Source organism: Gymnoscopelus microlampas, assembly GCF_963454915.1.
Source record: "Gymnoscopelus microlampas genome assembly, chromosome: 16".
NCBI lineage: Eukaryota > Metazoa > Chordata > Actinopteri > Myctophiformes > Myctophidae > Gymnoscopelus > Gymnoscopelus microlampas.
In genome coordinates, this window is record NC_139953.1 from 10,232,139 (window position 1) to 10,304,227 (window position 72,089).

At 40.8% G+C, this 72,089-nt stretch overlaps 1 protein-coding gene across 1 annotated transcript; it reads left to right on the forward strand.

Moving 5' to 3' along the window:
* Positions 1-46,726: 46,726 nt before the first annotated feature.
* LOC311062829 (uncharacterized protein) lies at positions 46,727-59,806 on the forward strand (the record flags this gene model as incomplete). The annotated part of the gene is made up of 3 exons (XM_084082048.1): positions 46,727-46,937; positions 56,729-57,310; positions 58,360-59,806. The coding sequence occupies 3 exons, from the start codon at positions 46,727-46,729 to the stop codon at positions 59,400-59,402; spliced, it is 1,836 nt and encodes a 611-aa protein (XP_083938174.1). The 3' UTR covers positions 59,403-59,806.
* Between the last annotated feature and the right edge of the window lie 12,283 nt (positions 59,807-72,089).

Genomic DNA, 72,089 nt, shown 5'->3' on the forward strand with positions numbered 1-72,089 from the left:
TTTGATAAATAATATGAACGTTTTTGCACTCAACCTTCGCCTCAGAACCGTGGTGACATACATGAGTGCTGGCTTTGTCAATGGAGCGGACATGTGACAAGAGCATGGTACCAGAGGTCATGGGATATTATAGAGCAGAGCATCACAGTGGGAACCGTTGTACGCATACTAATCATCCCATCTTAACCTGAAGTATTTATTCCAGCTGTCATGTAAGCACTTCAGTTAATTGGTCCTTCGGGAAAAATAAAAGGAGTATGTGTGTTTCAATAGGACAGAACTAGCACGATCCTATTAGTTATTATTACAAGGCTTGGTTGAATGCCTGATTCTGATTGGTCAATCGCTGAATTCAGCGGTGTGCTATTTCTGGATAATGACCGATGAGCTCTATAACAGACCGCTGTCTAATCAAAGGTTCATATCAACCTGCGCCGCTTGGTTTTATGCTGTATCCAACATGACAGCCATGTACACACCATTTAATTTACAACTAAACGTTGCTCTCAAGAATGTTTTTGAAAACATTTGAAGCGAGAAATAGACGATGCAGTAACCAAACATGTATTCTATTTGATGAACACTTCCTTGTTTTCCGAGGCGACCGTGTCCGCCCAGCCCAACACTTATGGAATACTCTCATTGCCGTGAACAAGGAAATACTTTGTTTTGTTGCCACTTTTGGGTCAAGTTGATTCATTTAATTATTAAGTAGCCGTGTAATAAGCGGGATAATTGTGTGACATTCTGGCATTATGGTTCTCCCAACCTTACAAGCAGTTGACAACCAATGTTATTATGAATTATAAAGAAGTGGCGTCTCACAAACATAGAAAGATTTCTTTGCAAACACAGCTTTCCATTATAGAATGAACGTCCTCCCACGCATACGGGTTCTATGATCCTTCAGCCCAGGGAATTCTGTCTAAAGCTGCAATTTTTAACAGTACAATTTATAATGGAATTGCAAAAAAGCCGTGAATTAGGACTCAAAGACGAAAAACAATTTTGATTGGTTCTCGTGGTGCTTTATCCTAAGACCTCTATTAGTATGCTTTGATCCGGAGAGATCCCGTTGAAGAAAATGCATCACTGCCGTATAGATTACTGGATGTAAACGTTGCAACCCTTCCCATGAACTGTATAAAATCTAAATGCGTTTCAATAATTACCCATCGTTTTCTAACATGGCTATCGGCTGAAACATTTCGTAAAGCCGATTATAGTAGGCAAAACATCCCACATTTAATCATCGTAATCTGTGGGAAGCCTAGTAGTGTATTATATAATACATTTTCCACAATGACGAAACGAGGGGATTAGCACGCTCTCGGGGATATAACATGTCAGTGAATTCAAGCTGCTAGCAGATGTAGGAGCTTGTAGATCTACAATTTTTGAAAAATCGTGGAACATTTGTGCAAATCTTTGAAGATATATCTTTGAAAGCGAACATTTGTAACTCAAATCTTTACCTCTGGGGAGGTCCCTGGAACTAAATATTTTACAAATGTTCGCTTTGAAAATATATATTCAAAACTTTCCACACACGATTCACGATTAGAAAAAAAAAGAAAGCTCATAGTGCGGCACTTTATGAGCTTGTATATCTGCTATTTTTGAATAGCCAAAGAAATCTTAAAATGACAGAGATGCGTTCCCGGATCGATTGGGTTAACATACAGTATCTGACACTATCTGACAATTCTTTTTACTTTGATCTTCAACTGAGGGGGGGGGGGGTGTACACTTGAGACTCACTCACTGCAGAAATGTGCAGTGGGTCACAAGTATATTACATATTGGTGAAGACATCATATAGACCAGTGGTTCTCAAACTTTTTAATTTGCCCACCCAGGGACGCAGAAGGGGGGGGGGGGGGGGGGTTGAACATACTCAGTTATCAGCGACTCAGGGATATCCCCCCCCCCCCCCACTTTTGGGATGAAGAAAAAAGAAAAAACCCAGGAAAAAAATAATAATAATCATGCGCACACGCACAGACCCCCCCCCCCCCCCTTCAGTTCTAACATGCCCTCTGCGTCCCTGCGCCCAACAGACCTGTAAGGGTCCATTTTGGAACACTGAGGGTCAGGGGCGTGCTGGGACCAAAATTCAGCTCTGGGATTTTCCGAAATTTTTCAATAAAAAAAAAAAACATGCTGCAGTTGTCTTGGGTGGCCCACCGGCCGTCTGGCAGCCCGTAAATGGCGCGGCCGTTCTGGAATTTTCCCGAATTGCCCAGTGGCCAGCACGTCCCTGCTGAGGGTCCCTGGAACCCACTCTGAGAACCACTGATATTAGAGTAGACCTTTTACAAAATGAAAATCTCTGGAAGATATTTAACAGGCAAACAATCTGGAAACAATGTTTCCCTCTCTTGTAGAAACCCTAATCACCAAAATACTGTGTGTTGTACGTCAAACAGCAAAAGAAATAGTCGATCTACAAGCTCACAACGCGTCGCAACGCACGGTGACCTATTTTCACGTTCATGCATTTTTGGCCAAATGTTTACCTAGTATGACATGCCCAGAATAGGCAGAGCCTTTATATTAGAGCAGTGGTTTTCAACCTTTTTCATGCCAAGGACCCCTAAATTCATATGTATTTGGCCGCGGACCCCCATCTGAAAATGTTTTGTGCCAGGGACCCCCAGCAGCAGATTTGAGTTAAAAATGTTCGCTTTAAAAAAAATATATATATACAAACATAAGCACACATTTTCCAAAAATAGCAGCTATGAGCTTGTATATCTGCTATTTTTGAATAGCCAAAGCTAAATGGTTAAAAATGATTGTCACGCCATTAACTAATTTCACTGGGACACTCGAACGAACGATTTTGTTTCACGGCAATGATTCGTTCAAATGATTCGTTCACATTCTCAGTTCAGTAGCGCTTCCGGTTCCGGCCGGCAGCGAGTGCGTACGGCGCGGTAAACAGCGCACATGGTCCAGTGACAGGTGTAACTTAGCCCACGCCCTCCCGTCCTCCTGTGTGCGTGACGTGCGTGGAGCGGAGCGGGTGAGGGGGGAAGCGTTCACGGCAAAGAACTACTTCTTAAGAATTACTCCACTACAATTATTTTGAAACTTTAGTTACTATAGTTACTTTTTTTTTTCATTACAAAACCACTTCAGCCCTACTGTATATACAGTACATTTCGGCCTTTTCAAAATAGCAGATCTACAAGCTCACAATGCATCGCGACGTATTGTGAGCTTGTAGATCTGCTATTTTCAAAAGATCTTTATGCATTTTATACATTTGAAAACTTTGTGAAATCCGACATTCTGCATAATGAGTACTTTCTACTTTTGCTACTTTAAGTACTTTTTGATTCCAATACTTTTGTACTTTTACCCAAGTACATTTTGAATTCCGGATCTTTTACAGAGTATTTCTACAGTACATTGCAGTATTGATACTTTTACTTAAAGGTAGGGTAAGTGATATTTTTTGGTAATTATATTTGTTTTGTTAAAAAGGTTAAAGTACTATATTCTGATAGTAATCATTGCTACAGAGCGTTTGTTCAGTCACAGGCGTCTCTCCAGCTCTTTAGTAAACAGAATATAGTACATTTTCAGGTGGTTGACAACATTTAAGCCAATCAGGAGAGAGCACTGAAAATGCATTTTCTGTTTAATAAAGAGCTGGAGAGACATGGGAGACTCCTTTTACTGAACAAACACTCAAAAGCAATGAGTACTATCAGAATATAGAGCTATTTAACACTAAAATATGTGAGTACTTTTTCCACCACTGCCACCGCCACCACCTCCACACCATCCTGGTTATCGCCAAAGCCAGCGCCAGCATTTTTCAATAGCTTGTTAAGCCTGTTACCGTCCCTCCGCATAATCAGTCCAGTTCAGCTTGTTGTTCAGGTGTACGCCCAGGAACCTGTAGGTTTCCACAAACTCCTCTATCTCCACATGAATAATGCAGGGGGCTGGCAGTCTCTTATTGCTCTGGCAATTGTCCACCATAGTCTCATCTATGCTTGAATTGAGGCGGAGGAAGTCGTCATCACTCCACTTCATGAAGCTCTCCAGCACGGTGTTGTAATCGACCTGGTTGTCTAATCCATTGGTTCTTGGGGACCGGGGACCCCCAGGGGTGCTTGAGGGAGTTCCAGGGGTCCCCAGCTGAATGGTGGATAGTTAGGAACCAAATGGACACTTATGGGTCTGTAACGAGTGTACAAATGGAACCAAATGGAACCATTGGGGTAGGTTCTATTTGTACACTCTCTGAGTTAAATTAGCATTGATTTTACCACATAAAGTGGGGTCCCAGAGATAGATTAAATGGGGGTCCGTAGCCTAATGCATGTCAAACTGGGGGCCCTTGAAATTAAAATGGTTGAGAATCACGGCTGGCCAAGAACAACTTATCCACACACCAAGAACAACTTATCCACACGCCAAGAACAACTTATCCACACGCCAAGAACAACTTATCCACACACCAAGAACAACGTATCCACACACCAAGAACAACTTATCCACACGCCAAGAACAACTTATCCACACACCAAGAACAACTTATCCACACACCAAGAACAACTTATCCACACGCCAAGAACAACTTATCCACACACCAAGAACAACGTATCCACACACCAAGAACAACTTATCCACACACACCAAGAACAACGTATCCACACACCAAGAACAACGTATCCACACACCAAGAACAACTTATCCACACACTAAGAACAACTTATCCACACACCAAGAACAACTTATCCACACACCAAGAACAACTTATCCACACACCAAGAACAACTTATCCACACACCAAGAAGAACTTATCCACATACCAAGAACAACTTATCCACACACACCAAGAACAACTTATCCACACACCAAGAACAACTTATCCACATACCAAGAACAACTTATCCACACACACCAAGAACAACTTATCCACATACCAAGAACAAACTTATCCACACACCAAGAACAACTTATCCACACACCAAGAACAACTTATCCACACGCCAAGAACAACTTATCCACACACCAAGAACAACTTATCCACATACCAAGAACAACTTATCCACACACCAAGAACAACTTATCCACACAGCAAGAACAACTTATCCACACAGCAAGAACAACTTATCCACACAGCAAGAACAACTTATCCACACAGCAAGAACAACTTATCCACACAGCAAGAACAACTTATCCACACAGCAAGAACAACTTATCCACACAGCAAGAACAACTTATCCACACAGCAAGAACAACTTATCCACACACCAAGAACAACTTATCCACACACCAAGAACAACTTATCCACACGGGGACATTTCGCTAATCCGACAGACCTTTTCTCGGACTATGTGGCATCCGCGTGCGGTTAGGGTTAGGGTGCGGGTTTGGTTCGGGTTTAGTATTGAAACGTCGGAGCGCTGCGCTGTCGGAGGAATGCGCTGTCGGACTAACGTACTGCACCCATCCACACACCAAGAACAACTTATCCACACACCAAGAACAACTTATCCTCATAGCAAGAACGAGGAGACGTGAAGAAATAATGTGATGATAATAATGTGCCTGTAGAGAAAATAATGCTGTCAGCTCACAGCCATGCAAAGCCCTGTAAAATCAAGACAAACGAGCAGAATGTCTGCCTCAATTTTCAGCTCACCAAAATGACATTACATTATGTGTGTGTGTGTGTGTGTGTGTGTGTGTGTGTGTGTGTGTGTGTGTGTGTGTGTGTGTGTGTGTGTGTGTGTGTGTGTGTGTGTGTGTGTGTGTGTGTGTGTGTGTTGTGTCTGGGAAAATGAGCAGATGAGGGGATTTTTCATTGGTGATTTGAGAAGAATTATGGTTGTTTTGAAGAGCCAGTAATATGGTTGGCTGACAGGTCCATTACTGCAGTGTGAAGAACACTATGCTGCTCTGTCACACACTGTGTCTGGTGGCGTGTGGTTGGTTGCCAGCGGTTGTCAATGTGTCACCATGGTGGAGTGACAACTAAAGATTAGTCATTTTAGTGTCTCTTTTCTGTGCGGTAGAGCCTTCACATGATCCCTTAACTCATTCAATTCGGGAACGCATCTGTGTCGTTTTAGATTTCTTTGGCTGTTCAAAAATAGCAGATCTACAAGCTCATAGCACCAAGTGCCGCGTTATGAGCTTGTAGATCTGCTACTTTTGAACATTGTGAGAATTTGTGCAAATCTTTGAATTTATATCATTTGTAACTCAAATCTTTGCCTTTATTTTACAAATGTCCTCTTAAAAATATATATATTCAAAGATTTGCACAAAAAAATAGCAGATCTACAAGCTCGTAGCGCGGCACTCAGTGCCGCGCTACAAGCTTGTAGATCTGCTATTTTTGAATAGCCAAATAAATCTAAAATGACAGATGCTTTCCCGGATTGAATGGGTTAAAGTATTTTGTTTAATTGCCCCAGGCAACGTACTAGGAAAGGCTTTCATCCCATTCTGTCTTAAATCTGTTTGCGTTCAAAATAACTTGACAAATAAGCAAAAATAGACCATCTATACTGTAGCTCACAATGCATTGAATAGCAACGCATAGTGAGCTTGACGAGCTTGATGGCATAGGAATGCTAGGGTTAGCATTTGGGTCAAAAAGATCAAAATTCAAGGTCATAATAGATGAGTGGATTTTCATGAAACTTGGTGAGAATGATAGACTGCCTGTAAGAGATGAACCCTAACTTTTGCGGCAAAACCATCAAAGTACAATAACGGTCAACATTGCACAAGCAGTCATATTTCATGTCATGACAATTTCACAGGACCAACCACCAAAGCCAAAGGTTTTCAGAATATAGTAAAAAATAAATAAATAAAAATCGCAGATCTACAAGCTGACAAGTGTGAGCTTGTAGATCAGCTATTTTCAAATAGACCAAGTATAAAATAGGGCCTTAACTGTATGAAATAGGGCTTAACCCATTTAGACCCTAGGCCGATTCTAAAGTTTTCTGAAAAACTTCAAATATTTATTCAAAAATTACAACAAATGTATGTTGCTATATACTGTACATAGCAACAGGAACCCAAAAAGGGGTTCCCGTCCTGAAAGGTATAGTTACAAATAGGGGTTCCTGCCCAAAATGGGTGAACAGGTTAATATGTTTTGTATTAATCTAACTACTGAAGTACCAGTAAATATACTCAAGGTTTTTTTCCGCCACTGATGACGGCCTCATGATGACTCATTTCTCTAGGCTAGATGATGAGCTCAATCCATTCTTAATGAAGCTATACTCTTCGGCTCAATGTGTACGGTATTATAATCATTAACGATACTCTTAAAATATTAATCAGGAAACTTGTTGTGTTAATAAGACCCATGATGAATGTTCATTATTGCTGGAGTTCAGGCAGGGCGTTGCACAGCGGGGATAAAAACATTATCTACCGTTAGAAGTGATTACCCAGCCAGATGTCAGGCAGAAACCCTAATGTAGCATTTCAGACTGAATAGGAATCACAGCTCAATTAAATGTCACATCAGTAGAAGTCAAAGTCAGGTCTCGTTCTCATGTCCTTTGTTACTGATGACTGACTCGACACCAGTGTTGTGGAAGCTACTTTGAAAGGGTAGTTTAGGACAGTGGTCCTCAAACTTTTTCATGTCAAGGACCCCGTAAAATGATAAGTATTTGGCCGCGTACCCCCATCTCAAAATATTTTGTTCCAGCGACCCCCAGAAGCAAAAATTTGAGTTACAAATGTTTGCTTTGAAAATATATATTCGAAGATTTGCACACATTTTCTAGCCCGACACTCAGCCTGAATTTTCATTTTGTTTCACTCCATTATTCAGTCTGAAAGCCCTCTCAGTCAGTGCAGACGTTTTCTGAGGTGGGGGCGTGGCCAAAGTTGGACTCTTTGGCGATTGGTTCATACTGGATTATCCCGATCCCGATTCGTCGCGCAGATTTTCAACCGAGAAACCCCCGCCTTCAACACCGTCACCAGACCCTGAATGCGAGGCAAGCGATTCAGGGGGTGGAGCCAGGCTACACATTTTCATGATTCAAAAAAATAGCCAAAGTATAAAAGGTGATTTTGGACTATCCCTTTAAACTCTCTGCTGTGGACAAATGCTGTTCTGGCCCTCTCTTGACTGTTTCGCATCACGTTGTCGGTGTTGGTTCTTCTCTCGTGGTCATGGGTGTGTGCATCAGTGATCTCCATCTGCTTTCAGAAACATGCATGAGCGGTGTTACCTATCTATCTCAATAGGATATCCGTCACCCTCTGAGTCGCCAAATAGGCTCTATGCACAGCAGCCATATTGGACAGAAATTGGGCCCCTTCCTCGCTTCCTTCACAGGTGTTACCAATGACACTAATGAAGGCTCTGTTCCATTTAGTGTAGCACAGTGGTTCTCAAACTGTTTAATTTCAAGGACCCCCATAACTCTGAGAGTGTACAAATGGAACCAAATGGACCCGGGAGGGTCCATTTGGTTCCATTTGTACACTCTCAGAGTTACACCCTCTCAGGAAACCATGAGGGTCCCTGGACCACACTTTGAGACCCACTAGTATTTCCAGTGAGCCAACATGCACAATATCAGCACCCTGACTCTGTTTGACCAGAATGGAACAGAGCCTTCATTAGTATCATTGGTAACACCTGTGAAGGAAGTCAGAAGAGGCCCAATTTTTCTCCAAAATGGCTGCTGTGCATAGAGCCTATTGTTATGGAAAAAAGTCTTATTTCCCATTCAGGGTTGAAGCATAAGTACAAAGTTTATTATGCAACCCGACAGGCGGCAAAGTAAACACTCTCTCCGCTATAGCACTCCTCTCTTCTCTCTGTCTTTGTCATCAAGCCCCCTGAGGACGTGAAAAAAAACAAAACAAGGATCCCAATAAATTGGCGTCTGTGATGAAAGTTTGGCCAGACAGTTTAGTTCCGTTACCCCGAGCCACCGTTTTCCAAGTCTAACCCACTGCTGTGCAACATGATGTCGCTGTATGTATGGGCCCAAAGAGCAACGACAAAGCAAATGTCGTTGCTGTGCGGGCAGAAACCTCTTATCTCCATATTTTTAAGTGTGTGTGTTTTTTGTAAATGAATACCCTACTTGATCACACTACAGCGTCACACAAAAGCATCAAAAGTAGCAGATCTACAAGCTCGAAACGCGTCGCTTCGCGCCGCGTTTCGAGCTTGTAGATCTGCTACTTTTTTCTCCATTACAAGTGAAAGTCCGGAATTAAAAATTTACTTGAGTAAAAAAAGCACAAAAGTAAATAAAACATTTACTTAAAGTACCAAAAGTAAAAGTACTCATTATGCAGTACTCATAATACAAAAAAAATCTTTTGAAAATAGCAGATCTACAAGCTCACAATGCGTTTGTAGTGGAGACAAATACATTGTAGTGGAGTAAAAGTACAATATTTGCCTCTGAGATGTAGTGGAGTAGAAGTAAAAGTACCGAAAATTGGAAATACTCCAATAAAGTAAAAAATACCTCAAAACTGTACTTAAGTACAGTACTTGAGTAAATGTACTTAGTTACTTTACACCACTGGACGAAGTAGGGCATTCATTTATGGGGAGGAAAAACGTATAAAAAGTTGAAATATGGGAGATACAAGGTCTCTGTCCCGACAGAGACACAATAAGCGCCCCCAGCAGGCCAAAAGGTGCGCCTGTCACATCTCTGCTCCAATAGAAGAGCAGAGAGGAACACAGAGATGTGACAGGCTCGCTTTTGGCCTGCTGGGGGGTCTGTCACGTCCTCTGGGACTTGGGGACAGGACAGAGAGAAGCTTTTCCTGTGTTATTATGACTGTCATGCAGTGGTGGAGAAAGTACTCACATTTTTTACTTAAGTAAAAGTATCAATACTGCAGTATAGAAATACTCTGTTACAAGTAAAAAGTCCGGTATTAAGAATTGACTTGAGTAAAAGTACAAAAGTGTTGGTATCAAAATGTACTCAAAGTACCGAAAGTAGAAAGTACTCATTATGCAGACTGTCCCGTTTCACAAGTTCTCAAATGTATACAAATCATTTGAAAATAGCAAAATTGAATGTATGTTTAGTAATAACAATCAAAATCTACAAAACTAAAGTTGTCAAATAATTGTAGTGGAGTACAATATTTGTCTCTGAGATGTAGTGGAGTAGAAGTAAAAGTACAGAACATTTCAAATACTCCAGTAAAGCAAAAAATACCTCAAAATCGTACTTAAGTACCGTACTTGTGTAAATGTACTTAGTGTGTGGTTTCTCCCTCTTTTGGCTGTGTGTGTGTGTGTGTGTGTGTGTGTGTGTGTGTGTGTGTGTGTGTGTGTGTGTGTGTGTGTGTGTGTGTGTGTGTGTGTGTGTGTGTGTGTGTGTGTGTGTGTGCGTGTGCGTGTGCGTGTGTGTGCCTGCTGTTGGATGTCACAATAAACTTTGGATTTGGTTGTTAGTCTGATTTTTGTTTCTTTCCATGACTGTATGACAATTCAAATCTACAAGCACAGGACAAACTCTATGTCATGCCTGGTTTAAAGTGCTTAAATCTTTCAGTTTCCCTGATCCATACTTTTAATAGTAAAAAATCCATGAAACTGAATTCAATTACAGTGGCCTCCACGGCTGCACTGACATGAGGCACTGAGGTCATTTGCATTTATATATATATATATATATATTTAATTTGTTTGGGTTGGTTGGAACTGAAAAACGGGAGGCATTGTACCCTGACGTGACGTCACGCCAGCGTGCAAATCAGTTTGGCCTGTTTTGACACCAATTTACAGAAAACCCCAGATTTGCTGTGAAAGCCTGAGTGTTCAAACTGGGGTATTTTTTGGGGATAGAAGAGAGGTGGGGGAGACCAAAAACACACAAAAAAGAAGAAAAAGTAAAAATTCATGGTGTAGTCCCTTTAAGCTTTTTCTAAATCAGCGATTGTCAACATATGGGAACCTATGACTACCTGGCAGGGAAAAAAACGAGCCTGCTTGGCTCATAGGCTGGGGAGACATCAGTGTACTGGGGCTTCACACTGCAGTCACATTCAGCGCTTTAAATACACATTACTGAGGCCATTAATCATCATCATCAGCTAATAAACATGAAACACTTTTTATATTACGTGTCGTGTAATCAAATCCTTTGTGCAAACAGAAGGGGCCACTGCATTTCATGCCTTCTAAATCAGTGGTTCTCAAACTTTTTCGTGCCAAGGACCCTGATAATGATATGCATTTGGCCGCGGACCCCCCCAGCTGAACATGTTTTGTGCGAGGGACGCCCCCGGAAGAGAAGATTTGTGTTAAAAAACGAATTCATATTTTTCATATATAATTCAATATAATTCAAATTAATTCAACATTTCAAAAACATTAAAAAATAGCAGATGTACAAGCTTGCAGTGCGCTGTGAGCTTGTATACACACTAAAAACAAACGGTGCTATATAGCATCAAAATCCGTTCTTTGGCTCGTAATCATAGGGAAACTTTTTCTAACGCTAACTTGAACATCAGTGCTGAAACGTCAGGACAAAATCTAAATGTATAAATACATAGATACCGGTATATAAAGATCACAATATATAACAATTCTATGCTGCCGGGTAGAAACTTAATTTGTCCAAAACTGTTACTGTTCAGGCTTCAAATGAAGAAATAGCAAAAACAGCTGATCTACAAGCTCAAAACGCATTGCGATGCATTTTGAGCTTGTAGATCGGCTATTCTTACTACATTTGTGTGACATCGTAGCAACATGACAAATTAGGGCATTAAATGATGATAAAAAGTTAAAATATGGAGGAATCAACAGTGGCCTTGTCTCTTTTCAACTGACTCTCTTCAAGTGGCCATCCAGAAAGAGAGAATACTGACTCCTACAAGCTACTCACAGGTGGAGTTGTACTTTATTAGCAGCTGCATAGCTGCTCTAGAAACAGGCTCAGACGTGGTCATACGCGACATGTATTCGACATGTATTTGTTCATTGGCTGTCCTGCGACATGTATTCGACATGTATTTGTTCATTAGCTGTCCTGCGACATGTATTCGACATGTATTTGTTCATTGGCTGTCCTGGCTGTCCTTCACTACTTTAAGCCAATGGGGGACACTTCCCCGTTTAAGCCAATGGACGGCCCGTCCTTCGCAGCACCCGCCTCCCCTCGCAGCACCTCCCCTCCTGAAGGCAATCATAGTGAGAGGCTGCGAGTCATAAAGTCATGAAGTCATAAAAACTCGGCCAGCGGAGAATCTACTAATCATCTGTGATTTACAACAGCCGTTCTACTGAGCGTTACGTTCTACACGCTCATCACAATAGACATTGTGTCTCCCTTCAGTGTTGATTTAACTCTGAGGAGAAGTTCTTCTTAGCTGTGATGACATGCAGTGGTGGAAAAAGTACTCAAATGTTTTACTTGAGTAAAAGTATGCATGCAGCTGCTAATAATATGACTGTCAAGTCAAATTTATTCTTGTTTTTTACTGTGACAGGAAGTTTGCCTGCATCCTTCAATTTCAGAACAACACACTCCAAAAAGGTCAGTGTCTTGTTCAGTTCTTTAGGGTACTGGATTCTGAACACAAAATATACACACAATAGGAGTCCTAGTGCCATGTAGATGTACTCACTCTCATCTGTGATCACCTGGCCATCCAATGTGAGCACGATGTGGTCATACTGCATTGGTGTTGACATGCCAGAAGTGCTGGTCTGAGCTTGGCCCTGGGGAAGAGGGAATAGCATTAACCATCTTGTCTCACATTTATTTGAAAGGCAAATTCAACTAAATAATCTTCAATGTGATTTATTAACACTTTCATACCTACTCAGTTATACATAAATAATGTAAATAGATAAATAGGGCGACAATAAAATAGGGTTATGGTGGTCAAAGTAATGCTATTTTAACTCATTTGTTGGGGGCCTACTGACAGCCCTTTAAGCCCCCAGACCCCACTTTGAGAACCACTTTAGGGGAGAACGGTCCATGTCCAGTTTTAATGGGTTAACACATTAAGACTGGGAAAGCATGTGTGTCATTTTTAGATTGCTTTGGCTATTGAGTTTGTAGATCTGCTATTTTTGAAAAACTTTGAAAATTTGTGCAAATGGGGATTCTACAAATGTCTTCCTAAATCCTAAACGTTTTTTGAAAAAGCTTATGTTGCTATAATATCAGTGGTTCTCAACCTTTTTCATGTCAAGGACCCCCACATATGTTGTTCCAGGGACCCCCAGAAGCAAATATCTGAGTTAAAAATGTTAAAAATACATATATATTCAAAGATTTGCACAAATGTTCACGATTTTTCAAAAAATAGCAGATATACAAGCTCATAGCACGGCACCGAGTGCCGCACTATGAGCTTGTATATCTGCTATTTTTTGAATAGCTAAAGAAATCTAAAAAAACACAGATGCGTTCCCGGTTTTGCTGGGTTAACACAGGACTTCTGGCTCCGTTCTCTCTAGAAAATCACAAGGGACAAATCTTGACACAGACTGTCAATGAAATGACAGTCTTCCAATTCATTGTCCTAGTCTGAGAGGAGACGTTTTACAGAAAGGCACTTATGATGAGCAGCAGGGGTAGTAGGCCTGGATAGTGATGGCTTGGGGGGTAACAGAGTAATAGGCTGAGAGAAACCGTCTGCCCAAACTTTACCCACAGACTCCAATTTATTACCACTCAAGTTCATGTACTGACTGTTATAAAATAACTTTTATGACAGATTCCTATTTGCCTGAGAGACAAAGAGGGATGAGAGAGAGACGTGCGCACGCACACACGCGCACACACACACACACACACACACACACACACACACACACACACACACACACACACACACACACACACACACACACACACACACACACACACACACACAGAGAGAGAGAGAGAGAGAGACAGACAGACAGACAGACAGACAGACAGACAGACAGACAGACATACAGACAGAGAAAGAGAGAGAGAGAGAGCCAGAGCCCATTTCATCCTCGCAACCCCTATAATGCAGAGCATGCTATGCTATATGCTATGCGTTATTTTATAAATTGCTTTCAAATTAGACTGTGATAGTTATAGTTCTCCTTTTACCTTAAAGCAATACATGGGGAGAGAAAAATGCACTCCAATGAATGAGTGCTGACATAAAAGTTATAACAAACATTGATTGAAGAACTTACTGAATGGCATTCAATCCTAAAATGAAATCTGAGGTATTATTATTATCAATATTAGCAGTAGTAGTAGTTTTATTATTATTAAATAAATCTGGAGTCAAGAAATAGATGTACTCTTCATCTATCAAATACAATCTTGCTAATCAAAGTATTGGTCAAATTGTGTGCAGAATGTACATTGAAATGATGTTGAGCTGTAACTGCCTTCACAGAGCGTGTATCCTGACTTGTGATGATTTCTTGCAGCCCCAGTCTCTCTGACTCTGTCCTTGAAGTCCAGTGGAGAGGAAGAGGAGGCCATTCACTCTTTCCTGGCTCATAATGGAGCACATGGTTTTTAATGGGTTTCATTTTAGCTGAATGCACGTTCACCTCCAGTTTCATTGGTCTCCATAGTTACTTTGGAGCTTGTTGTTGCCGGGCAGAAACGTCTTAACATTTTGTGTTTTTTTTCTCCTGTAAATGAACGCCCTACTTGATCATACTACAGTGTCACACAAAAACATCAAAAGTAGCAGATCTACGTCGCTCCAGACATTACATTGCAGCTGGGCCTGAATAACAATGAATGGGCCACACAGTTAATTCCATAAATAGCTCAATTACAGTAGCCTACATTGCTAGATTAAGCTGTTCTGCTAAGCATTGCTCATGCTTAGCAGAGCAATGAGCCTGCTCATCATAACATGCTTTTTTAATCCTTTAATTATTTCTAGAGCACATTTAAAACAATAGAAATTGATCAAAGTGCTGTACACATTAAACACAAAGCATCAACATAATACTGTACAAATGCAGGTGCACCCAAAAGCCAATGAAAAGAAGTGAGCCGTAAGGAGAGATTTAACCCTTTCAATCCGGGAACGGAGCTTGTAGATCTGCAATTTTTTTTAAAGAAATCGTGAAAATGTGTGCAAACCTTTAATATATATATTTTTAAAGCGAACATTTGAACTCAAATCTTTGCTTCTGGGGGTCCCTGGAACAACATATTTGAGATGGGGGTCTGCGGCCAAATACCTATCATTTTGGGGGTCCTTGACATGAAAAAAAGTTGTGGTGGTACAAGCCCATATATGGGTATTTATTTAGAAAATTGCGGTTGAATTGAGGTACTGGATAAACGTTCAAATCATAAGGTAAATATCTAATAATAATGAATAATCATAACAGAGGTTCTTCCCAGGTTTGGGGCCCAGTCCATTCGTCAATTATTCAGGTATTGTATGATACTGTTTCAAGGGAGGCTGCGGGGGCTCCAGCTCACTCCTCTCACGCAGAGAGTACTGTTTATACGTTTTAGGGCTATTTCACAGGAAGGTCCATTTCCTGGTAGGAGGCCCAGTCCTTTCACCACATTATCGTCACTGTTTACACATGTTCCATATGGTTGCCTCTAACATAAAAGACGCAGACTTTTAGAGGTCATTTCACTTAGAAGGGAAATAGTGGAGTGTATCGCTTACCGCCTGAGCGCCCATCTGTTCACCACGTAGAGAGAGAGCAGAGAGTGTTTGTAGCCGACGCCCGGCCCGTCACGCAGGTGCGCTGAGTTGGGGTTGATGGAGGAGGTAGATTGGAAGGTACCGCCCCTCGATGACGTGGCCTAGGCTGCAGTCAGGGCCGTGTTTAAGCACAGGCACTCTAGGCACATGCCTAAAACCGAAATAAAGTAACAAAGAAACGCCCAAAAACGGCCACAATCTGCGAAATAACCGCAAAATTTCGCGTGCATGTGCGCTGGGGGGGGCCCCCGAAAACTGTCCGTTGCCTAGGGCGCATTTTGACATTAACACGGCCCTGGCTGCAGCGCTGTCTCTTGGTCCTCTCTTTGTCTCTCATCCACTGTCTCCCCATGGTGCGGCGCTCACCTGCTAGGCGGTCCCCTAGCGAGACTCCACAATGTATAGAAGTGAAACCCCCGGGACGCTACAATATTCAGAATCTGAACAAACACCCCATAGCAGATATAGGGACAACTAATGACAACAGCTTCACACAAGCGACTGCACGGAGTAGCTATTAAGCAATACCAAGCCATGTTATAACTTCAACTTTTGTTTCTCTACCAGTGATGCGAGCTGCAGCAGACCATGCATGTTGTGTATATATATATATTCACTGCTCCAAGGAAAACACATTAACCTCCTGCGCACGTAAAAGCAGTCTTGTTTCTTTCTTCCAGCGGACCCCCTTCCCTGCTTGCCTCTCAACAGGATATGAAAGATGGAGCAGATGACGGATTGGAGGGACTGAATCCCACAGGAAGACACAATGGCGGTTGGTGGCCGATGGCTATCAGTGTGATCCGCGGCCCGCCATTCATGATGCATCGGCAGCCTTATTTTAGCACATGGAAGACATTTGGAGCGCGTGTGTGTGTGTGTGTGTGTGTGTGTCGGCCATTATCACTCACACAAATAACCCACGACAGCACAGAGTACAGGTACCGTAGCATCACTACCCACTGAGGTCCACATCTCTCCAGGAGAGGATGAGGAACAACAACTAAAACACAAATAGTCTTTGTTGCAATTTATGGCACTTTTCGACTATAGGAAGTAACCCAGAACCTTCCATAATCTTAAACTTTCCAGAACAAAAAAAAATCATTAAAAAAGCACTAAACAATCATTAAGAAAATTTAAAAAAATAAAACAAAACTGTGAAAGTATAAGTTCTGGGTTCCCAGAACTCAGGGGTTAGTACTACCTGGTGAGCAAGGCCCAAATTAGGTTCTGAGAACATAATCTGAAACCGAGCTGTAGCGTATCGTCTCTGTTGGGTGTAAACCTCATATGTCCAAAACGGTTAACTTTTCAGGATTCAAATTCAAAAGAAGCAGATTAGGCGGCTGCAGTTATGAAAAAAAAGCACCTAACCCAAAACAAATTGCAACAAAACGTTTTTCGACTGTTTCTTATAGTATTAGGTGTCCTTAATAACATACTAAAAGTTTACCAAAGTTTGAGCACTGGAAAGGTGTTATTTTCAAGATGGCGTCCAAGATGGCCAAAACATCTTTAAAATAACTTAACTCCTTCATTATTTATCCTAGACAAGTACTTTTTGTGTCTTACCCTATGTTTTGGGGGCCTAGAAATCCACTGGAATTGTCCAAATTGCAGAGATACAATTATATAATTGTGAAATCCAATATTTTGTTTGTGACTCTATTAAAACCCTCTGAAATGGTCACCCGTTTCAAGTTAACTAAACTAATTATGCAATAAACTAGTTATGTATTTTTTTTTACTGGAACAAGGCTTCAAGATATCCTTAAAACACAAGTCACAATTTTAATTTTTGTCAATTTTGTCATTCAGAAGGTGCATGGTAGAGAAAGAGAATATTGTCAGTTGATATAGTATTGCATGCAATATTGAAAGGTTTTGGATAGCTCTGTGGATCAAATGTGAATCAAAGTGTCATCTTGTAGACACAAGATTTTGAAAAACAATAAATAGATTTTTGAAGAACTTTTTAACACATTAGGAAGGTAATCAGTGTGAGTGAGTAAAGAGGGGTGGGGGTGGCTACGGAGGTTAGTGAAAAGCTGTCAAAACCCATGTCTCTACTGGGGGCCTAGACAGAGGGGAGTATGCGGGGTAGGGTTGTGTGAGGAGGTAAAAGGGGGTCTGGTGTAGAGTTTAGAGGGCCTAGGGTTCCCCTCAGGTGGAGTGGGAGTATGGGGAGTGGGGGGTCACTGGATTGCTCCCTGGGCACTTGGAGCACAGAAGAGCAACGTTATTGGAGCCAAGGAGACCCTGTCTCCTCTCCCCCATGTCCGAGGTGCAAAACCTCCAACAGTTGGCTCAGACATGTTAAAGCTATAGTGGCGCACTTGGGAGCTCAGGACGAGTGCTCATAGGCAGTTAAAGAGAATGGGGCTTGTCGGCCCCTGTGGTGGTAGTTCTAAGACCTCCACGTTGTACATCGCAATTCCAATATTCAAGTGTCCATCATCAAGTCCTCCACTCCCGCCTTAGCCCTGCCTCCGAGGGAGGAGGTGAGGAGGCAAGGAGCGTAATTTTTAAGTGACAGCAATTATGACGTGTCACACAGTTGGATTGCTGGACTATTTCGGAGCTCGGAGGGTTGTCATGTGGAGGAGGAGAAATTATATGCCACCACGCATTTCAACAAAGACAGTTCCGCAAACGATACATGAAAGATATACTTGTATCTTGCCATATTTCACTCCAATTGGCTTAGGGAGCCTGCGCTCACCTGGTTCTCAGCAACTCCAAAAGCAAATTAGCATTTGGGATGCAAACAATTTCTATGTCACGCTGGAGGACGGAGTGAGGAGGAGGCAGAAATTAAGCTTATGTGTTGGGCTGAGAGGAGTGTCCCTACAGTATGTCGCCTGGCTCACTGGATAGTCCCACTGGTCCCAAGACATCCATGCTGGCTCCTATGCCTGAGATGGGCACTCGTGAGTGGCCATAGTTAGTGAGGAGGGACCCCCCATAGTGGTGGTTGTAAGACCATGTGGTGCATGACTGTGTGTCAGGCAGACAGGGGTGTCCCTATGTCGGACTGGCTCACAGGAGAGTCGGTGTCTGGTTGGTGGCTGACCATTAATATTCCCAGGGGCCCCCAGTGACTTATCATTATGGCTCAGAGCGTCCTTTCCCCTCTCCAGAACAAAAAAAATAGTCTGACCATTAGGTGTATACAGAAAGCAATGCTTGTTTGTTGGATAGCAGCAGGGACACAGCGTGGAGGTCGGTTAGATCGGGATTCTATGGGAGACTGGAGCCCAGGGCGTCATGGGCTGTCTCCTATGCCTTCTTGATGTTAAAATTATCCAGAAAAAAAGATCAAAGTTCAAGGTTATTGCTATAGCAGTACCAATCACAAAATAAAAGACATGTGAACTGAATTTTGCACAAAAACCCCACACAACTACTACAATCTCAGGAATAAGATGTCTGTGAAAAGCAAATCTGAACCCTCTCCGCACCACACTCCTCCACCACCCCTGCCTAGACACCCAAGACAGCAGACACTAGATACATGTTGTGATAGCTCTGTACTGTCTTGCGCATCCTCTCCAGGCCCATAAGGGGCCATTTCTCTCCACTGTAATATTTGAGAATTTGCTATTAAAAAGGTCTTAAGAGTGATTAAGTTGTCACTTTAGTAATGTGCAGATACACTGTATACACTTATACTGTATGTTGGTTTGTTTACTGTTGAGTGGGAAAAGGAAAACAATGATGCACATTAAGCTAATCATCTGGGGGGGGGGGGGGGGGGGGGGGGGGGGAGGGGAACTAGAATCCTAGCTCTAGGGAACTAGGATTGTTATTATTTTTTTTGGCAGACACCTTTACAAACAAAATAGTGAAGAAACTTCTCTGTAAGGAATTTCTTCCAAGATTTGTGTAACATTCCCAGTCTGTCAGTTACAGCCATGTTTTTACAAATGTCACAGTACCACCCAATAATAATGAATTTATTCCTTATTGTTATCAAAAGAAATCTCCTGAAAGCTTCAACAGAATGTGAATTACATGTATATATGATGAATTCACCAATCCTGGGCATTATGGCACGTAGAAAAGGGAGAAATGTCCAATTACATTGTTAAATATGCTTATAACCATGCTTATAACCAATTGCTTTATAATTGTATACTTGTAATTACTTGGCTATAATTTATATTATGCTAATTAGATCCAAGATCACCAAAACATGGGGTTAGGCAATAAAAATTACTTATAGGATGAATAATGGAGTAATGGTATTTTAAGGATCTGGAGGCGGCCATTTTGAAAATCGGACCTTTCTAGTGGTCCGATTTTGGTACACTTTTGATATGTTATTAACTCATATACTGCCTAGAACGACTAAAACGACTTCTGTCCATAAGCCATGCCTGCCAAGAACGACTAAAACGACTTTTTAAAAAAATTAAAAAATTAAAAATATTTTTTTATTTTTTATTTATTTTTTTAGATTTTTTTTTTTTTTTTTTGACCGAAAGACCAAGGAGATATGATTTTTCGAAGATATAGACTCCCATCCACTTCCTTGTTAACTTAAAACTTAAAAATTCTGTATCTCGGCTCCTGAGTACTTTTTTTTTTCAATGAAAAATATGGCAGTGTTCAAACGCGGCCAGAAATAATTCTGGCAGTGAATGAGTTAAGTACACCTGATACTACAATAAACCATTGAGAAACCTTTTGTTGCAATTTATTTTGGGTCAAATCATAACTGCAGCCGCCTAGATCTACAAGCTCAAAACCGAGCTTGTAGATCTGCTACTTTTGATGCTTTTGTGCGACGCTGTAGTACGATCAAGTAGGCCGTTAATTTACGAAAAAACTAATAGTTTGAATATGGAGATAAGAGGTTTCCGGCCGACATGGAAACAGAACCTGTGAAATACGTGGCACGACACACTTCACTTATTAGTGCTTGGAGTAGAAAAGAGCCATTAGTTTGTTGCATAGATAGAGACATCAATTCAATGAGGATTGATTTACTGCAAAGCCATTATTTTCCTAACCAAGTATTTTTACTGCTACTAACAACTCTAATATTGAACCGATTCCACGGACAATCAATTCACATAAAACTGTTCAACCATAAATGTCTGGCCTTTATTTATGTCTCAACCCATTAAAACCGGCAACGCATTTGTGTAACCACTTTAACCATTATTTTATACTTTGGCTATTCAAAAATAGCAGATATACAAGCTCATAGCGCGGCACCGAGTGCCGCGCTATGAGCTTGTAGATCTGCTATTTTTGAAAAATCGTGAAAATGTGTGCAAATCTTTGAATATATATATTTTTAAGCGAACATCTTTAACTCAAATCTTTGCTTCTGGGGGGTCCCTGGAACAACATATTTTGAAATGGGGGTCCGCGGCCAAATACATATCATTTTGGGGTTCCTTGACATGAAATAGAACCACTGATATAGCAACATACGTGTTTTTCAGAAAAAAAGGATTTAGAAGACATTTTGTAGTATCGGCCTCAGGTCTTAATGGGTCAATTGCAGTTCTGCGAGCTGTAAAGCATGTATTAGGTATATACCCTCCTATCCAGTGCAGGTACACAGTAAAATCCTCAGTGTATAGTTTATCCATTTGTACAGAATGACATGAACACAGAAGATTCTACTGTGTAGTTTTGCCCAAGGACGCAGAGAGCATTTGAGAACCAATAAAGGGGGACTTTTTCTTTTTCCTTCACTCCCCCCCCGCCCCCCCCCCCCCCCCCCCCCCGGGCGTCCCTGGTTTTGCCTCAATCGGCTTCAGTTAGTTTTCAATGAGATGCACATGGTTGCCTTTGTCCACTGACTCCTCTCATTAGGGTGTTTCTGTCCATAGAGCTGCCACACTGACTGGATGTTTCATGCCACCGTGCTGTGTAAACTCTAGACCAGTGGTTCTCAAAATGTTCATGTCAAGGACCCCCAAAATGATATGAATAAACACAAAAAGTTAGTATATGGAGATAAGACGTTTCTACCCGACAATAACAATGTACTGGCTGGTGCGCACGCACGCACGCACGCACGCACGCACGCACACGCACACACACACACACACACACACACACACACACACACACACACACACACACACACACACACACACACTAAAGTAATGTAAGCTGAGCGCTTATGCTTGGCGTGTCTGAAAGTCTAGTTTTTTGTGGTGCCATGCCTTTGTACAGTAGGCTATATAAAATAACACTGTTTTATATAGCGCAGTATTGACATGTGTGAAGTGCCGCCAATTATAGAACTAACTCCAAGCTATTTTTATGGAAGATGCTTCTGAACGAAATGAATGAAAACGAAAACAGTCGTAGCGACTGAGAACTTTAATCCATGCTTTTTAAAGAAAATACATGACCCCGTAGACACCCTGCTATAAAGAGATATTTTTGGCTTTAATTTCTTTCCATTTGTAGCTGGTGGAACAAGCTACAGACAGCAGACGTTAGCTCATTACTCCATCACAGAGCATAATTGAGGGATGGAGAATCAGTCAACATGAAGCCATATCGTTTTTTTTTATTCACTAATGACGTTCCTCATCAGTGAATAATTACACAGAGAAACTGAATCGGGGGCTGAATCAGTAAACGACTAAAGGGCCCTGCATGCTACCAAATGAGGTGATCACCCTATCACTTTTTAGGTGAGAGGGTGATCACCCTCTAACTACAGTATGAGCGCCTAGTATGAAATCACCCAAATCACCTGAAAGGTGATAGGGTGATGATCACCTCATTTGGTAGCATTCAGGGCCCAGTGGTGGAAACTGGAAAGTAAATACATTTACTGAAGTACTGTATTTACCGGTAAGTAATTTCTTGAGGTACTTTAACTGAGTATTTTCATTTTTTTGCTACTTTATATTTCAAATATTATACTCTCCACTACCATTATTTGAAAACTTTATTCACAAGTTACTTTGTAGATTTAATTATTTAAAAATATACATTAACCAATTAAGACCTATCTTATCAATTATTTTACATAAGTAAGTGTAAGTATATTTTGATGCCAATACTTTTGTACTTTTACAACATTAAGTAAAATGTTTTACTTGTAACAAGAGTATTTCTACCATGTGGTATTGCTACTGGTAAACCTGCCGCCACTGCAACTAAGCAGGGAAAAGGTTCGTCTTAATGCTTTCTGCTCAGCTATAAAACAGGCCCACAAACCACACGCTGCAAATGGAATGAATAAACTCTATAACACAAACATACATTGGTGTTTTATGTGCGGTTGTTCTTACACTCTGTGAAGTCGCTGGAATCGGAGAAGGTAAAGTACTGCATGTGATGCCTTATTCTTTACTCACACCATACGATGGTGTCCTGCACCACACAAACACGCCACACTGTGAGCTTGTGGATCGGCTATTTTTGGTGCAGGCCACGTCATTACGAATAAGTACAAATCAGGCTTGACGCCCTGTTTGGTTGTGTCTTGGCTTGTCAACCAAGTCCTCCCCGTCTCAGAATAACAGGGCTTGAGGAGCCCTCTGACAGGGACCCCTGCCTTTTTTTCTCCCCCTTTTAGCCTTCCAAACTTTTATTTTTATTTTTGTAAACTAGACTTTCCTGTTGTCGGTCACTGTCAGCATCTCCGTGACAGTCAAGATCACATTTACGTGACGTGACCGCGGGTCTGTGTACGACTCCAAAGAATTGTGTACAGCTACGGTGTCGCGGCTACATCGGGACGGAACAGCAGTCCTCCCACGTCTCCAGAGTTTCTGTGCAACAGTTCATCTGACTAATTGATTTTAAAAATAAATAATCAATCAATTTTAACACATTGGGTGCCAGGTTTTTTTAAAAACAGAGTACACCGAGTGCCAGGATTTTTAACCATTTTTTAGGAGCCGAGATACAGGATTTTGAAGTCATAAGTTAACCAGAAAGTGGATTGGAGTCAAAATCTTCGGAAAATTATATCTCCTGGTGCTTAGAAGGTAAAAAAAATAATAATAATTGCATTTTTTTTTTCTTTTTCAAAAAACGTATATATACGGTTTTGGCACTCCGTGGTTGTATTGCAAAAAACGTATATATACGGTTTTGGCACCCAATGTGTTAATAAAAATGTTTTCCAGTTTTTCTTTAACAAACATATAAATAAATTATAAGATAGAAAGAAAATACCTACAACCTCACAACGCGTCTCGTTGCGACACGTGAGTTAATCAGGAAAATTGATTTAGTCTACTATAAAAAATCAATACAAATGTTTTGGTGTTTTGTTGATATGTTATAATACATGTGTGAAATCTATAGAAAATAAACCAAATTATGAAAAAAAGCATGCTTTTTGAAAATAATCAATAGTTGCAGTCCTATGTGTATTCTAATTATAACTATCACACACCACATTTACCACCGTCAAACTAAAATTCACACACATTTTCCTTTTTTTTCTTTCCTTTTTTTTTTTATTGATGTAGGACAGTGGTTCTCAACCTGTGGGTCGGGACCCCCAGGTGGATCCCCACATGATTTTGGGGGGGGGGTCCCCAGATGACAGCGAAGTGAAAATGTAAGGACTTTTAAGTCCTTTTTAATACCTAAAAAAAGAGACCATTACTACATCAAAAGTACAACCAATTCAAACCACCCAGTTCAAATATGATTTGAAAAAACGAATTCTTAAAGGAAATGTGGCCCTTACTTTGAATTCCTCAATCACACCGAGAATGCCCTTTTAACCCACGGTGGTATCGGACGGGGACAGGAGATGGCCTATGCGCCACATATAGAAGCTAAACAGAGGAAACTCATCCGCCAGCAAGAAGACACGCTGCTCCAGGTTGTCCAGGAGCGCTCTCTGCTGTGTGGAGGTCCAGGGGTGCTGCTGCCGGTGGTGGTGGCTGAAGGTGGATCCCCTCGTCCTCCCCTGCCCTGGAACAAGGGTTATTATAGATAATTAAAACTAACGAAACAACAAAAACTAGAGGAAAATAAATTGTTAACTGAAATAAAAATAAAAACGAGGCTTGTAGTGATGAGCGGGTCGGGTTTTTTCATGACCCGCCCCGCCCCGCCCCGCGACGGAACCCAACCCGCCTCAACCCGCCCCGCGAACCCATATATACATCTATGGCTCAACCCGCCCCGCGACCCACGATTTTTTTTTTATTCTGTAAAATCATGGTTAGAAAATAATCCCCAAGTATATTCAAACTGTTTTATTGTTATTATTCTTATTCTTATTAGGAATACAGACAAAACAAGAGCATGTGATTATTTTTATTTTTTTTGTGTGTGAGAGCGGCTGACCCGCTCACCCACAGCCCGCATAATTGCCTCTGAAATTCTGACTCGACCCACCCGCGCCGCGGGTTGACCCGCGGATCCCGCGGGTTACGGGTCGACCCGCTCATCACTAGAGGCTTGACAAAAGAACGATAAGTACCCGAAACTGTATTGTGTGTGTGTGTATAAAACTAATAAAAACTAACTAAAATAATAGAGAAAATGTCCTTAGTCTTTGTTAGTGTTTCATACATGAGCCTAATATGTTGGGTGTATATGAAGTTTAGCTGTGCAATGTTGTCAAAAAACTGCTAAAGAACGCTAAAACTAATGAAAACTGAACTAAAATAAGCATACAAAAATGAAACTAGGAAACCCGATATAAGACCTGGAACTGTGTCATTTTTAGATTTGAGCTAAAAAGCATTATTTTACACTTTGGGCTATTCAAAAATAGCAGATATACAAGCTCATAGCGCGGCACCGAGTGCCGCGCTATGAGCTTGTAGATCTGCTATTTTTGAAAATTCGTGAAAATGTGTGCAAATCTTTGAATATATATATTTTTAAAGCGAACATTTTTAACTCAAATCTTTGCTTCTGGGGGTCCCTGGAACACAATATTTTGATGGGGGTCCGCGGCCAAATATATATCATTTTGGGGGTCCTTGACATGAAAAAGATTGAGCACCACTGATATAGAAACATACGTTTTTCAGAATACTGTTGAGATTTAGGAGACATGTAGAATCGGCTTCAGGTCTCAATGGGTTAAAACAAAAGTGAAAATGCAATAAAAATAAAAACAAATGAAAAATGCAAAACTCTAATAATAAACTTGCCTGGTTCGTCTGGTTTGTGCTGCAGGATCCGCTCCAGAATCTGGAAGAGGTAGATGGAGTTCTCATACTGACTCACCGCAAACTGCTGGAGAGCTGTGCTCTCCTTAACCTAAAGAAAAAGAAAAACATTTATTATTATTATTATGTTCACCTTTATTTCACCAGGACTAGTCCCACACTCGCACTGAGATTCAAAATCTATTTCACAAGGGGGTCCAGGCCAAGACGGCAGCACAAGTTTAACATGAAATAAACATTAAACATCAACATAATATCAATTTAAAGAACATAAAACAACAACAGCAACAGGACATGTGCTCAAATAGTCTTTTATCTTATTTTATGAGAGTCCAGTTTGACTCTGCGGGTCACACGAAGATGAGGATGCAAACATATTAAAAGCAGTTTCACCAAAGACAGTACGGGTTCTAGGAATAACATGTGATCTAAAAAAGGTAAAAACACTAGTTCATGCAAAACGGCCTTGTGAAAAGAAATATGCCAATGTTGGGGGTGGGACTGGGGAGGGGTGTGTGTGTCGGGAACGTGTAGCCAAAATATCAAAAATAGCCAATCTAAAAGACCACCTCTTTTTGCAATCCGTTGTGAGCTTGTAGATTGGCTATTTTCACAACTTTTGCGTGATACTGTTTTACAATGAAGTAGGGCATTCATTTATGAAAAAAAATAAGAAGTTGAAATATGGAGATACAAGGTTTCTGCCTGACAGCAACTATATAAAGAATAATACAGTAATATACAGTATAATCTTCATTTTGTTTGTTTATGAAAGCAGCCTCCTCAGTACATTTGCAAAGTCATATCCATGCAAAACCGGTGCACAAACCACACAAGAAAGGTCAATTTTTATTCAAAAACGTCACTTTATCGGCATTTATCAAATCAAATTGGTCTCATAAACACTACATCAGTCTGGCTTTACTAAAAAACCCAAGAGTAATGAGTAAAATTCACAGCCACCCCACTCACAAAGTCATAAATCAATATAATTATCACATAAGGGAAAGAAATAACAGCCAAGAATTGAATGTGATCACATTAACCCATTGAATCCGGGAACGCATCTGTGTCGTTTTAGATTTCTTTGGGCTATGAGCTTGTAGATCTGCTATTTTTGAAAAATCGTGAAAATGTGTGCAAATCTTTGAATATACTGTATATATTTTAAAGCGAACATTTTTAACTCAAATCTTTGCTTCTGGGGATTCCATAAATGTCTTCTAAATCCTAACAGTATGTTTTTTTTTTTAAACTTATGTTGCTATGATATTTGTGGTTCTCAAACCTTTCCGTGTCAAGGACCGCCCAAAATGATATGTATTTGGCGGCGGACCCCCATCTCAAAACATGTTGTTCCAGGGACCCCCCCGAGGCAAAGATTTGAGTTACAAATGTTCGCTTTAAAAAATATGTTATATTCAAAGATTTGCACAAAGTTTCAAGATTTTTCAAAAATAGCAGATCTACAAGATCTACAAGCTCGTAGCGCGGCACTCGGTGCCGCGCTACGAGCTTGTAGATCTACTATTTTTGAATAGCCAAAGTATAAAATAATGGTTTAAGTGGTTACACACAGATGCGTTCCCGGTCTAAATCGGTTAAAGAAGACAAACTCCTGGCAGAAGAGAAGATGGCAGGGGACTCTACGATGCAGAAGATTACACACATAAATCAATATTAGAATAATGGAATCCTCCACTGGGTTTGCAGGGCGTGACTAACAGAAGACACATCGTTTAAAGAATGTGTGCAAGTATGTGACTGTTTGTTGTTGTGATGTCAAAGTTAGTCTTTAAGTGTACTGTAAATGCAAGTGTGTGTGTGTGTGTGTGTGTGTGTGTGTGTGTGTGTGTGTGTGTGTGTGTGTGTGTGTGTGTGTGTGTGTGTGTGTGTGTGTGTGTGTGTGTGTGTGTGTGTGTGTGTGTGTGTGTGCGTGCGTGCGTGCGTGCGTGCGTGCGTGCGTGCGTGCGTGCGTGCGTGCGTGCGTGCGTGCGTGCGTGCGTGCGTGCGTGCTTTTTGAAAAGATTCAAAATGTACAGTTTTCTACACAAGGCGGAGTGGGGGAAACCACTGGTACCTCTCTAAAACAGATACAATACCTGCATTCACAATTTACAATAAACCTCTTAAAGTCTATTCACGGTCTGAGACATACACATAGCTGGGTCACAAGTTTAATGTGGCAGGTGAGTTGAAAGATCAGGTCAATGAACTCCAGTACTCCAGCAGACTTTAATACACGCATCGGCATCGCCCCTGCCACTTATCACGAAACTAAAGGCAGTCAGAGTAGTAGCATTGGCCAAGGTACAACGCCTATTCTCCAATGACTAATAAAACTGCACACCTCCCCTATCCCCCCCTTCCTTTCTTTCAGTCGCTCCCCTGGCTTCGGTGTGTGGGTGGACAGGCCAGACTTAAATAATCTGTGCTGCTGGGCTGATGTTACCTTGTAGGGTCTAAGGTTGTGGCTGTCTCAGAGGATGTTATACTGTATCTGACCCCGGTATCTCTGTCAGAGCAACTATGGCTGTGTGTGGGATGGACACTGGCAACTTCCATTGACTAATAACCGAGGTCGCCTCCTATGGGCGCAACAACAAAGGCAACAGCAACAATGGACTAGTTGTTGAGACTGCAAGGGAAGACTGCATGTCTCCCTGCTGCGGACCATTCTGTCTCTCACGTTCAAAAATGTTGATGAGTGCATTGTTGCCTTTACTTTGAAAGCGAGATTGAAGGTTTTACCATCTAACCTTAATCTTTCCATATGGTTTCCCAGGAAACCATGCTCCTCACTGTTTACATCATGGCCATGAACAAATAGCTGAAAGCATGACGTCCCACATCTTAAATGGTTGCCATGTATACAGGGGGCCTCTACATAAGTAGGCATGACAGAATAGAGGATACGGTATATCAAAGGATATCTCTTCTATTTTCAGGTCCTCTATCACAGTGGTTCTCAAACCTTTTCATGTCAAGGACCCCCAAATTGACACTTATTAGCCCGCGGACCCCCCATTTGAAAAGATATGCCACGGACCCCCATAAGAGAAGATCTTTTACGGCTCTAGCAGTGATTCTCAACCATTCTAATTTCAAGGACCCCCAGTTTGACATGCATTAGGCTATGGACCCCCATTTAATGGCATTTCTATCACTTGGACCGCAATTTATATTGTAAAATCAATGTCAATTTAACTCTGAGAGTGTACAAATGGAACCAAATGAACCCGTTAGGGTCAAGGGTTCATTTGGTTCCATTTGGTTCCATTTGTACACTCTCAGAGTTACAGACCCATAAGGGTCCATTTGGTGCCTAATCTATCATTTAGCTGGGGACCCCCTGGAACTCCCTCAAGGACCCCTGGGGGTCCCCGGAACCCACTTTGAGAACCAATACTCTATCATGCTGTATAAGCATATGTGAAGCCGAGCATGTTTAACCTGTGTAATGATGATTCTGTGTTCTCATTTCAGCTAAAAGCCCTGATGTCATTGTTGTTATAACGAAAACCATAGGCAGGTGTTCATTCTCGAGGTCTTTTGATTACAGCTTGGAGGAAGCCTTCCTAACCAAAGTGCTAAAATATCTATAGCTAGAGCAGACCATCTCACAGCTAGGCTACAGATGTAAACTTTTAGTTTTGATCTTCGGTAGACTATAGGGCACGTGCACAGGTTGGTTGTGAGGGGCTTAACAAATGGCCGGCCTCTCCAAAAAGGAGGGCCAAGCAGTCAGCAAGGTACTGCTCAGTGTTCAGCTCTTATAGGAAGCCGCTCAATTTGGAGGCGTTGTTTCCTTTATCCATGATTTATGTCTGCTACACAAACACACACGCACTGCAACCCCCCCCCCCCCTCCCACATAATCATGCACTACACGTACACAGACATAAGCACACCAGTCACATTGAGTACAACGCTGCTCTGGCTGGAGTCCAGTGGTGGACAACAGTTCCAAGCAGATATGAAATGGTATATTATATCGTTGCTGTCAGGCACTACGGGGACTACGGACGGAAATTAGCATTCCTGCTAAAGAAAACGGTGTATTTACACAGCATTTTATGTGTGGTGGTCATTAATATGGGCCGTCCCGTCCAAATACATGCATACATAGGCAGAAAACTCTTATCTCCATATTTTTACTTTTTGTGTTTTTTTAGTAAATTATTGTCCTATACTTGATCATACTACAGCGTCACGAAAAAAAATCAAAAGTAGCAGATCTACAAGCTGGAAACGCGTCGCTTTGCGCCGCGTTTCGAGCTTGTAGATCTGCTACTTTTGAATTTTAATCCGGCAAAGTAGCAGCTTTGGACATACAGTATGAGGTTTCCACCCGACAGAGACGATATCAATCTAATTACCTTCATCCGTCTACTGTAAATGCAAAGATGTAATGATCTCTGGAGTCCCTCATTAGTGAAATTGTAATTCATCATTATACTGTACTTCTTTGTTTCTTGGAAGAACAAACCATGGGAATAGTTTTAATTCTCTAATCTTAATTTTGTAATCACCAATTAAACACAGTATAAAATAGTTTGTCTCTTTCAAATAATGCTGGAGAGGGAAGAGCTTATCTTCTAACTTTCTAGCATTTTAGGCCTATTTGAATCAATGTAATACCATGCTTAGAAAACGACTGCAGCAGAATTTGTAAACGATCATATATTTTTTTTAAATTGGCTGGTTTACTGTTATGGCCCAAATATTGCCATTACCAATACATGTGGGAGTTCAGTGCTGACAGATACTCAACGCCTGTTGCAGGATCTGTCTTGGGAGATTAGCACAACCCTAACCCACGGGTTATTCCATCTACTATTGTTCTTTGAACACACACACACACACACACACACACACACACACACACACACACACACACACACACACACACACTCCAAACAACAGCATGATTGCGTGGTTTGATGCTATGCTGTAGGGAATGGAGAACAAACGGCCACGACTACACATCATACACAAGGTTCCAGCTATTCCAAGGAGACGCGTGGAAATATTATTCATGGCAATTCATAACCGTCTTAAGCAGCGGTCTATTCTTTGGCAGTGTCTCAGATGGCATCAACAGAACAACTGCTTTGTTCCTCGGCAAAGACAGCCGTTGATTTGTCTGCAGCTCTGGCAGAATTGGAAGCGTAAATATTGGAGTGCTTTGGGGGGGCCTAACAGACATGAAATGAAAAGATCTGACGGTGGGTGGCTGAAGACGTATTCTATCCCACACACACATCGGCCTTTCTCTTCAATGAGCAGAGTGTTTCCCGTCGCATTGAAAACGCCTTCAAAAACGCCTTCTAAATCCTGACCTAAGTTTTCTGAAAAACTTCAAATATTAATCAAAAAATTACAACAAATGTATGTTGCTATATACTGTACATAGCAACATGACTGAAAGGTATACTTACAAGTAGGGGTTCCCGCCCAAAATGGGTTAAAGGGCAGGGGTGCACATAACTGGTGCGCAGGTGCGCATGCGCACCCAAAATAAAAAATGCGCACCACATCAGGCGACGCGAGGCGCTTTTGCGCACCAACAGCTGGGACAGGAATTTCCAAGCTTTTATTTTTTAGCAAAAATAAAAAATAAAAGCCTGGAGATCGAGGCTAGGAATTTACTTCCTGAAGCCACACTCACACAATCACTCTAAAGCACCCGTCGGCCCCATGTACAGCCATTAGGCGGAGGGGTAGAGATATGACTCGCGTCGCCTCGCATCGCCTCGCATTGCCTCGCTGCGTGCACGCAGCCAGCAGCGGCTGTTAGAGGCACTCGTCACCGATGATGAACGCACCGTAATGGTGCAAAATATGCCGTGAACGTCCCAATCTGGCGGATAAAATCAGCGCAGCATCACAGGGCACCGGCGGAATTCGGCGGAATTCAGAAGCAGAGCAGAGCCATCGGCGGAATTCAGAAGCAGAGCGTCCTTTTTTTCTCGCGCCCCCCCCCCCCGTTGACAAATCTGTCCGGTGGGCACCGTGCTGAACCCCCCCCCCCCCCCCCCCCGTTGACAAAACTGTCCGGTTATAATATTTAATATCATATTGTTCATGTCCCTCAAACGTTTTTCAAAAGGTTTGAGCCTAAATCAAGCCTCAGATATACTCATTCCAACTAACTTCTCTCTGGCTTATAAAGCAATTTCACCTGCAATACCACATTGTCCTGTTTGGCACGGGGCGCTATTGAGCCAGTTTGTATGCATGTTATCTCCTGGTTCTGTGTGGAAAAAGTAAAAAAAAAAAATATGAAAAAAATATATATATATATATATTTTTTTTTTAAGATTTTTTTTTTTTTTTTTTGGTTGGAACTTAAAAACGGGAGGACTTGTTCCCTGACGTGACGTAGGCAGGGGGAACAAATCTGACGAACTGTTTTCAGACCAATTTACATAAAAAACACAGATAGCCTATGAAAGCCTGCATGCTCGAAGTCGGGTATTTTTTGGAACAGAAGAGAGGTGGGGGAGACCAAAAACACACAAAAATTAAGAAAAAGTTACAATTCATGGTGTAGACCCTTTAATGCCAGATTCAAGGTCTCCATTTAAAAAACACAAACCACCCACCCGAGTACGATGTAATCTCCCCGGTTATTGGTGAGGCAGAAGTATATGCAACGTCTTTCAGTCGGTTACCATGGCCTTCTACGGAGGTACCACTGAATGTCACAAGACTGTCACTGGCTGCATCCCTGCCTGTTATGGGAACGATACTGACCTCAACCACAAAGCAATGTAGAGGGTTGTGCGGACAGCCGACCACATCAAGTCAGTTAAGTCGGTTAAAGGTAAGGTAAGTGATTTTTTTGTTTTGGTTCAAAAGGTTAAAGTACTATATTCTAATAGTAATCATTGCTACAGAGCGTTTGTTTGGTCACAGGGGTTTCTCCAGCTCTTTAATTATGTACATTTTCAGGTAGGTGACAACATTTAAGCCAATCAGGAGAGTGTACTGAAAATGCATTTTCTGTTTAATAAAGAGCTGGAGAGACATAGAGACTCCTTTTACTGAATAAAACACTCTATAGCAATGAGTACTATCAGAATATAGAGCTATTTAACACTTATTTTAACCAAAGTAAATCACTTACCCTACCTTTAATTAAAAACAAATCGGTTTCAATATATCTTCAGTTAACTGCCCAATCCTAGATGCTTCGTAGCCACAGAACCAGTGGATTACTAAATACCTACTGTACTTCCCCATGGACAATCAATATTATAAACGAACAAGCAAGGGGGGAAAAATGACACTGTCTGCTGGGTGTAATGTTTATGAATGGGGTGGCAGTGAAGCAAGACATAGTCGCTGATACTAAGAGGAAATGTTAATGTATCTCTGAAAGAGAGTGTGATGTACAATTGTTTAGAGTGAATGCCTTGACCACTTCAGCCTGATTTATACTTAATTCTAAAAACAAAAATAGCATAATATGGTGCAAAAAAACCAAAACAATGTTCCCCTATATGAAATTACCAAAATAGTTGCCAGGGTTAGAGTGGTAAATTATAATAAGGTATTATACCTTACCTACCTCCACAGCGCTAACCCCCTTTCCCGCTGAGCTAACTCCCCGAATAGAGCTGTTAGCCTAGCTTTTTGTGAGCCAACTTTGGCTTACTGTGTCATTGTTGACAGTTCTTCCGTCTAAACAATATTCATGTACAAACCTGCTTCAGCAATGATGCGAATAGAGGTTCATGAATGTTTACTGTTAGAAAGACAACTTTACAAACTTCATTGTTATTTCATCACTACAAATACTCTGTAAGAATAAAGTCTAATGTAGCCTAATGGAAATTTACTTTTAAACTAGCCATGGATACACAACGGTCGTCTGTCACAAACTTCAACCTGGTTTTTGCACTTTCTCCATTTACAGCCCGTACATCTACATAAACGTTCAGCTTTCAAATATAAAGTGCTAACCTCATGGCCACGGATGTTACAATTATGTCGGGCCTTCAGAACTACTCATATCTTCCGTATTGTTCAATAAAAAGCATTTTAATTCAAATCGGTGACCATTTTCTCTGAATTTTCTCCATGTTTTCAACTACGCGACCCTATGGGTTGGGAGGTGTATTGCACTCTGATTACATTATAACTCTATGAGAAAATGGCCATCGATCGGATTAAAATATTTTTTCTTGAACAATACGGAACATACGGGTACTTCTGAGGGCCCAGACATAATTGTAACATCCTTGCCGATGGGGTAAACACTGTAAATTTGAAATCTGAACTTTCATGTAGATGTACGGACCAAAAATGGAGAAAGTGCAAACACTATATATGTTGACGTTTCGTCATGACAGTCATGTTTCAAACTACTTTTAAACCTACCTTATAAACCTATAGTCCTGTCTTCTGTTCAAGAGGAGGAACAAGTGACCTCTAACTGTTAGAAGACAGTTTTATACAGTATAAACATGTCAAACTATTTTAAGCCAATAGGACCACAATGGAAACAAGTCCCCAGTACTTTTTGTGTTATGCTTTTAGCCTTAATGTATGACTGTACCTCATGTATTCAATCAATCAATCAAAAAATAAGTGGATGAAATATATTCTTTTGTGTGCGAGTGAGAAGGTAGGAGGATAGAGACAGAGGAGGAGCAAGGAGAAGGTAGGAGGATAGAGACAGAGGAAGAGCAAGGAGAAGGTAGGAGGATAGAGACAGAGGAGGAGCAAGGAGAAGGTAGGAGGATGGGGCGGCCATAGCTGAGTGGTTAGTGAGCCCGCCTAGGGAGCCAGGGGCCCTGGTTGCCCCAAGTTCCAGGCCAGGCCAGCATATGTGTCGATGAAATGAAATTTGTCCCTGAGCAAGACTCTTAACTCCTAATTGCTCACAGGTTCTCATTGGAAAGAAGACCGCAAGGACTTTTATGAACGACCTGTTAAAAAGGAATTATCCTTATAGAGACAGAGGAGGAGCAAGGAGAAGGTAGGAGGATAGAGACAGAGGAAGAGCAAGGAGAAGGTAGGAGGATAAAGTAATGACACATATATATTCATAGATACAAAATAGTATTTAAGTAGTAACATAGCAGGGATGTAGGAATGTAAGCATCGTCAGCAAGAGAGAAGTCAGACATAAAGGAAAGTATTCCAGTGTGGCTGGCAGGTGGTGTTCAGACCTTGTTCAGTAGGGCATAACAGTGGCATTTTGTGTTGACACAGATAGAAAACCCATTCATTTTTACCATAGAGATTTCCCAAAGCCTGGAACCCCAAACCATCCAGGCTCCTGGTGAATCATGACCAGAACACATTTCATTCTGTGTAAAGAAAAAGATATTACCAAAAAAAAAAACATTATACACTTAATAAATATTTAATACAATATTTGTTTGTAGTTTTCAAATATAATTTGACACAGAATCAGATGTTTTATGGTCATGATTCACCATTAGCCTGGATGGTTTAATGTAAATATTTTGCCTATATGGCATAGTGCATGTAATTACATCCTGGGTAATAAGCCAACCCTCAGTGTCAGAGATGTTCTGACATGAATATACTGTCACTTCCCCTTTGGCTGTTGTCAAGAGGAGTCACTAACGCACCCTAAGGTCTGTTTGGATTTGAAGTAACTTTTGCTTCTGAATTGGAAGACTATAAATAATGATTTTATTTTATTTATAGCTAAAATAATGTTCTGAAATATTTTTCTTTAAAGGACAGACATGGCAGAGTCCAGACTTCAAGGTAAGTCACAACATCATGAGTCATAACACTGTTTCTTACTTCCTGATAGATGAACCGTGTTATGGAGTATTATAATCAGAGGTGGACAAAGTACCCCAGTACTTGAGTAAGAGTACAGATACTCCTGGTCAAATTTACTCCACTCCAAGTAAAAGTAGCTCAGTCAAAATGTTACTCAAGTAAGAGTAAAAAAGTAATTGCTTTTAAATATACTTAAGTATTCAAAAGTACATGCTTTTAAAAATACTTAAAGTAAAAAATGTCCTTTTGCACACCTACTGGGACAGGTGCGTAGGAGCAGACAGCTAGTGCATGAGACAGGAAAGAATGGTGATCAACTGACATTCATCTGGTATTTCTGATTAAGGGGTTAAAACTTGGTTGATGTGTGTGTGTGTGTGTGTGTGTGTGTGTGTGTGTGTGTGTGTGTGTGTGTGTGTGTGTGTGTGTGTGTGTGTGTGTGTGTGTGTGTGTGCGTGTGCGTGCGTCTTGTTGTTGAGTACCCTACCCGCCCAACATAAATCTGCATCCATGCCTGCAGAGTTGGTGGTTGCAGAGAGGCAGGTGTTATTTGCAAGGCATGTGGTTAGGTTGAAGGTTTCAACATCTTTCATTTCTCAGTCCTAGACATGACATACAGCCTTCTTTGTGACCACATCCTCTGAGTCACAAAGAAGATGCTGTTATTTGCATATGTACCCGCACGCACAACCGTTGTCAAAACAAGGTGGCAGACAGACAAGTCGACTTGCTTGGTCTCCATATAAACAACCTTTGATTTCCTATACTGACAATTCATGTCAGATCCTGTGTCTAGGTGAGACATGACCTTTGATATGATCTACAGCCTTGGTTCTCAAAGTGGGGTCCGGGGACCCCCAGGGGTACTTGAGGGGGTTCCAGGGGGTACCCAGCAAAATGTGTAAATATAGCATCAGCATAATTTGAACCTTTTATACTTTGCTATTCAAAAATAGCAGATATACAAGCTCATAGCGCGGCACCGAGTGCCGCGCTATGAGCTTGTAGATCTGCTATTTTTGAAAAATCTTGAAAATTTGTGCAAATCTTTGAATATATATATTTTTTCAAAGCGAACATTTGTAACTCAAATCTTTGCTTCTGGGGGTCCCTGGTACAAAATATTTTTAAATGGGGGTCCGTGGCCAAATACATATCATTTTGGGGGTCCTTGGCATGAAAAAGTTTGAGAACCACTGATCTACAGTATGTCTCAATAGAAGAGCAGGGAGACAAAATATAACCACCCCGATTATATAAGTTATATTGTATTAACACATTCCACGCCAGAGTTTAATATCATAATGTACTCACCAGTGCCAGCGATTTATTGTTGTTTTTTTTGTTTTTTTCACGTCGCCACAGACCTCGCTAAATACCTTATGATCGCGCGTTAAACTGTTTGTGCCAATCGCATAGTTCTACGCAAACCTAAATAATTGCACGGCGTGCCAGTCACGTAGTTCTACGCAAAGTGGTCTTTTTTTGTTTTCTCTCGCAGTGACACGAAAAAAAGACACCATTTTATGCCCATGTATGGACGAAAGGGGGACAAAGCCTCATGTAGGCCGACCCCTTGGCAAAACAAGCCTGAACGGTTTAAGATGTGTTCGAATAACATTCAATTTCTGCCTGATGTGATGATGTCATCTGATGTGATGATGTCAGCTGCTTTGAATCTGACACAATATTTGAAAGATTTAAAAAAATGGTTCACAATGGGAAAGTTATGTAGAGTGAATGTGAATTCCTACACCAGGGGTGAGGGTTAGTTGGGTGATGCAACTTTGTAGATGGTGAGGGCCACTACATTTCCACACTCACTCTGGGGGGCCACGTTGTTTATCGGCACTCTCGCCAGTAGTACCCCATTACTCAAAAAGCCCATAATAGTCACATTCTGTGATAAATAAGGGATATTAAAAAGTATGATTTACTTTAGTTACTAGTTACTTTGTAGATTTCAATTATTATTACAAAACATACATTAACCACTTCAGCCCTATAAACATATCGGCCATTTGAAAATAGCCGATCTACGTCGCGATGTAGCGCATTGTGAGCTTGTAGATCTGCTATTTTCAAAAGATTTCTATACATTTGAAAACTTGTGAAATGGGATATTCTGCATAATGAGTACTTTTATTTTGGTACTTTAAGTACATTTTGATACCAATACTTTTGTAGTTTTACTCAAATACATTTTGAATTCCTTACTTTTACTTGTAAGGGCACGGTCACACCAAACTATGGCTGCCGGCTGATAAACTTGCAGCACATGTTGTCCCAATAACCAGTGACGCACCCGTCACTCACTTTCAGGACCCTCCCCGTAGCCCGCATTTGCTCAATTGTAAGCTCCATGTTGCTTCCTGAGTCTTGGGATGGTCCGCCTTTGACTCACCCGATTGGATAGAGGGGGGAAAGCAGCATCTGTCTCCAGCATTTATCTGCTTCTAATAGACAAGGCATATAGAGCACATAAATGCAAGGTGTGTGCGACGACACACAAAAAAAGATGCTCAAGACCATAAAACCATGCCATTCCCATTGAAAAGCTCTGGCAGATTCCACCCCATAGGTAGAACAAACGTGTAGCAGTGTACAGAGTATCTCTACATTGCAGTATTTATACTTTTACTTAAGTAAGAAATGTGAGTATTTTTTCCACCACTGGAAATCGCTAATTAAGGCTCAGCTGCGCTGGATGAGACTTTCTTAAATTCTTCACAACGAGACGAAATGGATGCAAGAAGTGAAGTTATAGTTTGGCATCTGACTTGGGATTAAACTATACTAATTGTAACACATACATTATTTGTTACCAGGGGCCTATTACACGAAAGGTGAATTAAATTAGCCTGGGCTTAAGTCAAATCCAGGTTTGACAAAGTCGGGTCCGTACAGCATGGTTTATTCCGTTCCATGAACGCCAAGCTAGGCTGAAAAGGAGCGACTTTGTCGAGCTAGACCAAAACCAGAGCAGCGTTCTTCTCTGTGGTTGAACAGCAGCACTGCAGCAGCTCATGGAATCATATGAGGAAGTAAAATGTATAATAAGCAAGAAAGGAAACACAGCCGCAATAAATATAGAATTTAAATTCGAATAGAATTTATATACAAGTCCATATATATATATATATATATATATATATATATAATATATATAAATTCAGTTAGGCTTAAACATGAGGAGTTTAAGTGAATATTGGAATAATCGCCTACTAATCTGCAATTCTATCATATGCGCCATGCATAAAATGTTGAGATTACATGGAATCCATTTATTTATATATCTGCAGTGCCATCCACAGGAGTAACGGGGGTCCCCGGGGGGTCGCCGTTACCCGTATGTCACATGTATGTGTATGTCAGACATTTTTTAAACTATAAAAAAAAAACTGTAATATATTATCAAACATCTAACAACAGTATGAACTATAGTGTTAACAGAGTGACAATGACATATCACACGAGTCATTGTGAAACAGTTATGATTCATGGTCACACACTATTTCAGTAATATAACTAAATTGATTATATCTTATTGTATTTATTTCATTTTAATTTAATGCAGGGTCATTAAAATGAGTCCATATACAAACATATGTGTTGAATTAACTGTGGAAAAAAGTCATTGGTTTAAGAACAAAGGCACTGGATTAATTAAGCTTGGCTGTTAGCCTGCTCCGGACCAGGCTAACTTCACAGCTAAATTGCCATGGTAACTAAGGTAGGATTGCGTCATTGCGTCAATTTTCTTTCGTGAAATCTAGTCATGGATAAACTTATCCAGGGTGAACTGGCTAAACTAATCTGACAAGATAATTCAGCTTTCATGAAACTGATTCATCGCAAATCCTGGCTAAATTAAGCCAGGATAGGTGTTAAATCCAGGCTTAACCCCTAATTCTGCTTTCGTGAAATAGGGCCCAGGTAGTTGGTCGTCACTAGTAATGAATCACGTTTTAGAGGGCCTAAACGTACTCGGAGAGTTGTGCAACTTTGCACACACATCACAATTGGTGAACAATTTTGTTTTTTAATGGTCTTAAAAAGGGGCGTGGCCTTATGGCCCAATAGTGCCCCTACAAAATTTCAACGTTAAAGCCCCACGATACGATTTCATTTACCTCAATTTATGTCAAGACAAGTTATGACAGGGGTGTGCAGGCCGTACAATTGGCTCTCGCAGGCCGCAATTGGCCCGTGGGCCGCACATTGACACACACACAGGTGATGTCTATATCTTCTACGCGGTTGAGCAGGCTAGTGGTCTAACTGGTGTATTCTGTTCTGTGTTTGTCATTGCAGAGCTGAACAAGAGGCAGTGTGAGGTATTGTGGGACTACCAGGCAAAGCAGGAGAATCAACTGGAGCTCAAAGTGGGAGACATCATTGACTTCATTAAAGAGGTACATTTATAACCCTCACCTGGCTAACACGCTAAGCAGCAGGATGACAGCTACTGTATTCCCTAACTCCAAGCTAGCAACCTTACTAACTATTGCTATTACATCTCAGCCATTCCCCTGCATATTGTTGCACACCCTGTTTGTATAATGTGGAGTTAGAAGGAGAGCTCATCATTGAAGTCATGGTTTATGTACTGGTACTGGTGTAAAGGTGCAATGCTACTGGTCTATTTAGATGCTTTTGTAAGACCTTTGGTTTTCTATTGTGTATTTGCGTGTCATCATGTCACCCTGGGTCAATTGACCTGGTTGGAGTCAGTGTCCTGATTGTAGTTTGTAAGCTAGACAGACTGGATGGAAGATCTGCTACTCAGATGTACGACACAGGGAGGGGGCGGGGCTAGGTGACCAGTGGTGTAGTGGTCCAAGTACGATGGTGCACCGTGTTCTCACAGTGTTCTCACAGTGTTTATGCATTTGCACACATTGCACACGTGTCCATACATGCATGTGTGTGTCCACAAGACTGTGGTCTCCCACGTCATCCCTAACCTCACATCACCAGGCTTTCACACACCATACCATACAGCTCAATGTACCATTAGTTATAGTGTGTAGTCTGGTGTCAATGTGTTACTGTAATGGTTATTTTGAGAATGCCAACCTGTTGTAAATCACATATGTATCTATCTATATGTATTTTGGCCCTAGAATGGTAGCCACACAGCAGGGTCCTTTTCACAGCTTCTGTTCCTGTCATTCAACAACTGATACAACGGTCTATTTCCACATTATTCTCTGTGTCAGCAAATAATCTGTCCTGTGATACTATACATGGTCATTGCTAATTTAACCAGTCAGCTCTATGGTACTGTTACTTAGTATAGCCTGTTTATATTTATCTACATTTAGGGGAGAGATCTTTGTGTATAAAAGGTGTCGCATATGACACTTCAGGAGGCTTGTGCCCCGAATGGGCTGTTGGTCAGGCCAGGAGGCCTGGCTCTACCGATCTGTGTATGCTGTCTCTCTGCTGAAACTCTTCCTAATAAATGAGCTACAACCTCATCCGAATGGAATATTATTATTAATAATATTGCTATAACATTTGGCGACGAGGATGGGATTCATATTTCATCATCATAAACATAATTATTATTATGGATACTGGATCAAAAGAACTTAAGGGTGAAGGACTTTTTGGTAAGAAGATTTTTTCAAAGCAGATCCGGACCACATCCAGACGATGGACGACAAAGAGAAGACCGCCACAGAAGCAAGCTATGCAGAATCAACTTCTGATGATCTTCTTCAACAAACTACACGATTGGAACCTCGCAGACAGATAAGTCTATTCTGTGATGACATCAAGAAAACCACAAGCTTCAAGCCACAGAGGGAAGGAGCAGAGCATGCGTTTTCCACAAGCAGAGCGTATGTGGACACCAGCCATGAGAGCAGCACCAACAATGTCACCATGCAACAGCGGAGGTGACGAAATCGACACCTGGTCAAACACCAAGAGACTTTGACACAGCAGGACACCAGACCACAGAGGACCCAAGGAGACACACAGATAGCTTGCCATATCTGTTCCATTTCCAGTCAAAGGTTTTACTCTTGCTGGGACAGAAAGACATGCTGCGTTTGAGAGCCACTAAATAGTGGAACCACTAGCCGAGTGGAGCTCGCTGTCAGAGACATAACTGTCAGAGACATAACCAAATGGACCCGTACGCCAAGTGAAGATGGAGGAAAGAGCCATGAAGACTGGAAAACTATATTCGATAACTAATGTGTAAAATATTTGTTCGTACTGCCTAATCTCTGGTATATCAACGTCTAGAAGGGTGAGAATCAATTAAGGTGTGAGTCCTTCCATTTATGGAAAATAACTGTACTTAATCGTGCATAGAGGTGTGAGTCCTTCCATTTATGGAAAATAACTGTACTTAATCGTGCATAGAGGTGTGAGTCCATCCTTTTATGGAAAATAACTGTACAGGAACTGTACATAGTCCGTGGAAGACGGAGAGTGAATCAAAATCAATCCGTGAAAGGCGGTCCGAATTGGTAAATGAATCTGTATGGAGCCCTCAGCCTTGAGAAACAGAGATTTAAGGTACAAACAGAGATAGATTTGACATTATACTAAATGTTATACAAAATTGAGCGAGAAGCTCTCAAAACTCTCAAACCTAAACAAGTAGATCTACTTTGGATATTATTATTAGGTTAACGGCAGAGTCAGTGATGCCTTCTGTGTCAGGCAATTATGCATCAGTTATAAGTCGCACGTCCTGTCTCCTGATATTTTTGTCTGATTGATCATACAGTAAATGGTTGAGAAAATAGATAGCTTTGTCATTCTAAAAATCTCCTGTCTGTTGTACATGAATATGATTATTCATGTACAAAAACAAAAAACTCTGGAATGTAATGGTTATTTTGAGAATGCCAACCTGTTCTAAATCACATATGTATCTATATGTATTTTGGCCCTAGAATGGTAGCCACACAGCAGGGTCCTTTTCACAGCTTCTGTTCCTGTCATTCAACAACTGATACAACGGTCTATTTCCACATTATTCTCTGTGTCAGTACTATACATGGTCATTGCTAATTTAACCAGTCAGCTCTATGGTACTGTTACTTAGTATAGCCTGTTTATATTTATCTACATTTAGGGGAGAGATCTTTGTGTATAAAAGGTGTCACATATGACACTTCAGGAGGCTTGTGCCCCGAATGGGCTGTTGGTCAGGCCAGGAGGCCTGGCTCTACCGATCTGTGTATGCTGTCTCTCTGCTGAAACTCTTCCTAATAAATGAGCTACAACTTCATCCGAATGGAATATTATTATTAATAATATTGCTATAACATTACTTAGAACAATAGGCAGCACCCACCTGTTTTACATAATGTTAATCTATGTTTCAGAGCAGTTTAGCTACTGATGCAGTGCTTCTAATGACATTAATGATGAGATATTTGTCCAAAGAAACGTGTCAGAATTATTATATTCAACTACAATAAAATCACTCAAATGTACAAATGACTTTACAAAAATCCATCTCAGTTGAATATAACAACATGTGTGTCGTTTCTGATACTTTAGAACAAACCTGTTAAAAATAAATGAGACAGGTGACAATGTCTTTCTCCAGTCAGCCTCATAGTTATATAAGAACTAGAGAACGGACCCCACCTATTTATTTACATTAAGTTGCTCACCCAGCGCATTCATTATTTGGAGCCTATTTGGAGCCCAAATGCAGCCGATTGGAGCACCAGGCAGGCGCAGTACCAGGCAGGTGCACTAGGGTTTCAGGCAATAGAAGCATGCACAGAAACGTCCTAAATGCAGAAGTCTTGCAATTCCAGATTTGGCTGAATCAAGGAACTTAGATAAGAAGGAAAGGACGCAGGGCACGCACCATGAGGCTCATGGGTGGCAAACACAGGAAATTAGATGAAATACATAGCAGTGAATGAGAGCCGGCTGGACCAGCTTATGAACAAGCACTATTTCACTAGTGGGAAAGTCGCACTATGTAGTGTTACTGAGATACCTGGAGTTCAACCCAGGGAATATTTGTCCATTCTGGCTCAAATAAAAACATTTCACTCATCAAAATAACATCCTCGGTGCTCAGGTGGTGCAGTGGTAAAGTCCCTGTGAATCCACCATGGTGCTCAGGTGGTGCAGTGGTAAAGTCCCTGTGAGTCCACCGTGGTGCTCAGGTGGTGCAGTGGTAAAGTCTCTGTGAATCCACCGTGGTGCTCAGGTGGTGCAGTGGTAAAGTGGTGCATCCGGCTTTGACAGGCGTCTAGGTGAACACAATTGTTTGGGGGAGGAAAGCTGGGAGGGGAGGGTGTCTCTGCATGTATTCCTATAGGCTGGGGGGAGTGTCAGTAGGGAGTGTTGGGCGGGAGGAGTAGGACGAAGGCCCAGCGTCCTCTCCGTGGGGGCTCCTCACTGGCAGGTGAGTCAGTAGGATATGACAGCAGTGACAACACAGAAATGTGTGAGAGGAGGAATTAATTGGGGAGAAAAAGGGTTAAAAATAATTGCCTACTCTGAGTTTAGGAAACAATAAAGAAATAAAATAATCTCCTCAAAATAAACATAAATACACAAACAACATAAACGTAAACAGTGAGGTTATCACATAAGCCCCCCTAGGGTTTCCTACGTAACACAGGGACTTAGGTAGGGTTTCCTACCTCACCGGCACAAAAACTAAAATCTTACACTTTCCCTTTGAAAGAATGAACATGTCCTGTATATGTACACAAAAAAATGTTCAAATAAATCAAATCAAATCAAATATATTTTCTTTCATGTTTGGAATTTTCTTCATATATTTTGGTTGGAGATGTTACTCTCCAAATATAATTTCAGAGCATGTTGTCCAACTGTTCAACTTTTAACAATACATAAAAAATACATAGTGGAAGTTCAGGTGGATAAACAACACCTTATGTCTTGTACCTTCAGGGTGGTCATGCTGGATGGTGTTACGGTAGCTTAAATGGCAAGTCTGGGTATTTCCCCTCCAACTATGTCAAAGAAGTAGAGGCAACGGGAGCTGTGACAGGTAAGACTCACAAGCTGTCTGGGCTTCATTTAACAAGCTAAACCATGAAATTATTTTTTTCATATTTATTTGTGTTCTTTTGGGCTCCCCTGCGTCCATTCTACCCCCAATAAAAAAAATCAAATAAATAAACAAACAAACAAGCAAACAAATCTGAACACTCTGCCTGTCACTTTTCTGAGAATGTGTCTCTGAAAAGGGAATTTAATTTGCTACTGGCCAACCACAGCGGGCCTTGGCTTTAGGCTTACAAAAGAACATGTTTTCCGATCCGCCATTTTGTTAATTAGGGCCAGAGCACTGCACCTTCGCAAAGTGCTATTGTAATTACAAAGAATAGCTTTTTTGAGGGCCTAAACATACTCAAAAAGTTAAGCAACTTTGCACACACATTACAGGTGGCAAGAATATATAAATTTTAATGGTCTCAAAAAGAGCCGTGGCCTAATGGCTCAATAGCGCCACCTACAAAATTTCAACGTTGAAGCCCCACAATACGGTTTCGCCTACATGTATAAAAATTGCTACCCACCAGTACCAAAATGGCTGACAGGAGGTCAGCCATTTTGAATTTATTGTGGTGTTTGAGAACCAATGTTTCCTTTTTTTTTAAATACAGAACAAAGTGTGTCCCGTATCAGTTCAATACGGGACGCCTCTTTCAGTTTCCAATTACGGGATGATTCCGTATTTTACGGGACAGGTGGTAACCCTACCCGTGTGTGTGTGTGTGTGTGTGTGTGTGTGTGTGTGTGTGTGTGTGTGTGTGTGTGTGTGTGTGTGTGTGTGTGTGTGTGTGTGTGTGTGTGTGTGCGCGTGCGTGCGTGCGTGTGCATGTCTTTAAGTGGCATTTAAGTGGCATGGCAATATGTGTCTCCTGTTTGTGTTTGATTAGTGGAAATGGTTGCATGTTTGTGTTGCAATCAGCCACAGCTGTTGAGGCCTTGCTCATACAAACACTCTTGGTCACTTGTTGGAGTGGCTGGCACCGCTCAAAAAGCACCTTAGCCTAAAAAAAATTGCAACAAAAGGTTTCTCAACTGTTTTTAGGTTTCCTTAATAACTTACTAAAAGTTTACCAAAGTCTGACCACTAGAAAGGTGTGATTTTCACGCTGGCGTCCAAGATGGACAAACATGCATTAAATGACCCTAACTCCTTCATTATACTAGACAAGTAATGTTTGTGTCAAAGCCTCCATTGGACCTGTCCAAAACATGTCCAATACATGTCCATACATGTCCAATACATGTCCAGATGCAATTACATCATTGTGAAATCCAATATTTTGTGTGTTTTCTATTAAAACCCACTGAGTCACCCGTTCCAAGTTAACTAAGTTACTATGTATTATACCACCCAGTTTACATTAGTTCTTTTACTTGAATAAAGGCTTCATGATATTTAGAAAAACAGCTAAACAAAACACAATTAATTGTCCAGTTTTCAACATTTCAGAAGGTGGTGGTAGAGATTATTGGCATTCAATAGATATTATGTTTGCATTATTGAAACGTTGTGGATCAAATTTAGCTCAAACTAAACATATCTTTGACTATACACCCCCCCCCCCTTCCATTGTGTCACATCTAGGCCTGTCACAATTATTACATCATTGTCTAATTGCAATTATTTGAGATAATCGTCATAATCTTTTCCATGTTGAAAAATGTTCACACATTTTCAAATATAAAAAAGCAGAAATAGCAGATCTACAAGCTTACAACGTGTTGTAAGCTTGTAGATCAGCTATTTCTGCTATTTTCAAATGTATAAAATGATTAAATATGTCAATAATGTCCGTATATGTAAGTTATTTGTCATATCTGGCCTGTGCAATTTTTGATTATTTTTGATAAAAGGCAAACATACATTTATTTTGTATTCATATTTTCCAATTCATATGTTCATCATTCAAATGTAAATATGTTTAAATGAACACTAATAGTTTCATATGTCACTAATTATTTTATTTACTCCAACAGGTGACTTTAAACTGACCTCTAAAGGCTATGCTGAGGTTGAGGAAGGTGGTAATGTCACCCTCCCCTGTCACCTCCCTCCTGGGACCAACGCGGTTTCCATGACAATCAGGTGGTTTAAGATGACAGAGTGCATTTACGTGTATAAGAAAGGTCAGGTGATAGAGGGGAGGGGCTATGAGGGCAGACTGTCCCTGGACGCCCAGGAGCTGAAGAAAGGCAATGTGTCTCTGATACTGAAAGACTACAATAAAGAGACAGATGGAGTATGTTACATCTGTCAGGTCCAACATGGAGGACAGGAGGTGGAGGTTGCTGTGGCAGTAAACGGGGGTAAGTGTTGTACTGTCACAGTGCATTATTATTAACCTTGACATGTACAATGATGTGATCATGTTAATCTCTTCATGTATTAATAACATTGTGCTTTCATATAATGTCTAGAATTGTTTACAGCAGTGGTTCTCAACCAGTGGTCTGGGGACCACCAGTGGTCCTTGGACCTGGGGGCGGGGGGACCAGGGGGTCCCTAGCTAAATCAGTTAACATAGCGTCACAATCATTTCAACCACTTAGCTTTGGCTATTTTTGAAAAATCATGAAAATGTGTGCAAATCTTTGAATATATATATATTTTGTTTTTAAAGCACAGTTTTCATTCAAATATTTGTTTCTGGGGGGCCCTGGCACAAAACACTTTCATATGGGGGTCCGCAGCCAAATGTATCAATTTAGGGGTCCTTGGAAAACATGAAAACCACTGGTTTACAGTAATCTGAGTCTTCATTATGTTTCATAACGTGGCTGTTGAGCAGAAACCTTGTATCTCCATATTTAATCTTTATATGTTTTGTCATAAATCAATGTCCTACTTTATACTTTGTGGTATGACAGTGTAACACAAAGGTACGTAAATAATCCATCTACAAAGAGAAATTTGCTCTCTCTGTGACTCAAACTAGTGAAAATAGCCGATCTACAAGCTCACAATGCATCACGATGCTGCGTGTTGTGAGCTTGTAGATCAGCTATTTTCAAACGTGTTCTTTTTTACTCTAGAAAGTATTTGATTACTTTTTATCATGACATTATTTAAAAAAAATGTTTGAAATGTCTTTAATTTCTTAATTATTATTATTATTTTTTTATCTTTTGAAATAATAAGGTAAAGAATGGTAGGAAACAAAAATAAAAGAGATATTAAAAAAAAAAAGAACAGAGGTTTACTCGTGACCCATAAGCATTGGTCCGTGACCCAAAGATGGGTCCAGGCCCACTGTTTGGGAAACACTGGTCTAGATCAGTGGTTCTAAAAACTGGGGTTCGGGGACCCCAAGGGGTCCTTGGGGGGTCCCAGGGGGTCCCCAGTAAAATGTGTTGAAACAGAATCACAATCATTTTAACCAAACATTTTCAGATGGGGGTCCGCGGCTAATACATCAATTTGGGGGTCCTCGACATGACAAAGTTTGAGAACCACTGGTCTAGATGACAACAAATACATTCATCACAGAATGGCCCACAACAGTGGTTCTCAAAGTGGGTCCCAGGGACCCCCAGGGGTCCTTGAGGAAGTTCCAGGGGGTCCCCAGCTAAATTATTGATAGTTAGGAACCAAATAGACCCTTACTGGACTGTAACTCTGAGAGTGTACACATGGAACCAAATGGACCCTTATGGGTCCATTTGGTTCCATTTGTACTAAATATCAGAAGGAAAGAAGCTCACAGCAAGTCATTTACATGGCAACATCGCTGTTTTTGATTGGCAGTGGTGAAAAAAGTACTCAGATTTTGTACTTAAGTAAAAGTATCAATACCAGTATCAATACCACAATGTAGAAATACTCTGTTACAAGTAAAAGTCCGGAATTATGAAAATGTACTTAAAGTACCAAAAGTAGAAAGTACTGCTTATGCAGAGTGTCCCATTTCACAAGTTTTCAAATGTATAAAATAAATATAAATCTTTTGAAAATAGCAGATCTACAAGCTCACAATGCGTCGCATCGCGATGCATTGTGAGCTTGTAGATCTGAAGTGTGTTTTGTGGTAATAAAATCAAAATCTACAAAGTCACTAGTAAGTTTTCAAATAATTGTAGTGGAGAATGAGAAGACTAATTTCCAGTGGTAGAAAGTAACTAAGTTCATGTACTCAAGTACTATACTTAAGTACAATTTCTACTTTAGTTGGGTATTTCCAATACTACTACTTCTACTCCACTACATCTCAGGGGCAAATATCGTCCTTCTACTCCACTACAATTATCTAAAAACCTTAATTACCATACTAGTTACTTTATAGATTTAGATTATTATTACAAAAAAAATACATTAACCACTTCAGCCCTGTATACATTTCAGCCATTTGAAAATAGCTGATCTACAGAAAATAGATCTGCTATTTTCCAAAGATTTTTATACATTTGAAAATTTGAAATGGGACATTCTGTATAATGAGTACTTTTACTTTTGGTACTTTAAGTACATTTTGATGCCAATACTTTTATACTTTTACTCAAGTACATTTTGAATTCAGGACTTTTACTTGTAACAGAGTATTTGTATATTGCAGTATTACATTACTTTTACTTAAGACAAGATAGTGTCCACAAGATATAAATGATATGGACTGAATAGAAACAGTAGATAATCTATCAATGGGCTCAATTGAGTCAGCAGATTCATTTAAATGATGTGATTTTATGTCACTTTTAACAATGTGTTAATGATGAGTCATATTTCTCTATGTGAAGTATCAGTTTTCTAATCATGAATGTGTTTTATCTTTTCATGAATTATGAACATGAATGGGAACAGGATGGCCTGATGGTGAGTATCACATCTATTTTACTTCATGTCCTCATGTGTTTTCTGATTTACATCAAGTTCTCACAATAACAGAACAAATGAATGCATGGTAATATCTCCACAGTGAATAGAAACTTAATTGGCTCACCCCCCCCCCCCCTGCAATTAACTTTTTCATCCACGGCACCAGAATTACATTGTTACCGTATATTCATATTATGGTATGTAATTATGTATTGTTCCCCCTAAGATACAGTATGTCACAAGGAACACTTTGCATTATAGGACAGATTGAAAATAACTTTATACTTGACGCATAAAGATCACATGTTTGAATTAAAACTACAGTGATGAAGATTTCCATCGCTGTTCTTTATTATTCTATTGAGATCCAAGAGACGAGATCTGTTTATTTTAACCCTTTAAGACCGGGAACGCATTTGTGTGTCATTTTAACATTTCTTTAGCTATTCAAAAATAGCAGATCTACAAGCTCATGAGCTTGTAGATCTTCTAGTTTTGAAAATAATTGTGCAAATCTTTGAATATATATATATATTTTTAAAGCAAACATTTTTAACTCAAATCTTTGCTTCTGGGGGATCCTACAAATGTCTTCTAAATCCTAACAGTTTTTTGAGAAAACCTTTGTTGCTATAATATCAGTGGTTCTCAAACCCCCAAAATCATATAAATTTGGCCGCCGACCCCCATCTCAAATTATTGAGTCCCAGGGACCCCCAGATTCCTAGAAGCAGATTCCCATCTGAGTTACAAAAGTTTGATTTAAAAAAATATGTATATTAAAAGATTTGCACAAGTTTTCACAAATTTCCAAAAATTGCAGATCTAAGCTCGTAGCGCGGCGCTCGGTGCCACGCTACGAGCTTAGATCTGCTATTTTGAATAGCCAAAGAAATCTAAAATTACACAGATTCGTTCCCGGCTTTATTGGGTTAAATAAACTATGTTGTGTTCAAATAGTGCTTTAACTACTTAAACCCTATATACAGTACTTCATTGAGTGGGGCCCCACAGGGTTCTTTACTTGGTCCCCTAATTCTTTCCCTCTATACCAAATCTCTTCACCAACAATAGCAGATCTACAAGCTCACATGTCGGTGCAAACAAAAAAAAAGTTTTAAACACATTTTCTCTTCTGGGGGTCCCTGGTGCAAAACATTTTCAGATGGGGGTCCGCGGCTAAATACATTAATTTGGGGGTCCTTGACATGACAAAGTTTGAGAACCACTGGTCTAGATGACAACAAATACATTCATCACAGAATGGCCCACAACAGTGGTTCTCAAAGTGGGTCCCAGGGACCCCCAGGGGTCCTTGAGGGGGTTACAGGGGGTCCCCAGCTAAATTATTGATAGTTAGGAACCAAATGGACCCCTGCTGGACTATAACTCTGAGAGTGTACGTACAAAATATCAGAAGGAAAGAAGCTCACAGCAAGTCATTTACTTGGCATCATCTCTGTTTTTGATTGGCAGTGGTGGAGAAAGTACTCAGATTTTGTACTTAAGTCAAAGTATCAATACCAGAATCAATACCACAATGTAGAAATACACTGTTACAAGTAATGGTCCGGAATTATGAAAATGTACTTAAAGTACCAAACGTAGAAAGTACTCCTTATGCAGAGTTTCCCATTTCACAAGTTTTCAAATATATAAAATATATATAAATCTTTTGAAAATAGCAGATCTACAAGCTCACAATGTGTCGCATGATCGCGATGCGACATATTGTACTATGTACATTGTACTATATACTATACATAAGTACAATTTTGAGGTATTTCTACTTTAGTTGAGTATTTCCAATACTACTACTTCTACTCCACTACATCTCAGGGGCAAATATTATTATATAATATTATGTAATATTGTCCTTCTACTCCACTACAATTATCTTAAAACCTTAATTCCCATACTAGTTACTTTATAGATTTAGATCATTATTACAAAACATACATTAACCACTTCAGCCCTGTATACATTTCAGCCATTTGAAAATAGCCGATCTACAAGCTCACAATGTGTCGCAATGCAACACATTGTGAGCTAGTAGATCTGCTATTTTCAAAAGATTTGTATACATTTGAAAACTTGAAATGGGACATTCTGCACAAAGAGTACTTTTACTTTTGGTACTTTAAGTACATTTTGATGCCAATACTTTTATACTTTTACTCAAGTACATTTTGAATTCCAGACTTTTACTTGTAACAGAGTATTTCCATATTGCAGTATTGATACTTTTACTTAAGACAAGATAGTGTCCACAAGATATAAATGATATGGACTGAATAGAAGCAGTAGATAATCTATCAATGAGCTCAATTGAGTCAGCAGATTCATTTAAATGATGTGATTTTATGTCACTTTTAACAATGTGTAAATGATTAGTCATAGTTCTGTATGTGAAGTATCAGTTTTCTAATCATGAATGTGTTTTCTTTTCATGAATTATGAACATGAATGGGAACAGGATGGGCTGGTGAGTATCACATCTATTTTACTTCATGTCCTCTCATGTGTTTTCTGATTTACATCAAGTTCTCACAATAACAGAACAAATGAATGCATGGTAATATCTCCACAGTGAATAGAAACTTAATTGGCTCACCCCCCCTGCAATTAACCTTTTCATCCACGGCACCAGAATTACATTGTTACCGTATATTCATATTATGGTATGTAATTATGTATTGTTCCCCCTAAGATACAGTACGTCAGTATGAACTACCACGCTAATAACAAAAAGAAACTCACGATGATTTTAAGAGATTGTATGATTTGAAGATCGAAAAACAACAGAAAAAGAAAACACAGCTCACGGTAACTAAAGCTCCACTGGCTAAGAGAAACGATCCACAGATCGTATAAAACAATTAAAAGAACGCTTTTTGAAACGCTTCCGTCTTCCGGTGAAAACGAATGGAATTCTGGGTAACGCAGTAATAGACGAACGGCCTGCAGTGACGGTAATGACCAGCAGAGGCTGCTAAAAATCGTTTTTTTGAAATCTGCACTGTACAACTTTAATTATTTTATAAGATTTTCAAAAACGCTAACCAAAAATGAATATTCAAATATCTTTAAGAATAATTGAATTACTACAAATATAAGCTTTTAAGAAATAGTGAAAATAGCAGATCTACAAGCTCACAAAGTGTTGCACTGTTATGCATTGTGAGCTTGTAGATCTGCTAATCTCACTATTTTCTCATTTGGGTCTCAAGCCAAACATTTTGCGAACCATCGGTCTAATGCATACTACACTGGGGGTCCTCAAGTAAAAGAAAACACATACACATGCATTAAAACAACATTAATGCTGTCTTCATATCCTGATGATATCTTAACTTAAACCCCATATGGGTAACCGGAGTCCCTCAGGGCTCAATTCTAGTGTATTTTCTGTTTTCTGTTATTGTGGGGAAAGCTTTCGCTGAAAATAGCCGATCGACAAGCTCACAATGCGACGCAACGCGTCGCATTGTGAGCTGGGGTTTAAGTGGTTAAAGTAATATTACCAAACTAATTGTACTTGTTTTAATAATTCAAAATAATGACCCAAGGTATCAGGTTAACTCAATGCTTGTGGTTGAGCATTGTGAGGAGAGTGACATCATCATAATACACAGGAAGCAGTAATTCAGCTCATATTAACATTAATATTTACAATAATAGGTTTATGATTATCTGATGTGTTCATATTATTTTAAAGCTGCCTGTTCTTCATCATGTACATGTATGCAAGAGTTGAATGTGATTTAATATCAAATGTATTGTCCAGTCAGTATGACATGTTAATCTGATGAAGAGTTGTTATCAAAACACATCTTAACTGTTTTTATGTAGTTAAAGGTGGAGCTGAACGGTACCTCAGAGCTGAGACAGCAGAGTATAAGATTGAAAGAAAGGAATCAGTTCATCAGCTTGGTAAGTATGAGAGGTGATAACAAATAGAAACTAACTGTATGTTAACTTTAACCTTTATTATACTGTCTTTATTATCAGTCAGTCACAGTTATGAGTGTGTGTGTGTGTGTGTGTGTGTGTGTGTGTGTGTGTGTGTGTGTGTGTGTGTGTGTGTGTGTGTGTGTGTGTGTGTGTGTGTGTGTGTGTGTGTGTGTGTGTGTGTGCAGCAGACCATAGAAGATACACTCTTGTCCTTTGCTCAATAATGTAGCCTAAATTAAAATTCAAGACATTCTCATAATGACATTAATGTTTATCCTACTTGATGAGACGTCCATTACAGTCCAGCTCCTCAGACAAAGCTAGTATTATAGTAATCCATGGAAGCTGACAGGAACAACACTTTAAATCCCTTTGTGTAAAACCACATAAATATACTGGAGTTTAGCATTAGTAGTTCCCTTAGCATTAGCAATGACATGAGGTATTTTTTTTTGCCTTGAAGTACAGTAATTGAAGGCAGAGAGTTGACAAAGGTTTTGTTTTTTTGCCTTGAAAATAATGAAGGCAGACACAATTATGATGTCTGTTTTGCATAGCTCAACTCACTCAAGGACCCCTAAATGTATTTGACTGCAGACCCCCATCTGAAAAAGATGTTGTGGCATCCAGGGACCCCCCATACAAGATTTGTGTTATTATAAAGTTTCGAGGATTCCATTTTCAACTTTTTTCAAGATTACTTTGAAAATATGAGATCTACACGCTCTATCTATCTATCTATCTATCTATTAGGGGTGTGCCGATATATCGTCCCGCGATATATCGCGATACGTTTTCGCGACGATATGTATCGTTTTGGAAAAAAAATATATTGTTTTTGAAAAAAAAAAAAAAAAAAAACTTTTTTATTTTTACAATCATAATAATCAGGCATGCAAACGGGCCCGAAGTGAAAAGAGTGACAACATGTTTTTTTTTCGGGTCAGGTGTCACACTATTTGGATTCAAAACGGCTATTGTAGCTGAAAAGCTACAAGTTTGCATGTCTGAATAATGCAAAAACAGAATTATTTGTTTGCATTTTCTTTTTTTCTCCCCCATATATTTTCATAATAAAAAAAGTGCGTATCGTATCGTATCGAAATCGTATCGAAGTTGTGAGCCAAATATCGTATCGTATCGTTTGGTGAAATTAGTGTATCGGCACACCCCTACTATCTATCTCTATAATCTAAAATACAGCAAACAATAAAAACAGCAAACTGGAGAGTTAGATGGAAGTTAAAATATCTCCACACCCCAGTGGTGGAAAAAAGTAAACTAGTAAAAGTAATGTAGAAGTACTCCGTTACAAGTGAAAGTCCGGAATTCAAAACATAGACTGTATAAATGAGATGGACAAAGCCACTCCGCTGCTTTCTACAGACCGAAAATGAAGCCGATTGTACCACGACTGTAGGTCCGCCATCTTTCAAATTTCGCGTCAGAATGAGACCAGACCATTATTGGTTGGGTAGCTTGTTAATCAAGAGCGGGGGGGCGGGGAATGAATGCTATTGGTTGTGTAGCTTGTCAATCAAATCATCCCGCCCCTCCTAGAGAATAGCCTACTTTATCGTCAATTTTAAAATAAATAGGACCATAATTTAGCAAAACGCATATCCTGATGATTGAAAGGAGACTTTAAACTAGCGACTGGAATTTTTATTACAGTAAGAAAATCTAGTCTAAAGTTTGTCAAAAAACCCAGTCTCTTGTGTTAAAATAAATTCTTTCTGACACCGCAGGTCGGCGCAGGGTAAAACAGCGCCACTTTGGCCATTTTGACGGCCTCATCGTAAATATCTAAGACTTGCCCCTTGATTCAAAATTGACTTGAGTAAAAGTACAAAAGTATCGGCATCAAAATATACATAAAGTACCAAAAGTATTAAGTACTCATTCTGCAGAATGTCCCATTTTACAAGTTTTCAAATGTATAAAATTTTTAACAATCTTTTGAAAATAGCCGATCTACAAGCTCACAATGCGCCGCGATGCGACGCATTGTGAGCTTGTAGATCTGCTATTTTCAAATGGCCGAAATTATAGGGCTGAAATGGTTAATGTATGTTTTGTAATAATAATCAAAATCTACAAAGTAACTAGTAACTAAAGTTTTCAAATAATTGTAGTGGAGTAAAAGTGCAATATTTGCCTGAGATGTAGTGGAATAGAGGTAAGAGTACTGACAATTGGAAATACTCCAATTAAGTAAAATGACACAGGACAAAACATAGTCAGATCACCCGTACTCCTACTCACAGCTGTTACTGCTATATGACTATATACTACTAGACCATACCCGTCGGCGCAGCGCATCCGTGGGGGGATATGCGCACATGATCTGGCAACCCGGGAGGCAGTTCGTCCCATAGCTGGGCAGGCCCGTAACCATGGCGACAGTGTTTGACAGAAAAACGCTAATAAGAAGCTGAGATTTGATGAAATGGAAAAACGGGCTTCACAGTTGCGTTCAGATGGTAATGGTCAATGGCTGTGTGCAAAATCAGAGCAATTGGTCCAGCCAGTGAGGAGAACCGGGTGTCTTCACTCACGTACTCACCACCACTACAGAGGTTACTAGAATTATAGTATGATATACTATATGACTATATGACTATATACTATATACTATATGAATATGACTATATACTATATGACTATATACTACATGACTATATGTCACGCTGGACAGAGTGCCGTTTCAAGTCAGGAATTCACCTGCGAGACAGAGTATATGACTCTGCTGCTGTGTGTGTGTGTGTGTGTGTGTGTGTGTGTGTGTGTGTGTGTGTGTGTGTGTGTGTGTGTGTGTGTGTGTGTGTGTGTGTGTGTGTGTGTATGTGTGTGTATGTGTGTGTGTGTGTGTGTGTGTGTGTGTGCGTGTGCGTGTGTGCGCGCGTGTGTGTGTGTGTGTGTGTGTGTGTGTGTGTGTGTGTGTGTGTGTGTGTGTGTGTGTGTGTGTGTGTGTGTGTGGTTCCATGAAAAGTGATAAAAGCAGATCTACAATCTCAAAACACTTCGCATCCTGGAGCGTTGTGAGCTTGTAGATCAGCTATTTTCACTAGTTTGGGTCTCGAGCCAAAAGGTTTGGGAAACGTATGTGCGTGTGCGTGTGCGCGTGTGTGTGCGTGCATTGTGTGCATATGTATTTGCAGTCCTAATATGCAAAGTGTCATGAGCCAGTGTTCGTGGTAAATTGACATGTTTTAAAAATACAATATCATGCCGAATACAAGTGAAAGAGATACGGACACAATATGATTAACTGAGAATGTTGTCTATGGATTCTAAAGTTACACATCTATATTTTATATATGTTCTCTAATAGAAACAGCACTGGGTGTGAGACAAATGACCCAGGATCACAGACAACAGTTCATGAAAATGACCCAGGATCACAGACAGCTGTTCCTGGAAATGACCCAGGGTCACAGACAGCTGTTTGTGGAAATGACCCAGGATCACAGACAGCTGTTTGTGGAAATGACCCAGGATCACAGACAGTTGTTCCTGGAAATGACCCAGGGTCACAGACAGCTGTTTGTGGAAATGACCCAGGATCACAGACAGCTGTTTGTGGAAATGACCCAGGGTCAGAGAGAGCAGTTCCTGAAAATGACCCAGGATCCGAGTCTGTTCCTGGATATGACCCAAAACATGAGAGAGCAAGAGAAAGATCTGCAGAACACCGTGAAAAAGATGGAGCTGAGCAACAAAAAACAAGATAAACTGAACCAGGACCTGCAGGAACAGAGAACCCAAGTAGAGAAGCTCACTGTTCAACTGGAAGAAAGAGAGACTGAACTGAAAAACAAGATAGAGAGAGAGAAGAAAATAGAGGAGAAAGACCAACTACTGAAGATGAGGAAGAAGGAATTGGATGGTGTCATCACAGAAAACACACAACTTGGTGAGAATTAGATCTTTACAAACATTGTTTCACTAGATGACTTTTCTCTTGATGATTGGCCAAAATGTAGTCGGCTAGTATGCCTTACAAAATATAATAATATTCAGATTCAAATACACACAATACACAATTACACTTGAAATGAATACACCACCGGCTAATTATAATGTTATGGACAAGTAAATCAAATAAACACACTATAATGACTATACATAAAGAATAATGCAGCAGCATAAACACACAGGACATCTGCAGCACACCAGTTTTTGATGAATAAAAATAAACACCCGTGTAAGGATAAGGATAATTCCTTTTAACAGGTCGTTCATGAAAGTCCTTGCGGTCTTGTTTCCAATGAGAACCTGTGAGCAATTAGGGGTTAAGAGTCTTGCTCAGGGACAAGTTTCATTTCATCGACACATATGCTGGCCCGGCCTGGAATCGAACCTGGGGCAACCAGGGCCTCTGGCTCCCCAGGCGGGCTCCCTAACCACGGGCTCCCTAACCACTCAGCTATGGCCGCCCTTTGACCAAGTGACCTTCATTACAGATCTGAAGATAGCCACTAGGCTGAAACCTTAATATACAGATGTGCCACTTCAAAACTTCACATGTCCTGCCATCGCCAAGACAGTACATTTTCAGGGGATTCCCAGGGCAATAAGAGGGACAAAGAAGGGCATTTAAAATGCTGAATTATTTTGATGATCACTGCTTTTATGATGCTAATTAATTTGAGCAACTGGTCAAATCACCTTTCGCCTCATAATGAGTCCTTCTTAAACACACATTCTTTTGTTCTCATGTATATGGATGTCTGTTGAAGGGAAAAACGGGGGTGTGTAGTGACAACTTCTTTTCAGGGGCAAAACAGTGCATTTTAAGGGCAGAAAAGGGAGGAAAAAAATGCATTTTCAGGGGACTTTCAGGGAAAGAACAGTAACGTGTGAAGTTTTGAAGTGGCACATCTGTATATATATATATTATCAATGTTATTATTACACAATTATACCACAAATAATAAAACCAACCCCCATCTTGTCTTCAAGGTTCTTCCATGACTCAGCACATTTTGACAAAGATAAAGAGCGAGGAAGCTGAGAAATGTCTGACGACTGTGAGGTGTGAGTTCATTGACAGAGTCTCAGTGACCATCCTGAATTCTCTAATGGACAGACTTTTCAATAAGAAAGTAATCAATGATAAAGAAATGGAGTCAGTTATAGGGGAAATACTCAGGGCAGACAAAGCACGGGGAATTATTGACATGGTGAGGAGAAAGGGAAACAATGCAAGTTCAGAAATGATTGACATGCTTCTACAGCTGGACTCTAAGCTCAGTGAACACCTGCATGAATATTACAGCAACTACCAGAAGACAGAAGACCAGGCCAAAGAGATGATTCAGAGGGACAGTGAGGATAGGAAACACAAGGAAGAGCAGGAGATGAGGGAGAGGTTTGAGAAGGAGCTTGAGGAATCTCAGAGGGAGAAAGCGGAAACCATCCAAGAGCTTAAGGCAAACATCAGTGACCTTAAGTATAAACTGGCTAAACTAGAGAAACAAATGAGGGAGGAGAGGGATGAAGTGAAGAAAAGAGAGCTGGAACAAGAGCTGAGGAATAAGTCTGAGAGAAAAGAGGAGATGGAGAGAAATCTGGAAAAGTTTAAAGAGGAGAGAGAGAACGAGAAGAGAGAGATGGAGGAGAGACAAAGACAGGAAATAGAGAGAGAGATCTATAAAGGAGACGCCAGGGCAGAAGCAGAGAGACACCTGATGAAGATAATCTTGCCTGAGATCTTCAGCGACATCATGACCTCAAAGACAAATATGCAGAGAGAGATTGAGAGACAACTAGAGGAGAAGAACAGAGAGATGAAAGAGAAGATGCAGAGAGAGTTTGAGAGACAACCGGAGGAAAATAACAGAGAGATGAAAGAGAAGATGCAGAGTGAGTTTGAGAGACAACTAGAGGAGAAGAACAGAGAGATGAAAGAGTTAGAGGAAAGACACAAACTTTCACGTTCAGTGTTGAAGGAAGAGATGCTGAACTTATGTTCAGAAATGAACTACAAGATATCTACTTGGTAACATGAGTATAATGTGTAACATATGTGCAACTTAAAAAACAAAATGTAATTCATGGGTTTACTTATTTCACACCTGAGTAAGTCATTTAATATAGTGGTGTTAATCTCTGTACAGTTAATAAGCTCATATAGAATAGCTCTAATTAGCAACGCTCACCTCTACCTTACTTTGCTCAATCTTAAATGAAACCCCAGGAATCATGCATTAAGTTTAAACAATATTTCTCTGAATGTCAAATGTAAATAGCTTCTGTAATGGTTAATTCGTGATGATTAATCTTTAGTTGTCAAATGAAAACATATGTTTAGTTATAACCAGGGACAACTTGGAAGATTTACAGTAAAATAATGAATGATATCCATTGTCTTTCAGGAAGTTGAGATCAGAACTCATAGTAATTAATGATGTAAAGATCACTGGTCACAAAGGTTTTGCCTATATGCTGTACAGATGATATGAAGATTGATGTAATGTTATTAGTTGCCATGCAGTACCTGTCTTTAACATTAAACCACATGAAATATATAATAAATAAATCTACATGGACAGTGTGTCTCATGTTGCTTTGTAACTGTCTTAGTATTACTGTAGAAACTAAACACGTTCAGCAGGGACTACCATATCCCTCACGTATTAGAAGAACAATATCAGTCACCAGAACCAATGACGTGTGTTTTCATTCAATCTATCATAGTTACAATGAAGCTTCAACTTACAATGGCTTTGTATGGGAAGGGGGCGTGTCTGTTCAAATTAATATTAAATATCTAAATACCAGTGGTGTAGCTAAGTACATTTACTCAAGTACTGTACTTAAGTACAATGTTGAGGTATTTTTTACTTTACTGGAGTATTTCTAATTTGTTGTACTTTTACTTCTACTCCATGACATCACAGAGGCAAACATTGTACTTTTACTCCATTACAAATTATTTGAAAACTTTAGTTACTAGTTACTTTGTGTGTTTTGATTATTATTACAAAACATACATTAACCACTTCAGTCCTATATACATTTCGGCCATTTGAAAATGGCAGATCTACAAGCTCACAATACGTTGTGATGTGACACATTGTGAGCTTGTAGATCTGCTATTTTCAAAAGATTAGTCTACCTTTTATACATTTGAAAACTTGTGCAATGGGACAATGTACTTTTAGTACATTTTGAAACCAGTACTTTTGTACTTTTACTCAAGTACATTTTGAATTCCAGACTTTTAGGTGTAACAGTATTGCAGTAGAACATATTATGGTCTTATTGTCCTGTGTTAGTTAACCCTTTAAGACCCTTTAATGACTTATAAATCCTAACAGTATGTTGTTATATCAGTGGTGCTCAAAACATGTTCATGTCAAGGACCCCCAAAATGATCCCCCCCATCTCACAGTATGTTGTTCCAGGGACCCCCATCTCACAGTATGTTGTTCCAGGGACCCCCATCTCACAGTATGTTGTTCCAGTGACCCCCGTCTCACAATATGTTGTTCCAGGGACCCCCAGAAGCACAATATGTTGTTCCAGGGACCCCCATCTCACAATATGTTGTTCCAGGGACCCCCATCTCACAATATGTTGTTCCAGGGACCCCCATCTCACAATATGTTGTTCCAGGGAGCCCCAGAAGCACAGATCGGAGTAAAAAATTGCAAAAAAAAGGTTTGCATACATTTTCAAAAATAGCAGATGTACAAGTTCATAGCACGGCACGAAGTGACACGCTATGAGCTTGTAGACCTGATATTTTTGAATAGCCAAAGAAATGTAAAACACACACACACACACACACACACACACACACACACACACACACATTAATGTGTTCAGGAGTCTGGGCCACGTGCACTAGTTCTCTGTGGACTGACTTTCTGGGAAGATTGAAAAAAGACAAATAATCAGGGCTGCCAACTTTTAGGAAAATCTAGGAGTGAGACTTTAGTGTCATCACATGCATGAGCGCACAGTGAGGATACTGCGCGCGCGCAGAATCCACAATTTTTTCGTGGTTTTTCGCGGTTATTCCCCTTTTATTTCACCGTTTTTCGCGGTTATTCCCCTTTTATTTCCGTTTTTTATTACTTTAATTCGGTTAATTCGGTCCAAAAAAAATGTACTCCATGAAGTGTATGTGTGGCAAAAAGGAAACATTGCAGGGGGGGCTTATTTAATCTTTTAAATATATATATATATATTTTTTTTTTTGGTTATCAATTATCAACATTGGCAATCATCTTCAGTTTCAAAGTGCTTTATTTATAAAGCAGCTTAAGTAAGTTCTCACTATAAATCCCTTAAATTTGTTTCAGAGGACATAAACACTATTAGCAAATATATTCAAATATACAAATATTCAATGCCAAGTTACTACTATTCTGTAATAGATACATGAATGCTCGCTGTTAACACTGCTATATCTGATAAGCCTAACCGGCATTTGTTTATAACAGTACTTGCACTTCTATTGTAATAAAAAAAAATGAAAATGCATCTAAGGCTAAAAGCAGCTCCGAAGTGGTTGAGTTACAGGGTGATTAACATTAGAAACAGTAGAAAATCAATACAAAGCATATTGTAAGTGTACGCAGTATTGCTGTGAAACTGGGCCTGAGTGGGCCTGGCCGAGTTTGTGCGGGGCAGAAACGTGCGCGGAGTGCACACATTTTTTTTTTACATTAATTCATTATACGTGTGTGTGGGAGGAACTAGGGGGGGAATAGTTATAGTATAACCTACCTCCACAAAAATCTAGAACACACCACTGCAAAAAAAACGAGTCTACTTGGATCTGATGGATAGGGTTCTGTGCAGACTGCAGTCTGCAGAAACACTTGGACGGACCCCCTACCTCATTGGTTCTCAAAGTGGGGTCCGGGGACCCCCAGGGGTACTTGAGGGGGTTCCAGGGGGTCCCCAGCTAAATGATCAATAGCAACCAAATGGACCCTTATGGGTCTGTAACTCTGAGAGTGTCCACTCTCAGAGTTAAATTAACCATGATTTTACAATATGAATTGGGGTCCCAGAGATATAAATGCCATTAAATGGGGGTCCGTAGCCTAATGCATGTCAAACTGGGGATCATTGAAATTAAAATGGTTGTGAATCACTGCTAGAGCCGTAAAAATCGTCTCTTATCGGGGGTCCCTGGTATATCTTTTCAAATGGGGGTCCGCGGGCTAATAAGTGTCAATTTGGGGTCCCACAGCGCAAGGCGACGTCGGGCGTCTTTGAGCCCCCTCCTCCCCCCAATGCTGCCAGGTCACAACGTCGCAACCGACCCCCTTCGTGAGCGGAGTACACGACGCCGACCACCCTGTTTCTCCCAGTGTCTACAGAGCAGGACCATTCCTCTCTGCAACCAAGAGAGAGCAGGGTATATTTTTGCACATTCTGTGAGGTCAGTACAAAGTATAATGCCTGTTTTTTGTACCAATAAAATTTGTTACAAAGAACCACACCTTTGCATTATTCAAACCATGTCGACTTGAGTCCACAATGCTAGAAAAAGGATTGGTGCTCGTCCTCCTAACACTGTCGGATACAATTTTTGATGCCTACCAGCGTCTGTACTTTGTGGTATTTAACGCTTGTCATTGTGCCTATATGTCTGTTACATTTGCCACACCTTGCATCATTTAAATCCTGTCGACTTGAGTCCACAATGCTAGGAGAAGGATCGGTGCCCGTCCTCCTAACACTGTCGGATACAACATATTATGCATATCAGCGTCAGTATATTGTGGTACATAATGCTTATCATTGTGCCAATATGTCTGTCACACTTGTCACATCTTGCATTTTTCAAATCCTGTTGGAATAAACCCAAAAAGCACCTGGAAACGGGGCCGGTGCTCGGCTTTCCAAATACGGTTGGGTTACAATATAATGCCTTTCACTGTCAATATATTGTTTATATTGCCTGTCTTTGTGCTATTATAGTTGTTCTTTCACCACACCCTGCATGGTTCAGACACTATCTGAAATAAGCCCATAGTGATTGGACGGAGCCGTTTTTCTCGGCTTCCCAAACACTGAAGGGATACTAAGTATAATGCGTTTCTCCATTATTTTTATATAATGTTCGCCATTATGCCAATGTGTTTGCTACACTGAATTCATTAACTCCAGTGCAGATGGTAAAACCAGTCTCCCCCCCCCCCCCCCTTTCGGTTGGGGAAGAGACAGGGACCCCTTTTATATCTCGAGGACAGAGTCTTGGACCACTCCTCCACAGCCAAACAGAGGAGCATGTCGCACTTTCTGTAAGGTCTGTAAAGAAATACCCTGTAATTGTGGCATTACATGCGTTGAAAAGTACAAAAACTTGTCTTATTCCAACTCTGCCTGTGTACCAGGGAGAACGAGGACCACCTAATTGGCGGCCCCCCGTTCTCGACGGTCTCCCTATGAGCCCACAGCATTTGGTAAACCCGGTTCGCGGTTTTCCAAATGCGTGTGGGACAAACATACTGAATGTATTAACTCCACTGAAGGTAATATTAAAATCAGCTGTAATACCAGTACCACCCCTGCCCGCCAGAGGGCGACTTTGCTCCTCGGCACAGGGGTCACGCTTGTTTTACCAGCCGATTCTCCCATCCAGGAGAGGGCACCAAAACGCTTCTGCATCACAGGGCCCTCTCAAGATGGCCGAACGGAAGGTAGGCATGCCAACCACTTCTGTTTCCGACTCTGGCGGTATGGCACCGCCAGAGCGTGCGAGCACGTCGCTGGTTTCCATGACAACAACCAGACAGTTAGTGGAGCGAGCACATTTATTAACTCGCCCCAAACCCCTAGCTCGCTGTCTAGCGCATTGGAAAGCCTGCCACCCGTCTCCTTGGGTGCTACGCACCATACAGAAGGGTTACAAATTGCAATTTTGCGCGAAACCCCCTATGTCAGACAAAGTGATTTTCTCCAGCGCGACAGGCGCAGCGGCGATTACGTTAAGGGAAGAGGTTCTCTCTCTCCTAAACAAAGGCGCCATAAGAGAGTTATCCCCAGGTCAGAAACACCTGGGTTTTTACTCTAAATATTTTCTGGTCAAGAAAAAGGGCGGGGGGGGGGGGGGTGTACGTCCCATAATGGATCTGAGAGGTCTCAACAGATTTCTAACGAAATTCAAGTTTCGCATGCTGACGAACGAGACGCTTTTACGCACGGGGCGTAACTGGTGGACCAGTTTAGACCTGAAGGATGCGTATTTTCACATTCCCATCTACCCACCACACAGAGAATTTCTGCGCTTCGGGTTCGAGGGACGAGTGTACGAGTACACGGTTCTCCCGTTCGGGATGTCCCTGAGCCACAGTGTTTTCGTGAAGTGCACTCAGGCGGCTTAGCCCCCCTGAGGAGACAGGGAATGCGCTTGTCGACGTACATCGACGATTGGCTACTGGCAGGGGGCTCCAGCCACTTCTTGCTTCTTGCCCCCAGCCTGATAATACCTTTTGTAATGCTGGTCTATGCCATGTTCTACACGGCTTGACAAGCAAGCAAGGACCTCAATTATTCCTTTCATCTTCACTTCTCAGTTTTGTCTTTCTATTAAAACTCTAAGTTTAGCCTTCTACTACAGTATATCTCCTTGGTCTGCCTCTACATTCGGGTTCACTGTCTGCCTTGACATCTAAACCTGTGCTGCAAAGTCCCCCGTCCCCTCCTCCGTTCTCTACCCACTCCTCTTTTGTGTCTGTCTCTCCTTTTCTCTCTAGTAAAACAGAATTCACCTCTTATTGATCTTGGAGCAAAAGCAATCCTTTATGGATTAAATGTGATCCCAACGTAACACAGTGTAAGACAGTGAATGATAGAACGGTAATTGAGTCGACCACTGGCTCATTAGCTCCGGTCAAGACTGTTTAACACCGACACACATGGCTCATCCTGCCTTATTAAGAGCCCCATTAAAAGACAGTTTATAAAGTGGCTGCTAGGGCTGCAACTATCGATTATTTTCTATAAATAGAAAGCGTGTTTTTTTTATAACAAAAAGATCAACCAGATTAGTTTACACTTTGTCACAACGGTTTCATGCAAAAATACGTTAAAATAGCAGATCTGCCAGCTCAAAACTCTCACTTAAAAGGATATTTCACTTTCAAAAAAACTTTTGGTGATTGTATCGTCTACTCAGGCTTTTGTGAGCCCCCAGACAGTTTTTAAGTTGCTTGATTCAATATTTAGATATTTGATATTCATTTTATCAGACACGCCCCCTTCCGATACAAACCCATTGTAACTTCAAACTCCATTTTAACCATGTTAGATTCATCAAAAACACCCGTCCTTGGTTCACCCGTCTCCTACCGCCCCCCTAATACGCGAGGGGGCCGTGTTTTTTCAATTACTTTTTTCATTTACTTTTAATATATTCTTTGGAAAATGAAAAAAATTAAATACAATAAAAAAATAAAAAAAAATAAATGAAAAAAAATCTCTGAAAAACACGGCCCCCTCACACATTAGGAGGGCAGGGTGAGTCACCAGAACCAAGGACGGGTGTTTTTGATGAATCTAACATGGTTAAAATGGAGTTTTAAGTTACAATGGGTTTGTATAGGAAGGGAGCGTGTCTGATAAAATGAATATCAAATATCTAAATACTGAATCGAGCAACTTAAAAACTGTCTGGGGGGCTCACAAAGGCTTGAGTAGATGATAAAATCACCAAAAGTTTTTCTGAAAGTGAAATATCCCTTTAAGTGGTCAGATGGGTCATCATAGATAGAGTACACAGGACAAGCTTTTAGGTTTGTTTGTTTTTACACTCGAGGGGTACCGTGCCACGCTATGATCTTGTAGATCTGCATTTTTTTACTTTAAAAAATGATTTGCACGATTCTTAAAAAAATAGCAGATCTACAAGCTCATAGCCGCGCTATGAGCTCGTAGATCTGCTATTTTTGAATAGACGTAAGACATCTAAAATGACACAGATGCGTTCCCGGATTGAGGATTGAATGGCTTAATCATCCGTTTGATTACAGTTACTGCCTTGTTACTTCTTCAGACCGAGAGACAGACAGACGGACAGACGGACAGACACACTCACTCACAAGAGTGAAAACATAATCCCTCGCCTTCAAGCTGTTCTGGCCTGGAGGGGACAATTATTCTCTACAAAAAAAGACCTACGCCTGCCGCTATGAAATGAATAATGGATTATTCCGTACCACTGCACGGCCGTAACAAGAATAACAGTAACAGCGTTCCTGCTTGTGCTTAGCATCTTTCCCAACAGCACTCAGCCCATTCATAGACAGGAGATCTCCTGGAACTGTATGCAGTCCAAAGCATCACATGCTGTAGCTCCGAGGTAGCATCCCCAGCAACCCTGATTGTAGAGACGAGACCAGAATGGTACTTAACCCAATAAGACCGGGGACGCATCTGTGTCATTTTCACATTTCTTTGGATATTCAAAAATAGCAGATCTAGAAGCTCATAGCCACGCTATGAGCTTGTAGATCTGCTTTTTTTTTTTATCGTGTAAAAATTGTCCAAATCTTTGAATATATTTATTTTTCAAAGGGAACAGTAACTCAAATCTTTGCTTCTGGGGGGGTCCCTGGAAGTAAATACTTTGAGATGGGGGTCCACAGCCAAATACATATCGTAGCTCGGTGCCGCGCTACGAGCTTGTATAGTTGCTATTTTTGAATAGCCAAATAAATCTAAACTCATCTAACAGATGGGTTCCCGGTCTTAACGGTTTAATTGCCCACTTGATTGGTGCTGGGAGAATTATTTACTGATCAAACGGAGAGCCAGTTAACCCCCAACAGCCAGAACCGGGGAAACCAAAATCTCTGCCTTCGACACGGCCGAGAGTGACGGTTATGGAGGCGAGATAGACGGAGAGTGGGAAAGAGAGAGAGAGAAAGAAGAGAGAGGAAGAAAGCAAGAGAGGAACAGTTATGGGGCATATAATGATGACTAGAAGAGCGAGAGAGAGAGAGAGAGAGAGAGAGAGAGAGAGAGAGAGAGAGAGAGAGAGAGAGAGAGAGAGAGAGCGCCTGTCAGCGGCACATAATGAAGACAGAATCTGTGAGATAGAGAGATAGAGTAAGAAAGAGAGAGAGAAAGAGATGAAAAGCTAGTCAGAAAATAAAAGAAGATTTACTGCTCCATTCACTTCCTGGTTAACTTATTACTTTAGAATCCTGTATCTCGGCGTACTTTTTTTTTTTACTATGTATTTTTGGTGAAACATGCTATTTTCAACTGGCTGCAATAATGGAACGGATTACAGGGATCAGATTTTTTTTTCCCCCGATTCTACGAGACTCCTGTGTATGTAATGAGGGAATCACCGTGAGGGTGGTGATCACGGCAAATATTTGGCTGTACCCTGTTTTAAAAAACCTCTGGCAGTGAATGTGTTAATCATGTCTGTTAGCCCCCCCCCCCCACCCCCAAGCAATATTTACGGTTCCAAATCTAGCAGAGCTGCAGACAAATCAACGGCCGTCTTTGCCGAGGAACAAAGCAGTTGTTCTGTTGATGCCATCTGAGACACTGCCAAAGAATAGACCGGCTGCTTAAGACGGTTATGAATTGCCATGAATAATATTTCCACGCGTCTCCTTGGAATATCTGGAACCTTGTGTGTGATGTGTAGTCGTGGCCGTTTGTTCTCCATTCCCTACAGCATAGCATCAAACCACGCAATCATGCTGTTGGGAGTGTGCGTGCGTGCAGGCATACAAGTGTGTGTGTGTGTGTGTGTGTGTGTGTGTGTGTTAATCTATTTTGAAATAATTGTGGCATTGATTTGAAGAATATTAACCAGCCCTAGGTCAGAGATACAGAAAAAAATCACACCCAGTGTGAAGTGGGTGGTGTGTGGTCATCACAACATGACTCACTTAAAAAAAAGGATAAATGACTTTAAGTCCATACTGCTATTCATAGGGCTGCACATGTGTCATGCGTTTCGCTAGCCAATCACAGTCCTGAATTTGCAAAGTCAGCCAATAACATTACAGCTAGTGGTGATGACACTAGCTGTAAATGTGATTGGCTGACTTTGCAAAAGTATAGATTTGCACTGACTGTGGAAGGGTTAGGGTTGTAGACTGCGTTGCAGACTATTGGCCAATCACGGTGCAGGATTGGTCAGTGTCCAAAACTCACTTATAGGGGGCGGTTACACCGCCCCAAAAAAGATGAGAAAGCTATAGGGGGGGGAACACAGTGTTCCATATTGAAGCACCTCTTGTCAAGGTCTGTGAAGATCTGTAAGTCAGCCACCAAGGACACAGACTGATTAGTGGACAGAGTGGAGAAGAAAGTCCAACGTGTGAATCACAGACCTTCTTTTGTCCATCCTTCACCAGTGGTGGAAGAAGTACTCGGGTATTTTACTTCAATAAACGTAGCAATACCACAATATAAACATACTCTGTTACTAGTAAAAGGCCTGTTATCAAAGAGTAAAAGTACAAAGGTATTGGCATCAAAATATACGTACAGTACCAAAAGTAAAAGTACTAAAATGTTTGAAAATAGATCTGCTATTTTCAAACAGCCTATGTATAAAATAGGACTGAAGTGGTCAATGTATGTTTTATTATATACTAATTTATATCTACAAAGTAACTAGTAACTCAAGTTTTCAAATAATTGTAGTGGAGTAAGAGTACAATATTTGCCTCTGAGATGTAGTGGAGTAGAAGTAAAAGTACTGAAAACTAGAAATACTCCAGTAAAGTACAAATACCTGAACATTGTACTTAAGTACAGTACTTGAGTAAATGTACTTAGTTACTTTACACCAAGCCAATAATTTGATGACCGGCAGCGGTTCCAGTAGGAGACACAAAGAGTCTCCTTTGTATCTCCTACCGGAACCTCTGAACCACTGGTCATCAAATTATTGGTTTAGAAATACGAAGAAAAAAGAAAGAAAAAAAAACATGAATTCAAGTATTTTTTTTGTGAACTATCGCTTTAAAGATGTGCCACTTATGGGGCAAGATATAGAACTGACGGTGATGGAGCTAGTGAACTGGTGCTGTAAGTATTATTTCATAACAAACTGGTATAATAATCACATCGTAGAGTTATCTTTTGTGCAATGTTGGCCTAATGGTGGTGCTAGAGGAAAAGCTCATACGTTCTTCTAATGTACCCCTTTTGCAACACTAGCTGCCACGCACCACTGCACACAGGACAGACATACTAAAGGGAAGTGGACTGTGAAGCCTCCTGTTTAAGCCATTCAATCCGGAAAACGCATCTGTGTCATTTTCCGCGCTATGAGCTTGTAGAGCTGCTATTTTCTTTTTTTTTTAAAAGGTGATTTTTTTGGCAAATCTTTGAATGTACTGTATATTTTTTTAAACGAATATTTGCAGCTGATATATTTGCTTCTAGGGGGTCCCTGGAACAACATATTTTGAGAAGGGGGGTGGGGGGGGGGGGGGTTTGCGGCCAAATACATATCATTTTGGGAGGTCCTTGACATGAAAAAGGTTTTAAGCGCCACTGATATACAGTACGGCAACATACGTTTTTCAGAGAACCGTTAGGATTTAGAAGCCATTTGTTAGAATCCCCCAGAAGCAAAGATTTGAGTTACAAACGTTCGCTTTAAAATACGACAACATATTCAAAGATTTGCACACATTTTCACTATTTGTCAAAAATAGCAGATCTACAAGCTCATAGCGCGGCACTCGGTGTCGCGCTATGAGCTTGTATATGTGCTATTTTTGAATAGCCCAAAGAAATCTTAAAAATGACACAGATGCTTTCCCCGGTGTTAATGGGTTAACGGAGTGAGAGCGGGAACGGGACGTCCCATGAATTGAGTTCCTTTCCAGCAACACTGCTCCATGCTCTCTGAAAGCAAAGGGGAGACGGTGCAGCTTTCACTGGTTGAGCGATTAAGACCTTTTGCCTGTGTAGATCAAGGTGATACGACTCAGACGTGAAGATGAAGGTATAAATATATACCAGTGGTTCTCAACCAGTGGTCTGGGGACCACCAGTGGTCCCTTGGTTGGGGTACCAGGGTGTCCTCAGTGAAATGAGTTAACATAGCGTCACAATCATTTTAACCACTTAGCTTTGGGCTATTTTTAGCGGTGCCAACCGCTCTACATTTGACTTTGTCTCCGTGTCCGTCGTATGAGCACGGCAAAGAAGAAACACATACAAACACACGCACACACACACACACACACACACACACACACACACACACACACACACACACACACACACACACACACACACACACACACACACACACACACACACGGACGTGGACACTGCCTATGCCATCTCTCCTCTCATTGCCCACATGTACCACTGGTTATCAAAGAGGGGTCCAGGGACCCCCAGCGTATGTTATGTCCGAGCACGGGATGAGCACGGGATTTTAAACAGCTATAACTCCAGTGTGCAGCATGCCACCAAGTCCAAATTTGGTATGTGGACTTACACCACCAATAGGGACGAGCATGAATTGCTGAAGTTATCAAAGAGGGCTCCAGGGACCCCCAGCGTATGTTATGTCCGTCCGCCCGTATGAGCACGGGATGAGCACGGGATTTTAAACAGCTATAACTCCAGTTTGCAGCATGCCACCAAGTCCACATTTGGTATGTGGACTTAGACCACCAATAGGGACGAGCATGAATTGCTGAAGCCCCGCCCCAGGGTTCCAGGGACCCCCAGCGTATGTTATGTCCGTCCGCCCGTATGAGCACGGGATGAGCACGGGATTTTAAACAGCTATAACTCCAGTTTGCAGCATGCCACCAAGTCCAAATTTGGTATGTGGACTTAGACCACCAATAGGGACGAGCATGCATTGCTGAAGCCCCGCCCCCTCTGTCTTCCCATTGGCTGGCCTTTAAACAGCCATAACTCAAGTTCGCAGCATGCTACGGAGTACACATTTTGTACATGGACTAAAACCACCAATAGGGACGAACTGTAATTACTTAAGCCCCGCCCCCTCTGTCTGCCCATTGGCTGGGCTTTAAACAGCCATTATTCCAGCATGCTACCAAGTACAAATTTGGTAAGTGGACTCAGACGACCAATAGGGACAAACTGAAATGAGTTAAGCCCCGCCCCAAAGGCACCGCTTCCTTCACACAGGGCGTGATTTTTTTTTTTATCTAGAAAATCTGTGCATTTGAATATATATATATGTTTTAAAGTAGGGATGTCCGATATTATCGGCCTCCCGATATTATCGGCCGATATTAGCATAAAAAGTGATATCGGGAAAATATCGGTATCGTTTTTTTTTTTTTTTTGCTTTATAAATAACTTACAGGAGTTCTTACTGTATATGGTGTGTGTGATATGAAATTTGAGCTTACCCTAATCACAATAATCCCCGCATATATCGGTATCGGTTGATATCGGTATCGGTAATTAAGAGTTGGACAATATCGGTATATCGGTTATCGGTAAAAAAGCCAATATCGGACAACCCTATTTTAAAGCAAAAATGTTTAACTCTAGGGGGTCCCTGGCACAAAACCTTTTCGGATGGGGGTCCGCGGCCAAATGTATATCAATTTAGGGGTCCTTGACATGAAAAAGGTTGAAAACCACTGGTACGTACTGTAGAAACAGGTTTTTTTTTTTTTTCAGGCCAAGGACCCCCCTCGCTGAGAGAGAGAGATGAAGCAGGGACCCCCCCCCCCCCCCCCCAC